Source organism: Carettochelys insculpta, chromosome 16 (genome assembly GCF_033958435.1).
Source record: "Carettochelys insculpta isolate YL-2023 chromosome 16, ASM3395843v1, whole genome shotgun sequence".
In the NCBI taxonomy this organism is placed as follows: domain Eukaryota; kingdom Metazoa; phylum Chordata; order Testudines; family Carettochelyidae; genus Carettochelys; species Carettochelys insculpta.
Window position 1 is genome coordinate 4,424,794 of NC_134152.1, and position 58,908 is coordinate 4,483,701.

The 58,908-nt window shown below is 57.3% G+C and overlaps 2 protein-coding genes across 11 annotated transcripts; both read left to right on the forward strand.

Moving 5' to 3' along the window:
• The first annotated feature begins 602 nt into the window (after window positions 1-602).
• On the forward strand, window positions 603-38,114 carry FAM234A (family with sequence similarity 234 member A). 3 transcript variants are annotated; one of them, XM_075010859.1, is made up of 14 exons: window positions 604-663; window positions 7,929-8,042; window positions 18,578-18,692; window positions 20,277-20,582; window positions 21,644-21,760; window positions 22,140-22,328; window positions 26,630-26,760; window positions 29,588-29,720; window positions 30,150-30,288; window positions 31,576-31,716; window positions 32,442-32,520; window positions 33,332-33,484; window positions 34,562-34,664; window positions 34,799-38,114. In XM_075010859.1, exons 4-14 carry the CDS (start codon window positions 20,318-20,320, stop codon window positions 35,008-35,010), a joined length of 1,662 nt encoding a protein of 553 aa, XP_074866960.1. In that variant the 5' UTR covers window positions 604-663; window positions 7,929-8,042; window positions 18,578-18,692; window positions 20,277-20,317; the 3' UTR covers window positions 35,011-38,114. The 3 variants fall into 3 exon arrangements, with proteins under 3 accessions (XP_074866962.1, XP_074866960.1, XP_074866961.1); XM_075010861.1 differs by lacking the exon at window positions 18,578-18,692 and having other exon boundaries at window positions 603-663; XM_075010860.1 differs by lacking the exon at window positions 7,929-8,042 and having other exon boundaries at window positions 625-663.
• A 5,451-nt stretch (window positions 38,115-43,565) lies between these two features.
• On the forward strand, window positions 43,566-57,154 carry RGS11 (regulator of G protein signaling 11). 8 transcript variants are annotated; one of them, XM_075010907.1, is made up of 17 exons: window positions 43,566-43,672; window positions 45,261-45,357; window positions 46,377-46,427; window positions 47,053-47,159; window positions 47,909-47,960; window positions 48,284-48,342; window positions 48,722-48,798; window positions 49,653-49,734; window positions 51,194-51,265; window positions 52,973-53,002; window positions 53,277-53,338; window positions 53,705-53,818; window positions 54,201-54,316; window positions 54,626-54,713; window positions 55,728-55,866; window positions 56,189-56,271; window positions 56,360-57,154. In XM_075010907.1, exons 1-17 carry the CDS (start codon window positions 43,625-43,627, stop codon window positions 56,484-56,486), a joined length of 1,404 nt encoding a protein of 467 aa, XP_074867008.1. In that variant the 5' UTR covers window positions 43,566-43,624; the 3' UTR covers window positions 56,487-57,154. The 8 variants fall into 8 exon arrangements, 7 of the variants coding, with proteins under 7 accessions (XP_074867008.1, XP_074867003.1, XP_074867001.1 ...); XM_075010902.1 differs by lacking the exon at window positions 43,566-43,672 and adding an exon at window positions 43,876-44,856 and having other exon boundaries at window positions 52,979-53,002; XM_075010900.1 differs by lacking the exon at window positions 43,566-43,672 and adding an exon at window positions 43,877-44,856.
• The last annotated feature ends 1,754 nt before the right edge of the window (window positions 57,155-58,908 follow it).

Here is a 58,908-nt window from a genome sequence, read left to right on the forward strand (position 1 = left end):
CACCTCTCCCCGCAGTGCCACCTCGTGCCCCGGCCGGGAAGGGGCTGAGCCCAGCCCCCGCGTGTCCCAGTGCTGAGGGCCGAGCGGTCGCGGCTGGGTGGCAGCGGCTGCACGGCGGCCGGACGGTGCAGGCGGCCTCGAGCTCCCAGCCCGTGACGGTCCCTGCTCCCCACACACGTTTTCCAGCCCCCGCGCTACCCAGCAACCGCCTCCCGGCTCCATCTCCCCGGCCTGAGGCCGGGACCGCGGACACCCATAGGCGGCCTCGGGGCCCGGCCCCGACCCTGCGCCTTGGCCTCACCCCGCTACCAGGCAACGGCGCTTCCGCGCGCCCCCGCAGAGCCTTTCCCATTGGACCTTCCACTTTGATCCCGCCCCCATGGAAATGACTCGAATTCGGAGTGGCCAACGCGCCGGGCAGGCGGCGCGGCTGCCAGATGCGCGTGCGCACAAGCTCGTGCGTCGGGCTCGGCCGCCGGTTCCGCGCGGGCGCAGATCACAGCGGCCCCACCTGGGGCTCACTCGCCCGCTCGGGAGACCGGAAGCGGAAATGGCGCTACGCCCTTGGCCGAGTGGGACGGTTGAGGCGCCCCACCCCTTCCGGCGGAGACCCGCCCCGGGGCGGGGCCGGGAGAGCGAAGCGAGGCTGCTGGGACGGTGAGGGTGAGTGTGTGCGCGTGCGCGGGGGATACGGGGTCGCTGCCGTCCGCCCCCGGTCCCCGGTGGGGCCGACCTGCGTGGGGGCCGGGCCAGCCCCGCCCTCCGGCCTGTGTTGGGGTCCCCGTGCGGGGCGGGGCTGCGCTGCCCCACAGCTCGTGCTGGGGGTCCTTGGGGGCGGGGCTAGCCCCATGCCCAGCAGTCCGTACGGGGGAGCTCGTGGGGGCCGGTGGGACTCCCCCCACCCCGCCTTCACTGAGGATCCCAGGTGGGAGGCAGCACCAGGCACCCCGGCCTACCCTGGTGCTTGTAGTGCTAGCCGCACCCCCCCAGCCTGTTCTGGGGAGTCCCTTTGTGCGGGGGGGGCCGGTTGGGCGAGGCCTGCCCCCCTTTGTGCGGGGGGGGGCCAATTGGGCTAGCCCCATACTCACAGCCTAAATAATGAGCAATCCCGTGGCACCTTTAAAGACTAATTGATTTATTAGGTTATAAGGGTTTGTGGATAAGGTCCCCTTCTTCAGGTGTTTAGAGTAGGGGCTTCGCATCCACGGTTTGCAGAGTAGATGGGGAGGAGGAGGGAAATAAAGTGGGGGTGACTGTCACTAGTAGAGCTTGTAGAGGGTCCTACTAGTGACAGATACACCCCATGTTTTCTACCTTCCTTTGCTGTCCTCCTCCCTGGCTATATAAACCTGGATTATAATTGTCTACTGCAGTAATCTGAAAAAGTGGGACACGTGAACACTCATGACCTAATAAATGTGTTGGTCGTTAAGATGCCACAGGACTGCATGTTGTTTATGAAGTTACAGAGTAACACGGCTACTCCTCTGAGCCCATCTTGGGCGTTCGGTGGGTGGGTGGGTGGAGGGGTAGGTCTAGACGCACGCTCAGAGCCCATAGGCAGGGCAAGCCCCACCATCACAGCCCGTACTGAGGAGGGGGTCTCACTGGCAATGGTAGAGCTAGCCCTACCCTTATAGCCTGTGGTAGGAGAGTCTCTCTGTGTGTGTGGAGCAGAGCTAACTAGCTGCACCCCAATAGTCTGTAATAGGGGATCCAGCAGTTTGCATATCACATAATGCTCAGGTTGTCTTATTTGTATCTCATGCCTGAATGGGCGTTTGCTTGCTGGGCTAAAATACGTGAATATGTATAAATTGTTCCTGTCAGTTCTGGGCACTGACGCTCGTCTTAAAAATGGATTTGCAGTTTAAATGGTGTGTAAACTGCATTGAAATAAACCTGTTTAATTTGTGATAAGAGTATCTGGTTACAGACTTCCCATGAGTAACAAAAGAGTAATTAAAAGCACTGTAGCTAATTTCATTGCCCATTTGCATATGGAGGAGCCCTGCATTTGGATTCTCACCTTTCTCAGCCATATTGCTTATCTGACTACAATTTGCAGAGCCCAGTCTGGAACAGATTATTCATGACTTGAGTTAAGGAAGGATGGTAGCTCTTCTTTCCTTGCATTCCCATTAATGGAAAAACTACGTCATTTAAAATGCTCTCGTTTATCTGAAATCACATTTTGTGACAATGAAATGTAGCAGGTTTGGTTATTTCAGTATGTGAATGTGTAGCCAACAAATGTGAGAATTTGATCACTTAACACCTCTGGTGGGAAGCTCAAGTACTGAACTTGCATTAAAGCATCACACAATACAGGTGGAACCTCTCTGGTCCAGGACTTTCTGGGAGTCTGGCAACATTCATGGTTCAAGTGCTGGTGACCGGGAGCAAAGCTGATCTGGCACAGACCTAGGGGCTGGGCGGACAGGAGTGAAGCTCTCCTTTGGCAGCCCAGGTCTAGCGAGCCCAGCTGATGGGCTGGTAGTGCAGCTGGGACAGCAGCCTGGGGCCCATGGAGCCTGGTGGTGTCCTGGGAGCAGAGCGGATCAGGGCAGAGAGTGGGACCAGTGGCCAGGAGGGGAGCTGGTAGGCTGGCACCCCCCACCCCGTAGTAGAGCCCAGAGGCCTGACCTCTCCGTCCGGCAAACTCCTTTGTTCGGGACAAGTCAGGTCCCGAGGGTGCTGGACGAAGAGGTCCAACCTGTAGTTTTCATGTGAGAAGAATACAGATACGTTTGAAACTACCCGGGCAATGCTGGAGAAACTCCGTTAACTCAATCAAGCAGGAGTTTGGCAAGGCTTGGGCAAACGCCATCACTCCCAGGAGAAGTTTTGGAAATCCTACAGAAAGATACCTCCATTGGTGGCATATTCTGTTAGCTCCTGCTGCGTAACTGCCTCAGCACCTGGAGAGAAAATAATGAATGTGTGCAGTCAGAGATTCTGTTAGCTGTAGAATTCTGCTTTGTATATAGCAAGCCTAAAGAAACAACTCAAGTTGTTTAGTTAGAGCATATCTTCCCAAATCATTCTTATGCGTCAACCTATGTTTGTTTAAAAGTAAGTGAGCAGTGCTACCTGTGGGAAATTCCTGACATGAAAGCAGTAATGTCTTGGGGCCCGATTCCCTGAAACATTCCCCTGACATCTGGGCGTGGACATAGTGAGTTTTGTAGTGAGAACAGTGGGCCCAGGTGTCTGATTTTTTTTTGTAAGTTGAGTGTAAGTGGTGGAGATCAAAAAGGCGTCCATAAGTGGACCTTAAGTGCATATTCTGATCCACAATGTCACCAAAGAGAACGTTACCTTAAGTTTTCGTAATACTTTCCTTTAATTTGATAACAGCAGTCTTGTACGCTCCATGTCAGTTCAGTTTGAGATAAAGGGCTGTGCTCACTGAGGGGTGAATATTGGTGTCTGAACATCAGGGTAGAGGTAGAAGAATCTGGAGTGACTTAGTTACTTCTCACAAGGAAAATGTGAAGGCTGCACAATTTTGCAAGTGCTCAAAAGTCAGAAAGTACCAGAGTTAAGGTTACACATGCAACTTCATCTTGGTCCCTTGTGTAGTTCGTCATACAGCTGTACTTTTTTCCTCTCTGGATCCCTGTGTCTTTCTGGGCACAGGTTGGATGCTCTTTGGCAATTGGGAGTGGGGGACTGGACAATCTCTGCGTTGTTCTGAGCCAGAATCTGTTTTCAAATACAACAGTGTAAATCTGGACTGATTCATTTCTGCTTATGTCTTAAGCTTAATACTCATGTGGCTCCCCATCACCACAGTGTGTATCATAGTATTTTAGTGTGCGTATCTGACAATGGGAGGTACTTTTTATTTATTTGCATTGCCACCACAAGTAGGAGTCTGAGTCATGACTTAGTATCAGAGAGGTCGCCGTGTTAGCCAGTAGCTTTGAGAACAACAAGAAGTCCTGTGGCAACTTATAGACTAACAGATATTTTGGAGCATATTTTGGACCAGGTCTTTGCCCACGAAAGCTTACGCTCCAAAATATCTGTTAGTCTATAAGTTGCCACAGGACTTCTTGTTGTAGTCATGAATTAGGACTCCATTGGGCTTGGTGTGGTTCTTTTCTCCGAAGGGCTTACAGTTTAAGACAAGAGACAACAGCTATAGACAGCTGGGGGAGTACGAGGAGACAGTGGTCGTGGCATACCAGCAGCCTAAGTGCTGTTCAGAGTAGTGTACGCATCATGACAAAGGAGAGCCTGGAGGAGGAATTTGAAGGTGGATATTGCAGGAGCTTGGTGATTGTTTAGAGAGGCGCCTCCCAAGTATGGACCTGAGGCGCAGAGAGGCTCAGTGACTCACCTAAGGTCATACACGCAATCTGTGACTGAGCAGAAAATTGATTTTGGGTTGCCCAAGTTTCAGGTTACATATGAGTGGCCATATTGGGTCAGAACAAATGTCTGTTTAGTCCCACATCCTGTGTTCAGACACCTGGTGAATGACAGGTGTCCCAGCGCAGTGAACAGAACAGATAATCATCAAGCGATCCCTCCCTTGTCACCTTTCCTAGTTTCTGATAACCAGAGGCATGGGACACCATTCCTACTAATCCTGGCGAATAGCCGTTGGTAGACTTATCCTCCGTGAATTTATCTAGCACTTTTTTGAACAACAGCCTCTGGTGAGGAGGTTCACAGGTTGACTGGGTGCTGTGTGGAAAAAGTACAGGTTGAACCTGACTGGTGCCAAACAAGAGAATTTGCCCAACCATGGGAGGTCAATATTGTCTATCAGCGTTACCAAAACTTCCACTGCTTCCTGGTCTCGTCGAAGACACGTAGGGGTAAATTAGAACTAAATAACAGCCCAGAACACTGAGAGCCAGGGCTGGAAATAAACTTTTGGGGTCCACGGGACTCTTGGCAGTACCCTTGGTATGTGGTTGGCTAATTAAAATCATGCCAGACCACAGATGTTGCCGGACAAGAGAGTTCCAACCTCTACTTCCTTTTGTTTGTTTTAAATCTGCCATATATTGACTTCATTTGGTGACCCCTCGTTCCTGTGTTATGGGAACCAGTAACTAACTTTTTCTTATTTACTTTCTCTGCACCAATCATGATTTTATGACCCCTCCCACCCCCCCTGCTTAGTCTCCTTTTTTCTAAGCTGAAAAGTCCCAGTCTTTTTAATCTCTCCTCGTATGGCAGCTGTTCCAAGTCCTTAATCGTATTTGTTGACCTTTAATGAACTTTTCCAGTGCCTCAGCACTGGGACCTTAATTTAGGTCAATGAGTACGTCTATATGACAGCAGAAACCCAAGCAGCGAGTCTTGGAGGCCAGGTCTGCAGGCCAGGGCTCACACTCTGGCCTCAAAAATAGCTATGTAGACCTTTGAGTGTGGGCTAGAGCTTAGACTCTGAAGTCCACCGAGAGTGGCAGGCTTCAGAGCCTGAGTCCAAGCGTCTGCATAGATAGTCTGTAGGCCTGGGCTCTGAGGATCACCGCTGTGGATTTCTGACTGCCGTGTCGAGGTACTCAGCATGACTGAGATAATTTATGTGGGCTTCGGTGCGCACGTAGGCAGGCACACAGAGAACAAGAGAATGTCCATATTGAGTCAGACCACTGGTCTGTGTAGACCAGGATCCTGTCTTCCAACCGTTGTCAATGTCCAGGGCTTCAGAGGAAACGGACAGAGGAGATAATCGTGGAGCGAAGCATCCTTGTCACCCATTCCCTACGAGCTGGGATGCCCTCGTTAAATAGGATAAGACTAGAGTCATAGAATGCTAGGACTGGAAGGGACCTCGAGAGGCCGTTGAGTCCGGCCCTCTGCCCTCATGGCAGGACCAAGTACTGTCTAGACCATCCCTGTAGACATCTATCTAACCTGTTCTTAAATATCTCCAGAGATGGAGATTCCGCAACCTCCCTTGGCAATTTTATTCCAGTGTTTGACCACCCTGACAGTTAGGAACTTTTTCCTAACGTCCAACCTAAACCTCCCTTGCTGCAGTTTAAGCCCAAAGTTTGAAATTATTTTTAAAACAAAAGTATTTAAATTCCATAGCAGAAAGTTGCTTTAGCTTTGATAAATAGGGACTGTGGTAGGCAGACACCTATTTTCACCTCAGCGTTGCAGTCTAGGCACTGCCTGATGCAGGGGGTGGATGGTATAACTGGTGTATCTTAAAATGCAGGCACAGAGGGACAGGCAACCTCCACGTTGTCACTCATTGGCTTTTGAGCACATTGTTTGCAGCTGTAACATTGAGTGTAGTGTTTTAGGATGCTGTAGAAATTAAGGACCTCTTTATTCTAAAGCTCTGCTTTTATACTGCAGTGCTGACCTGCATTGTCCCCGGCTGTTCCAGATCCCTTGCGTATTATGTCGAATTTTGCGATATTTTTATTTATTTACTCAAATGTGCATTGTTGGTTAGGATTCTCCTAGCAGTCTCTTTTCTAACATGAGTGAAAGGCTACTGCATTAATCCCCAGGACCAATGACTCCCCTTTTGGCTGATGGTGTAAATGACTGCATAGTAACAGCCAGGCCTGGGCTTTTGAGTGCTTGTGGAAAGGTGCCATTAATGCAGTGATGTGCGTTAGCAGCTTGTTTTCCCCCTCATATAAAGCAGCGATTTAGGTAATTTGTTCTTAGCTGCACCCACTGAAACCAAAGTCTGAAAGCTCCGTTTTATTGACTTTGGAGCCCAGAATAGTTTAATCGATTCCATCAAGCCAGTCTAATGCAAATTGTGGCAGCTTGTTTTTAACATTGTGCATTAAAGATCTCTGGAGTGGAAGACCAAAATGACAAGTTTTAGTTCCTGCATTTAAAAAAATTGCTGGAATGGTGAGATTGGAAAGATACATCTGAATACGAAGAAATACACTTTATAGCAACCAGGTGCCACTGCGCACGTGGGAGAGGGAATTGATCCAATCCTAGGGAAAGGGTGCATTGGTGGGGTGGAGATGCTTTACCCCAGTTGGGAGCCACGCTTGATAACCGACGAGGGAAATGAGGGCAGAGTTTAGGTGGCATGAATAAGCTTAGATACAGTTCCTTTGCCTTTATTTAAGCTGTGCCCTGACAAGGCTGTTCAGCTCAAGATAGAACTTTGCAATCCTGGGAACTTTCATTGCCAGAAGCTGAACTTCTGTCTGTGGAAGGCAAAGATTTGTCTCTTCTCCCGAATTGTCCCTCTTCCTCCGCGGTAGAGGTTCCCAAATATCTGCTTCCGTTGTGGTTTAGGACCACAACAATTCCTGCAGTCTTCTGGTTCCTGCTGCATGATGGCCTCAGCCACTGGGTATTGGCAAAGGGAGTTTAGAGTGGGCCGTGGGGAAGAATCAATACAAATCGTGGTCACACAACTAGCTCACAGTGTTAGAATTCAAGACGTTAAACATCTGCCCAGCTTGTCAGCCAGCATCTTTTAGTCAACTTATCGCATTTTTTCGTAACCTTGCGGCTCCGTAGCACTGTTCCCGCTAATTTTGTCCGTCTGTGGGCAGAATAACTTTTATGTGCCCTGAGGCATGTGCAGATGTGAACCACCCATAGCAACACGTGCTGCCAGCTGTGGGGGCTCTGCTGATCAGCTGGAGAGCACGGGCATTTCTCATGGGCAGCTGCCAAGCGCTCAGCTTCCAGGGAACACTGCCGTAAGGTGTGAGTGTTCTAATCCACTTCTCCTCCTCAGCTGGGATTCATTCTTTTTAGACTATTGTGTCAAATAGTAATGCTGAGGAGGGAATTTCCTTGTAAGCCAGCGGCTCCGGGAGCCTCCCATTGCGTGCATGTTGTTCAGTGCTCTGAGCTGGGTTTTCTGGCTAATTTGCTACATTCTCTTTGGGTGCATTGATTTATCACTAGCTGGAAAGCCTCGGTTTAAATTGTTTTAATCAACATTTCCATTTTTTCAGTGATTGCCTGGAGAGGTGCGTTCTCCTTGGTTGATATAACCATGAAAACATGTTGATTTACGGCTAAACAGAACCGTTCTGCTAGCTTCGATACATCTTTTTGCTGCTTCGGAGGTACGCTGTTTACATTGCATTGAGCAATTGTATAACTTGACATTTTCAGATTCTTCTTAATTGCACATTTTTAGACTGTAAGAAAACAATGAGTGATATATTGCTCATTTACTAGCAAATTTTTGCTTTTCGTTTGTGTCAGGCTTCATTTGGGCTGGTAACTGGAATTTAATTAAATGGACGACAACACATTTTTACTAGACAGAACAGCCTTATGTGTTTTGGATGCATAAACTTATCGGAACACATTTAACAGTTACAACTAAATGAGTTATTAAAGGTACAGGAGGATTAACTGTAGTCGGTGAAGTAAATGGATTGTTTCAGGTCAGCCTAGGAAAATTTTGTAAATATGCCTTTGTGAAAGTCACCAGAGTCAAGGCACTGGAACAGGGAGTCAGAGGACATGGTCCCATAATTTTTGCCATCCGTAAGGAAAAATGAGCGGTGGGGTGTTGGGGGAAAAAGGGGTGGTATAACTCCCCTTACGTGCACTTTTAGGGAGCTTCCGTTGCTCCTGAGTGAAGCTCAGATTCTTAAGTTGTCTAAATCCCTTGAAAATTAGAAGTCTCCTAAGTTATTGAGGCTGACCTATTGTGTCGTCTTTATGAAGCTTGACCCCAAAAGTTGGATTTTTTTCTCTGGTTCTTTATTTATATAGAAAAAGAGTTTCTAACTCAGTTCATGGTACTGCTCACGAGTTCAGCATATTTATTTTGATTTAAACATTTTAAGAGATTATAGTGGGTATAGTCGTTATTGTACATTACACTCAGATTTCATTTTAACTAGATTTATTTTTAAAAAGGAAAAAAGCTGTTTTGTTTAAACTGTAGTATCAGTTTTAAAATATATATTTTTAATTTAAAAATCATTATTAACCTACTCTGCTTCCCTTTGTCCATTTTATTCGGGGTGGGTGGGGAAGAAGCAGGGTCTCTGAGCTCCCCTTCCCTCAACTGGATAACCAAAATCTATATAATATTTGCCACTTTGCGTTTGCAGACAGGGAAGGAAAACCCTTTAATGTGTTAAGAAATAAGCAGTGTTTGCGGGGTGTGGGATCACAACTTCCTGCTAATTCTTTCTGTAAACTAAAACTGCTTTGTTTTGTTTTGTTCCTGAAAAGAACACATTACCCATCCTGCAAAAGCTGACTTCCCACAGGATGTGCAGATGTACGCTTCACAGTGAAACAGCCCGCTAATGGGGTTTGTCCGCTGTGGTTGGCTTAATGTGACCAGACAATCCAGAGCAGTAAGGGCTGTATCCTGAGGGGGGGATGGAAACTGAGCACTCAGCAGCTCATAAAATTAGGCTCCCTGGCAGCATTTTGAATGTTCTGTAAAAAATCGGAGACATCTTTTATCTGAGTCTCCAGCATAAACGTGTAGGGGGGAGAGAGACTGAAAATTTCCTTCCGGAGGAAATAGTTATTCCTTGAGGGGGGGAATGAATGCCCGTGTGGAGACAGATGTTTCTAACAACAAGAATGGGTGAAATAAATCCATTTTATTTATCCACTGACAGAAGATAGAACACTGGGCTAGGTTGGGCCTTCGGTCTGACCCGGCATGGCCATTCCTATGATGCAAACTGACCATGAGAGGCCAAAAAGGTACAACGTCTCCTCAGGCCCACCCTCCTCCTCGCTATTCTGAGCTATCGTCATTACCGCTAGGAAAACGGGTACAGTGGCTGAGCCGGTCAGGCTGCTGACACCTCAGGGATGGACTTCTGACTTGAACCGCTTGACTTCCAATACGTTTTCGAAATATTATTCAGCTGAAGCTAAATTTCAGGCTTTTGTCCAAATAGCTAATTAGAGCAAATGTTTATTAGGGCCCTAGCGTGGGATGTGTTTCAAAGTTACTTTGCTGTTTAAATACTGCGGGTCATTTTGGAGCAGAAAAACGAGTCTTGATTTTTGCAGAGTTTCTTGCGGATTTCAAATTCGCTGTGCTTAGCGCTCTCCAATCATTGACATCAGCAGGGCAGGTTTTGCGCAGATGAGTTTCTAGTTAAGTTCTGTGAAGCACCACATGGGCACACGTATAATGAATCCATTTTTGAGGAGGTTTTGGTGCAAGTGTGAAAGGAGCGTGGCTTGAGCGAATACAACCTTTTACACAGAAGTTTGGGGAAGCTGTCTATTTCTTCATCCCATCTATCACCTGCTGTAGTCGCAAACATTTTGTCAGCCTGAAGTGATATGAAAACGCTGTGTTTCATTCCTAGTCATCTGGGAACAGAGTGACCACTTGTCCCGGATTGGGCGGGACGGACCCATATTTGGGATGCCAAAAAGGCATCCCGGCTTATTTTTTAAACGGGACAAATGGTCCCAGATTGGGCCATCCCCCGCCGAGCCTCAAGGAAGCGTCAGATATAGTCGCTCAATCTGGGAAGGGCATAAATTACCTGTACTTGAGCATCAGGTCTAGAAGAAGTTCTTTGCCCTTGACGCATCGCTCAACCATGAGACAAATCTGGCCTCAAGTTGAGCGTGACTTTAGGTGCAGGCAGGATGGCTCGGTGTTTTACCTCATGGGAGGTGAGTTAATCCATCCGGACAAGTGGCACAGGAAGTTTTATGCTCAACACAGTTGCCCTACAGGTGATTGGAAAGAGGATGCTTGGAAGTTAGCACCTCTTTGTGCAGGGTGAGGCAGTCATTCTTTAAATGAAGTGGTACTCTGCTTTATTAAAGGCCAAAGGGAAGCAAATCTGGAGAGGAGTGGAGGAATGAACCAATGAGGATCAGCAGTGAGTTAATTGTAAACATGTTAGTGATTTAAATACCATGTTTCATTTCCATTTACGTCTCAGGAGTGGTAGAGTATGAATCCCACGGCCGTGGAGAGTGCGTCCTCCAGCTGTGACGCTGGTAGCCTAGCCTATTGTCTGGGAAAGCACGTGCTGTTGTGTGCTAATATATGAAGATTGGGATCCCTTAGCAAAACGCAGGGCCCTGGGAGGTTGCTTTGCAGGTTCCATTCCATGTGGGATGGAGTCCAATCACTTTGCTCCACTGAAAGCAGTTTGTTTCCTGGTGGTCAGTTTGCAATGTAGACTAAATATGTAAGTGTGTGAAACCTTCTGCTAAGGATTGCTTCCCAGCTTCGTTGTCTTGGAGGCCTCGTTAGGATGTGTGTGTCCCATTGTGCAGTTCCCATCATATCACCTTTTCTCTTTCCCCAACCCTTTGCTGTTCTTTCCTCCTTTGTTGTCCGTTATTCGGCGGTATTGTGAGTAAAATTTTAGCTCTCTTCCCCTGGTGACTGGTGGCCCTTTGCCCCTGTTCCTTTGCTCATCGGAAAGCTGCATCCTTGAGAGCAGGAAAAGAATCGTGTCTTTGGAATAGCTTCATGGAGAGGTCTCACCACCTCTCCCTGCAGAAGCATACTCGTAATGGGCGATCTGGTGACAGCAAGGTGGTGAAGCTTCCTTCTTCTGTGCCTGTGTAACCCACACGCCTGTCCCATGTGGGGAGCACCTAGACTGCTTACACAGCAAAAGGAGGAGTTTCCTCTACAGCCTTAGCTGAGAGCCAACTGGCTTAGAGCTCAAACTGTAGAGGCTCCTGCACTGAGCCCCAGAGGTCCCAGGTTCGAGCCCACCTGTGGACAGTTGCACCTGCACCACTTGGGCTGGTTTGGGGCTGCCCAGGGCTAAGAGAGTCTACTTCAGGGTATGAAGCGGCAAGAGTCGAACAGCTGTTCACACAAGCTGTTGATGCACATTACTAAGGCTGCTAGCCTGTTGCAGATGTCACTGTGCCGGGACTTCCTGGGACATACGATTTCTGCATCTGCCAGTGAGGCTGAGGTCTCCCGAGAAGCTCGTGGCGGCTGTGGCCCAACGGGTCACCCCAGAGGCTCTAAGAGCAGTGGTTCCCAGGGTCCTCAGAGCAGTGGGCATTCAGTCCCCTCCATCAGATCAGGGGCCTTTCAGAGCAGCGGTGTCGGGATCTATAAGAAGCCGTGGAGTGTTCACAGGCTGTGAATCTTTGGTTCTTGCTCATGGCCTGTCTGATTTTTACTAAAAACGCCCATGCGCGAGTCTTAGCCTTGCATATCGCTTGCTGTGGCTCCAAAACGTAACAGGGAAATGGCATCTCAGATAAGGAAGCACTTTTGAGCAGTGAGGCTGAGTCACCAGGAGTTAAGGTGCGGATTACACAGCAGTTTAATTACACCGTTGCGCCCTTAACTGTGATTGAGCACCCTTGGGTTAATTTAGCAAATGGGAGTCATTTGTGCTCTATCCTGCTGGCAAACAAAACATCAGCTCTTAAAGGAGAGAAAACATCTGGGTTGTTTCAGTTGTTTTCTGTTTGTCTCCAATTAATTTAATAACCAGATTTCTTTGTGGCCCCAAGAACAGCTTGGGGTAGGGTTGGGCTCTTCTTCGCTATGTTCAGCTGAGTTTTCTAGCTGCATTTGAATCACCTGCAGGGTGGATTTCCCAGTGGGCTCACCAACGCGCCCTTTACTCGCTAGCTGTGTGCGGTCAGGTCTGCCCTACAGACCTATGTTGGTATCGCAACTTTATTCGCTCCCCTGGGTGCTGTATAAGCCCCCTTGCGGACAATGCTGGGTCAGTGAGGGTACAGCTATGCTACAGCGAAGACGCAGCTACCGCCTCTCAGGGAGGTGGTTTAACTACGCCAATGGGAGAAGCTCTCCCGTCTGTACAGGAGTATCCTCACGAAAGCACGACAGTGGTGCAGCTGAGCGGTTGTCCCACTGCTTGTGTGAAGATGAACCCATAGCCCTGGTCTGCACGACACAATTGCTTTGGTATAACCACGTCGCTCGTGGATGTTGCTCAGCGTGGGAAGTAGTCGTGGTGGTTACAACGATGCAGCTGTGCAGGGTAGACCAAGCCTCACCGCTAGGTGCCCACATGTACAGTGCTATGTCAGCGGCAGAGCTGTCTCTCGTGGGCTGAGAGCGTCTTCACCAGAAGCACTACAGCAGCGTGGCCAATTTATCATGGAGACCTGCCCTGGGAGAGTACTGCTCAAATAGGGGAAGCAAATGCCAGGGCCGTGGGTCGTATTTCTGACTTGCTTCAGATAAAGGGAAAGTTGCTGAGACTGTCAGCGTAATTACACCTGAATGTATTGCCCTTGTCCACCCTAAAGTGACTTGGAAGTGATTTGTATCACGTCATAAAAAGAACTTCTCGTGGAAAGGTTTGAGGTGCTGTCATCGTGGAGCTACGTGCCTGGACAATCTGCTTTCCTGCCGTTGTGGGTCAGGAGGAACCTTTCGTTGTTTTTGTCGTGGGTGGCGGGTGCAGCCTGTCACATCAGAAGCTGGTCTGGTTGTATGCATGGAGCATGAATGCTCTGCTCCTCGTGCACAGATGTTGATCTGAGCTACCCGTGACCTTCTTGTGTAGCATTGAGCGGCAGTGTCGCTATGGAAGAGTCCACCTGCCATTGGAGACATTAGAGTATGTGGTGAGTCACACAAATCAACACCCCACCTGGAACTTAGCTCACCCACGGACTCAGCTCCTGGGATCAGACCCGGTTGTGTTGCTCCTAGCTAACCAGATGTCCCCTCACGTTTCTTCATTACCGTGAGGGTCTTTGCCGGTGAGCTTCTGGATACTCACCTTGGGGCTGGGGGATCCTCCTAAGAACCTGTCCTGGTGTTTGGGGCTCCCCTTCGTGGTGCTTACTGGTGCCACGTTACCTGTATTCCCATGATCACCTGCCCAAGAACTAAGCATCCCTGGTTCACTTTCTCAGACAGATGAGCAAGGAGGAAAAATCGGCAAACTAAGTGAAACAGGCAAATCTGTGTGGGAAAACCGTGTGCCAGACCGTTCCCGCCTGCGTTCCACTCCCACATGGAATGCATCCTAGCGTTAACCCTGTCCATGCCATGGTTCTGGCCAGCAGAGCTGGTGCATGTGCAACACCCAATGTCATAAGCCACCCAGTTTCCTCTGGGGCAGGTTGATTTGCTAAATGTGGGTGGGCTGGTGGAGTGGTGGTCTCTAGAAGTGATTGCTGACTTTGGTTGGTGGTATTGTAGAGGCAGGTACATCTGCCGGAGCTCTCGTCTCGTACCAAACCATGTTCTGATTAAAAACTTGCCTTGGACATGGGCTGCTTAAACCACATTTGTATAAAGCCAAAGCGATGTGGTGGGTGACTCCCTTTTATGAGTCACCTACCAGCTGTCCCTGTGTGCTCCTGCCCCGCCTCTGCTCTGGCAGCTCCATGGTTTTCTGAGTCTTCTCATTCTTGTGTTTCAAGGTCCTTTGTTTTCAGTCACCACTTCGCAGTCCCCACGCTCCCCTGTGGCTCTCGCTGGGGGTGGAAATGGAGAGCCAAGCTCTCCCCCGCAGACAGAGATGTATGCTGACATTGTTGTGGCTGACTTAGAGCAGTTTCCTCAGCTCCCGGCCGCTTTTAGCCCTCCTTTTCTTACGCTACGTCGATGATCTCTTCATCATTTGGACCCATGTAAAGAGACTCTTGAAGAATTCCACAGGGATTTCAGCAACCTTCACTCCCCCATCAGTCTCAGCCTTGAGCATTCCACACGAGAGATCCGTTTCCTGGACGCCACAGTACAGATCGCCGACGGTCAAATCAATACCACTCCATACCAGAAACCCACTGACTCCTACTCTTGCCTACATGCCCCCAGCTCCCATCCAGGACACATCACACGCATCTACTCCAATTCTACTGACAGAGACCAAAACCACCAAGAGCTCTACCAGGCATTCGTAAAACTTAATTATCCACTGGGAGAAGTAAAGAAAAGAAGAAGACTGACAGGATTAGACGAATACCCAGAAACCAGCTACTTCTAGATGGGCCCAAGGAGGTTAGTAACAGAACACCACTTGTCATCACCTGTAGCCCCCAACTCCAACCCCTCCAGCGCATAATCGACAATCTGCAACCTGTACTGGAACATGACGCTGTGAGCTCATGGGTTACAGACCTGTACCTTCCTACAGACAACCACCTAACCTCAGGCAACTTCTCACCAGCAACCGCAGCCACACCACAGAAGTACTAATCCTGAAACTTTTCCTTGCACCAAACCCCCTCACCAACTGTGTCCACATATTTACACTGAGACACCATCACTGAACCTAACCACATCAATTTCATGATCGGGGCTCATACACCTGCACCATGTGGTAAAGGCCATTATGTGCCAGCAGCACCCCTCTGCGTACATTGGACAAACTGGACAATCACTTCACCAAAGAATGAATGGACACAGAGCAGACATTAGGAGTCTGAATACACATGAACCTCTCAGTGAACATTTCAGTCTAGCAGGTCATAGCATTCAAAATTTAAGAGTGCATTCTAAAACAAAGTGCCTTTAACTCCAGATGACAAAGGCAGACATCTGAGCTGGCATTCATTCTCAAGTTTGATACTTTTCATCTCCGGCCGAACAAAGATCTCAATTACTTTACGCATTACAAGGGCGGTTTCCTCACCTTTGATATTTGCAGTGATCCCAGGAAACCCACTTACATTACTTACAGTGACTATTTTTCTCCCCCATTTCAGCCTGCACCCTGTCCTATCTAGCTGATTTGTCTGTTTTTATTTTCTTTGTTTTTCTAACTTTCTGTTAAATTTTCTTCATCTCAGTTATCATTTATCAGGAGTTTCCAGATCTGAAGGAGTGGGTCTGTGCCACCTGGTAAATTACATGGAAAGTCTTTAAAGTGCTACAGGACTGCTTTTTACTGTTTTGTGAAACAGAGAGAAGCAGTTTGCCTCCAGAAACACTGTGGCTGGGTTAAATTCCAGTAGGACTTCCCATGCTAAGTTGTGCTGGTCTTTCCCTTTGTACCCAGTTGACTTTGCTGGTTTGGAGGAAATAGAATTCAGATGCAACAGCCCTGACCAACGTGGCCTTCTCAAGCCTCCTTTTCTGTAATCAGGTGTTGGAAGCTGCTATGCCACCTGTTATCTGGGATTTTCCATCGCAGGGCTGGACACTGACTTATGCTACAGCATTAAGCACATGGGATTCTTACTACACACCCTTGCCAGATGGGGAAAACTGTAGAGTAAGAGTTGATCCAGGTCTTCCAGAGGAAACAGTTCTGTTCCTGCAGTATCGGCTCCACAAGCCCCATGGCCTCAGAAGGGAATGATTGTGTATTTCTTTGAACGCTGAATTGTCTGTATGCATGTGTCTCTCTGGCCAGTGGGTCTTGCCCATGTGCTCACGGTCTAGCTGATTAGAGGTCAGGAAGGATCTTCCTCTCGGGTCAGACTGGCAGAGCCTCTGGGGGCTTTCACCTTTCCTGAGTCATTTGTGGATTTGGACTAGTGTGAATGATGGATTCTCTGACTGGAAGTCTTTTAAATCAGTTAGTAAAGCAAATAGTAGTAGTAGTAGGCATCCTTCAGTCTGCATAGACTATGGATCGCGCCCTTTAACGTTTCAATTGAGGACTTCATTTACAGCGTCTATTGTGACTATAAAGACCCACACGAGAGTGACAGTCCTTGCTGCATCTCCTGCAGATGTCGTGGGTGTCTGGCAAGTCCTTATTGTGCTTTCTGTGCGCTCGCTTCTCCTCTGCTAGCTGTCTGATCTTCAACTCGCCCTTCTGAAGGCCCTTGTGTAACCCCTGCCTCCATCTGCTGCGGTCGTCTGCTAGATCTTCCCAGTTGTCCAGCTCGATGTCTGCCTCTCTGAGGTCTCTCTTGCAGACATCTTTGTAACGCAACTGGGGGCGTCCGGGAGGTCTTTTGCCAGAGGCTAGCTCACCATACAGGATGTCTTTTGGAATCCTTCCATCGTTCATCCTGTGGACGTGGCCAAGCCAGCGGAGTCAACGCTGCCTGAGGAGGGTGTGCATGGTTGGGATTCCAGCTTGCTCGAGGACGGCAGTGTTGGTCACTCTGTCCTTCCATGATATTCCGAGGATGCGCCTGAGGCAGCGCAAGTGGAAGACGTTCAGCCTCTTTTCCTGGCGGGCATACAGGGTCCAAGTCTCGCTGCCATAAAGGAGGGTGCTGAGGATGCAGGCTCTGGTGTGAGTGTACAGCTTGTTGTTATTCCACACTCTCTTGCTGAGTCTGGACAGAGTTGTGGCCGCTTTTCCGATCCTCCTATTTAGCTCAGTGTCCAACGACAGGGTGTCAGTGATGGTGGACCCGAGATAAACGAACTCGTGGACGACCTCTAACGTACAGTTGTCAATGCTGATTGATGGGGATTCAGCAACATCCTGACCGAGTACGTTTGTCTTCTTTAGGCTGATGGTAAGCCCAAAGTCCTTGCACGCTTTGGAGAACCGATCCAGCAGTTTTTGAAGCTGGTCTTCTGTGTGAGACACTACAGCAGCATCGTCTGTGAACAGCATGTCTCTGATGAGGACTTAGGATGTTAGGAATAATTAAAAAAGGGATAGAAAATAAGACGAAGAATATCTTACTTCCCCTGTATAAAACTATGGTACACCCACATCTTGAGTACTGTGTGCAGATGTGGTCTCCTCACCGCAAAAAAGATATATTGGCGTTAGGAAAGGTTCAGAAAAGGACAACTAAAATGATTAAGGGTTTGGAAGGGGTCCCATATGAGGAGAGGCGAGAGAGACTGGGACTTTTCAGCCTCGAAAAGAGGAGACTGAGGGGCAATATGATAGAGGTATATAAAATCATGAATGGTGTGGAGAAAGTGAATATAGAAAAGTTATTTACTTGTTCCCATAATATAAGAACTAGAGGACAATAAATGAAATTAATGGGTAGCAGGTTCAAAACTAATAAAAGAAAGTTTTTCTTCACACAGCGCACAGTCAGCCTGTGGAACTCCTTGCCAGAGGACGCTGTGAAGGCCAGGACTCTAACAGAGTTTAAAAAAGAGCTTGATAAATGTTTGGAGGTTAGGTCCATAGATGGCTATTAGCAAGGGGTAAGGTATGGTGCCTACCTAGCCTTTTGTTGAAGGTGGGAGATGGATGGCAGGAGACAAATTGCTTGATCATTGTCTTCGGTTCACCTCCTCTGGGGCACCTGGCATTGGCTACGGTCGGCAGACAGGATAGTGGGCTAGATGGACCTTTGGTCTGACCCAGTATGGCCGTTCTTATGATCAGAGGCCATTAGTAACCGCCAGAGCTTATGCATGAGGCTGTGTTACTGTCACAGCGATTAACGGCTCTGTGATTTTAGCAGATGTTTGTTCTTGTGAGTTCCGGCGAGAGGACTAAGTTTTAAACAAGAAATCCCTCGGTTGTCAAAAGTACCCTTTTGTGCACTGTTGCTGCCAGGGACTGTGCTGGGGGCAGCTAGCGGGGCAGTAGCCTGGGGGCCACAAGCCACGGGGAGCTCTGCGAAGCTAAGTTGCAAGGGGCAGGGCTCAGTCTTCAGCCTCGGGTAGTGGGGTGCCGGCTTCAGCTTCATGTACGTTTCTGTGATTTATCGTTTGTTGCCTGCTTCCTCCTCCCCAGGATTCTGCATTGAAAAAAATACCCCGGCCAAAATCATAGCCTAAGCTACGCCTCTCTTACAGGAGCCGGTGGCTGAGGGTCTGTTACGTGCAACATGCAAGAAGCCAGGCTAGATGATCACGATGGTCCCTTCCGGCCTTAAAGTCTGTGAGATCTGCTGCTGAGACTCCCGAAGAGGTAAATTGTTCAGACGGAATCCCAGCGTGTGACTGTTCAGGGCACAGCGCTGGAAAATTGGCTTTGTCATCGTGTTTATTGGCTCATAAATAGTCTTATATGACAAGCTGTCGTGCAGCTTTTGTTCAAGGCCATCAGAGCGTTATATTTTTCTTTCTTCCCTTCTCTTTCCCTGGCCTGTTTAATGAGGCCTCAGAGCTAACCTGGTGTGAAGCTGATTTTTTATTATGATGGTGGGCTTTAAGCTCTGGGTTTCTGAAACACACTTGATTTTTTTCAAGATGCTGCTTCTGGCTTTTGGAATAAAGTAGCAAGCAGACCAACCTGATTTGCTGCTTACATGACACAAGAGCTGTAATGGTCTCATGAATGTGACTCCGTTCAGCCAGACATGGAAACAAAAGATGCCCTGATAGACCAAAAGAAGGCGGTTACCCAAGCTAATGGTTGTCTCTTTGCTGTTTTTCCATTTACACTATTTCCATTATGGGCCTCACCCTGTGCTGATTAGACTCATGGGACTCTGAGTTCATTTGGGAGGTAGGATGCTCACAAATAAGAGCGTAGTGCACTTCAGAGTGCAAATGTAAAGACAAACCTTGCCTGTGCCCCCTGGAGAGGCAGTGTTAATGCCCCCAAGGCACGGCCTGCTGTCTTCTGCCAGCTGTGAAAGAGGCTCTTGGTGAAGCAGCCCAAACAGGAGGGCACTAGTTATAAATTACTTGCTGGGGGGTCCGAAGGAAAGTGGTCTTTGACAAATATTGTTTGAGCTCTAGAACTGGATAAAGAAGGGAGATTGTCTGAATAATGTATTCAACTGCTGGTAGAAAAGCATCGCAAATGTTACCAGGCCAGCCCTCGCTTCATTTTATTCTGGGAAGGAGTCTTGGCCCTGGATGGTGGACCACCCCGAGGCTGCAACGGTGCTGGGGAGCAGCGTTCAGGGCACTTTGGTTTCTCGGTGACGAGAGTTAACGGGTTTGTTTTAGCTGCTGTGCAGAACGACTCGGTGTTTGCTTTTCTCTCTCCCTGGGAAACTCCCATGGCCATAACAGTAGGGAAAGGCCTTCTGGTCTATCAGTATATCAAGCTCTCCTTCAGCCTGTATGGCCTAAGATTCTACTGAGCTCTTGTTAGCAAGAATCCAGGGCACCCGTGAAAGATGCTCTCAGTGCACACTTTCCATTCAGGTGACCTACAGCCCAGGCCAGAGTCTTCCAGTCGAGGATACCAAAGGCCTCATGTTCGCACTTCTTAATCTTCCCTATTCCAGCTGCATCCAGTCCAACTACTGATTTTATTTTCAGGTAAATGTCACTGAGCTGTTCTTCCTTCATCCTCCTTTTCTCCTCCCCTTGCAGCCTGGGAACCTCCTAATGCCAAAAGTTGCTTCCTGTTTCCCACAAAGCTGTGATGAGGCCTCGTGGTATTATTTGCTTAGTTCCTATTTAACACCAAGAGATTTTCCCCTGCTGTGCCATTGTTCCAATCCAAACATCTGAAGTAGTGACTGAATACTCTGTGCCTGGCTGGAGTTGATCTATTCCAAAGTCTATTGGAACGCTCTCCTTTCTGCTGCTGCAGGCAACTCCAATTGTCCGAGGAAAGCTGATGAGTATTCGGTGATGGATAACAAGGACTCGGAAGCAGAGATCCACCCTCTGAAGCAAGAGGATGGAAAAACTCCCGATAACCATGAGAACTGTACCGAGAAAGAAGGTGTCTGCAGGCAGCCCAGCCGCCTGTCGCAGCTCTCCCGATGGCGCACGGCTGCTTTCTTCCTCTCGTTATTCCTGTGTCTGATTGTGGTGTTTGCCTTTTCGTTCATCATCCCATGCCCAGTGAGGCCTGTTTCACAAAGGACTTGGAACCGAAAATATGACAGTGCGGGTGAGTCCGATTCAGTGTTTTTTAGTGGCCGCTTTCCTGTGCGCTTCATAATGGGGATGGTGGAATCCTGGCTAAAGAGTGGACTGCAGGGAGGTTACCTGTGAGCGTGTGAGCTGGAAATATCCCAGGTGTTGAGATGCAATCGCCTACCTTCATCGCAATGGCCTTCTGGTCAGTGTTTGAAATCTTTTATACGCAGGCAGATTGGGTGTCACCCTTGGGCATTAAAAAGGCACCAGATTGGCCCTCAGTTGGGCAGAGCTCGGGAAGGTATTTTTACAGAACTTACCTTTATTGTGGTTGAACTGTAACTTAGTTTTCTGTTAGTGCCTTTGACCTGAAATTTAAGTGCAGTTACAGGGTCCTACCTCCATCAGAAATCATACGTCTATTTTACAGTCTTTGGATGCGGGAAGGGAGAGCTGTGGACAGCTAGGAGCAGCTCCATTCCAGCCACCCCGCCAGGCCTTGGACGTTACCTTCCTTGCGGCTTGTCGCATCGCTTTAATCCGCTGCATTTACTGTCAGAGGGAGAACCTTATGTAGCAAAGTGTAGCCACGTCACACAGACTCGCACATCAGCCAGGGATCAAAACCAGCACTTCCAGCACCGTAAACACAGGCCTCTCCCCTTTCAGCTAAAGGAGAGGTGCATTGAGTGAGAGCTGGCCCCAGGCTGTTATCATCTACAAGTGCCAGCTGTTGGATGGGGGCTGTGGCAATGCCTTAGATCAGTGTATTGCATTTAGCGCAGTTTTAGAGCTTATCAGATTATCCGAACTGTTTGACTCCCCTAGTGCACAGGTTGGCAGATGGGTACTGCTGGAAGCACCGTTGTTGGTTTTATTTGTACGTTCATGGTAGTGCCTAGGGATCTCCGTTCTAGACCAGCGGTTCCCCCCATGTTAGGCGCTGTTCAGACACTCGTGCGATGAGTGCTAATCCACAATCAGGCTTGGAGAAAAGGCGTTTTCCTCCAGTTACCCGCATTATCCTTGTGCCCTTCAACCCTGTTGCTCCAAGCACTGGTCTCTAGCGTCTGCTTTGTGATCGCTCGGCAGTGACCTACAAGTTCCTGGCGGTAGAAGATGTGAACGAGGACACGGTGCGAGATGTTATCTTTGTTTTCAAAGACACCAACGGCAGCAGCGGTCTGAACGGCTCCTGCTCAGACGAAGGTAAGCGTGATGCTAAGCAGAAGCAGACTGGTGAGGGGTGGGCTTTCTCTTTTCGTGCTGGTCGGCAGTGCTGCTCCGACAGAGACCCCTGGGGTGGGTTGCCAGAGGCGGGGAATAAATCTTCCAAGGGGTTCGATGTCTGTGCAGCGGGTGTCAAGCCCAGCTGCTGTCTTTCTCTCCGTCCCAGAGCACAAAGTGCTGTTCCCCAGGCTAGAAGAAAGAGGCAGCCTTTGGAAGGAGCTTGTGAGTGTAACAGGGAAGCAATAGTGCTGGCCAGGCAGGAGCTGGGGGGACACCTTACACCCCAGAACTGGTTGTGTGCCCGGGCAGGTACAGGGGAGCACAGTACTCTTCCCTCTGCAATGTGTTCTGTCCTCAGGCCTTTCCGCACCATGTGCCTTTGTTGCTGCTGTCTCAGGCACCAATGGCAGCACACTCTGGGAGAGGCCTGTCACCAAAGACCTCCTCTGGTTGGATTGTGCCATTGAGAAGCTGGAAGGAGCTCAGTCCCCGGGCTGCCTGGTCATTGGGAACCCAGAGTTACTAACTGCAATTGATCCTCGTTCAGGTAGGCCGAGGGGCAGAACTTCACTAAAACACAGGCGAGTCAGACCTCTGTTATGGCTTTCATCCTTTCTGTCTCCCGGAGGGAGGGGAACCCCGGTGGCCTGCTGGCTCACGACTGACCTGCAGCCTCTGCAGTGCTCAGGTCTGCTGGGGAAATTAGACGAAACTTCAGCCGCGAGTGGTTTTCTTGGACGGTCTGGGGGCGTGTGATAGCAAACCTGAGGAGGAGAAACGTTTCGGTTGCTGATATGCCAACGCAAGGAACCTGGGCTCAAGCAAGAGCCACTGGAAATGTTCGTCTAGTAGAAATGTGATATAATTGGCATTCCTGAAACCGGATGGGATGTTTGGTGTTACTGTAGTTAAAATCACTGTTTGTCGCTAGTCCAGGAAGGACCAAGTGGTTCAGGGTTGGGGGGGCTCTCTACTCTGGACACCATGAAAGGTTTTACCTGTTGGTGACTCAGAAGTGCAGGGTCTTAATGTACATGGATCGATGTGCTAACGAGCAAAGCCCAGAAAGGTGGATGGTGGAGCTGTTACAGGCTCCCACGTGAAATCAGAGGAGAGGCCGAGTTACTCCTTAAAATACCAGTCTGTAACTGACGGAGAGAGAAAGTGTAGCCTTGAGAGATATTTGAATTTGGGAGGTGCGCACTGGGGGGTCTTCTGCGGCAGACGTCTTCAGAGTATCTAAAAATATAATACAATAATTTTGTAACACAAGGGGTCGTCATCTCCGCGTCCCCCGCCCCCACCTGGATAACTCTAGTTTGGTTCGGTGAATATGGACTCGAAGTTGGTGATTGTCTAGGCTGGGGCAAATGAGGAACGCTCTGCCTGTGTAGCTATACCAGTGCCCTGGCGTGCTGTATGGGCAGAGTGCACATAGGGTACACACAGCTTTTCCCAGCAGGCTGCTCTTTCACCCTTAGAGCCTGAGCCAGCTGTTAGTGTGCCAGTCTTAAAGGGCCCTGAGTGTAACTAGAGGCTGGTTAGCCCTGGCAAAATAGCGGGGAAGCTGAGATGGGGTTAAGTTAATAAAGAGTTTAGGGAAGGGATTATAATTTATGCCAGTCAACATGACTTCATGCCTAGATGTAATATGCCAGATGCTTTGTGCAGGTTTTTCCTTAGTATTGCACATGTCAGAGGGCTCACCCTGCTAGGCTGTATCCGCAAAAACAACGAGAAGTCTCGCGGCACCTTATAGACTAACAGACTTTTTGGCGCATAAGCTGTCAGGAGCCCCCAAAAGCTTTTGCTCCAGAAAGTCTGTAAGGCCGTCGGGTGCCAGAGGGCTTCTCGTTTTTGAGTATTGCATGGCATTCTGAGTCCCCACTGAACAGCACTGGCAAAGAACAAGGTACAGGTGCCTGTGGGGAGCCCTCTGTGTTTCTCCTGGGGCTGTGCAGGGATCGCTACCAGAGCGGGTAGACGGGTGCGGTAGCTCTCCTCCAGCATGCTAAAAATAAGACTGTGGCCACCGTGGCACAGGCAGCAGCTTGGGCTAGACACCTGCGTGTGCACTCAGGGCCTTGGGTGGGTTTGCACTCAGGGGGTAGCCCCAGCTGCCTCCTGTGCCCTTGGGGCCACACTGAGTACAAACACCCCCAACTCCTGGGTGACTAGCCTGTGCCGTCCGAGCCACACTGCTCTCTTTAGCATGCTCGCACACGTCTGTCTGCCCGCACTGGCAAGATTCCCCTGGGACGTCTTAAAATCCAGCCTGGATGCCTTTCTAGAAGATATGCTTCCACCAAAGACAAGTTATGGGGCTTGATATGGCGCTAATAGGGTGTACTGCAATGGCCTGCTCAGTACAGGTGGTCAGACTGGAAGATCTGATGGGGTCTTTCGGGCCTTACAGCAATTGTGAATCTCTGAATGACTTTGTGCTGATTTTTAAAGCTGTGGATGTCCCACTCTGTGTTAGCAAAGTCACCTCTACGTATCTCTGTCATTCCTGCATCTCAGGGATCCTGAGGTGACCAGTGTGTTCTTGACCTGTTCATCCAACTATTTCCAGTGTAGATGGGAGGGAGCAGGGAGGAGAAGAGGAAGTCAGAACGAAGGCCCAATGGTACGGGAAGGGGCAAAGGAGGAGGTGAGACCCACAAGAACGGAGAGGGTAAAGCGGGACCTGAAGAGCTCCTGGCCTGAGTGTAGCCAGTCAATCGGCGGCTAGCAATTGTGGAACTTGACTGGACCTGGAGTTCGTTCTCTGTCCGAAAGGGCCTAGAGAAGGTCATCGTTGCTCTCCATGTGACTCCTGCTCCTAAAACCGGTGCCATATGTAGCAATGAGACCACTAATGTGCAAGGAAGAGCCGCTCAAATAAGTACACTTCTGGCCAAGCAAACCAAGGTTGAACGTTATCCTGATGGAATTTGTGTCTGTCTATAATATAACTTTTGAACTCCAAATCCAATCAATATTGACTGGCTAAACTCAGACCAGGAGCTCTTCATGTCACCCTTTGCTCTCTCCGTTCTTGTGGGTCTCGTCTCCTCCTTTGCTCCTACCCGTACCATTGGGCCTTCGTTCTGACTTCCTGTGTTCCTCTTCTCCTCCCTGCTCCCTCCCATCTACACTGGAAATAGTTGGATGAACAGGTCAAGAACACATTGGTCACCCGGGAGACTGGAGAATTCTGATGCTCCGTCCTTTTTTGAAGCTCCCCTTGAGCTGGCATTGGTGTTCCAGGGCCACTTAAAATCAGCGTCCCGCCCCCCGCGCCCAGGTAGCTCGTTCCAGGGAAAGATTCCGTCATAGCAGGTAGAAGGATGCCGAATTCACAGAGAAGTCTGGCATGGTTTTCTTTCTCGTCTTCTGCCATTGACTAAAGTTTCTAAAGCCGCCTCACAAAAGCAGCAGAGAGATGGAAATCCCCTCGGAAGAGTCGAAATAAATAGCTACTAGACTCATTAGTCTGTCTGCTTATTGTACGATGCCGCTTGCAGTCTGATGTCTTTTCTTTCAAGCACTTGCTGCCCAGCACGGTTGCTTGAGGTACTGGATGTTGATTCCGAGTTATTCTAGTCAGGCTTGCCTCCCTTTGATGGGATTTCACGTCTCAAGGAGTCACCACAAAGAGCACATGAGGACTGGTCAGAGCTGAATGAATTTGTTCCGAAGGGTGCACCTTCACTCCAGGAGAGATTGGCCCTGCCATGGTTGATCTTCAGGAGGTCAATTTAGTGCACCTAGTAGGAGAGTGCTAAATGGCGCTTACAGAGGACCTGTGTCGGGGCTAGTAGTCCTTCCCCCCGTTAGGAGTAAGGGAGGTTGATGGAGACGCAGACTCCCGTGGACCTCTCTCAGTAGAGACGGCACAGAAGCCCAAAGTCAGGCGTGTGGACTCCAGCTATGTAATTACTGCATATGGAATTGAGAACCTCGATTCTCTTCCCCTTCCCTGCTTTGGGCTGGGGTTACCTGTTGTCAGAAGTCATCTGTCCCTTGTGGAGGTGAGGTTCTCCCCAGTCCCCGATGTCTCTGGAGTCCAGCTGTGGCCTACTGCACCACGCTCAGGCGTGCGTTTGCAGTATGCTCAGAAGCCACTTCGTAGCATCAGTGAGAGATGTTTCTCTTAGAGCAGGCTCCACAACACCTGACGTCCAGTCCCAGCCAACGCATCGGCTTTTTTGTTCAGGATTAGGTTAGATGCCTTAATGCCGGCTGTATTTGGGCCCTTTCCAATCAGAGTCCCCAGTTGAAAGCCAGGTTTGAGCTTCACCTACAAATAAAACCTATGAACCTTTGAATTTATAATTCAGATGCAAAGGAAGTCCCGAACGGCAAAGTGCTGAATCTGACATCCCAGTGCACAGAGCAGCGTGCTGATGCAGAATGAGCTGTCAGGCTGGGGGGCTGTCTCAGAGAACAGTACATGTTGGATCTCTCTAATCTGGAACAGTCTTGTCTGGTAACACGTGTAATCCGACATGATTTTGGTTAGTTGGGTGACCACAAATCCTGGGTGTGGCCAAGTTTCCCGCAGTCCCATGAAGTCTGTTTCCAACCGTCAGCCCTGGCTCTCAGGGTTCTGTGCTGTTATTTAGCTGTATTTGACCCCTAAATATCTTCAAAAAGCCCAGCAAGCAGTGGAGGTGCTGGTAATGCTGCTAGACAATATCGACCTCCCGTGGTCTGGTAAATTCTCTCATTCAACACCAATCAGGTCCTGAGGATGAATACCAGATTAGAGAGGTTCAACCTGTAACAACAAATTCTTCCTTAGCCCCACAGAACCACTAAACAATATTCTGAGTAAACGTTTCTCATAACTCTGTTTTTCAGGGAAAGTTCGATGGAGACAGTTTAACAGTTTTGGAGCTAATTATACTGTGATGACCCCCTTGTTAAAGCTACCAGACGTGAACGGGGACGGTGTGCAGGACCTGATGATCTTTACCACTGCAGGAGACGAGGTACACTGTCATGTTGAGCCACGACAGCCCCTTTGCACATACTGCTAGGAGTAACAGGCACGTCACTCATGGCACAGTTCTAAACCAGAAAGAACCCCTGAAGGCCTGTGTTGAGACCAGCACTTTTCACTAGGGCGGGCCCCGTGCAGAAAGGATGTGGGCATGCTGCCATTAGCTCCCCAGCTCAGTAGAACTATGTCATTGATTTAACAATATAGACACCACTAACACCAGCTACAACAGTGCCATGCAAATGTCTGTTTGCCCTTGCAGGTGACATTGTAAATGAGAAGAGGGGAGCATTATCTCCTGCGATTTTAAACAAACTTATCTGAGTGATTGGCTGACCAAGATACAGGACTGAGTGGACTTATAATCTCTAAAGTTTCATATAGTTTTCATTTTAATGCGGTTATTTTTATACATAATTCTACATTTGTATATTCAACTTTCGTGATAGGTTGCCCAGCAGTATTTGTATTAAGGGAATTGAAAAACTGTTTCTTTTCTTTTTCAGTGCAAATATTTATAATACATGACTACAATGGGACAAACCATATGCCTTTTCTGTGTTGTAATTGCAATCAGTATATTTGAAAATGTGAAAAACATCCAAACATATTTCTGTAAAAGTATTCTATTATTGTTTAAGAGCACGATTAATCATAATTAATGTTGCTAATTGTTTGACAACCCTAGTTTGAACACATTCCATGCTCTGCTAAGCCTTGTCAGGGATCTGAGGTTTTCTTTGTCCTGCTCAACTTCATTAGGCATTGCCGGGTGAACCTTTCTCCGGCCCTTGCAATGGAGTGATGAGCTGGGGTTCTCCCACATCCAAATAACCAGTGTCCTTAATGTGGCAGATGGGCCGTAGCACCTTTATGTTAAGTTTTACTGCTTGGAAGAAGCCAGTCTTGGAGCAGTTGTGAAGCAGAGTGATTCTGTTGCTGAATAGAGCTGAGAATGAAAGTGACAGCATTGCAATTAGCAGAAAGCTCCGTTTTACTGGTTTTTCCTGAGAGTGGTTGTAGAGTCCAGCAACAATGGGGCAGTTCAGAGGCTCCAGCAGCTGGGTGGGTGGATTTTAAATGGCCATTTTCCTGACAATCTCATGGGGTGCTAGGGCTGTGAATACAATGCTTGCTGAGACCTTAATCTCAAGTACACAGAGAACAGTTTGTGCTGCTGTAGGCTCTTCATTATGCTTTGTGTTTGTTTCTATGCGTCTCTGTGCCAGGCAGCCCTGCCAAACCATTTGCTTCTCACCCATAGTCGTTGATTTGTGTATTAACGGTGAACTGCGAGGGGGAAGGGGAAAGGAATCAAAAACAGACCAGGGAGACAGCACTTCCGCTAAGGGACATTTCTATATTCTGTCTTCAGAGCCTCTCCTGCCTCTTCCCTGTCCGCACGTATCTCGCCTGCTGGCTGTGCTTGTTAGCTTGTCGTATGAATCTGAGCCCCGTTTTGGCTCCCTGTGCTCTGTTCTGCTGAAGGCGTTTCTGGCATGCCTGCTGAATGCTCCGCTTCCGTGCTCCAGAGCTTTCCGGCTGGTCAGCAAGTTTCCCGGTCTAACAACCGGCATCCTGCCATTGACTTTAATGGGGGCAGGTTTGGCCACGTAGCACTGCCGTTGGCTAGAGCTAGCCTTAGTAGGAGCTCAGTTCGGGGGGATGATCCTTCCCCTGATCCAGAAGGCCGTGGTTTCAAGTGTTACCCCAAGACTTGGGATCCTAGCTAGCATAGGCTTTCTGGGGATTGGTAGAGAAAAGAAGGAGCATAGAACATTAAATCGAGTGCCTTCTGCTCTTCTTTAGGGCCACGTGGATGTCAGAGATCAGCTAGCGCTATTCAGAAAGAGGGCAGAGCAAAGCCCGGGTCCTAGATTGCCTCCCTCAATAAATCAGTGAGGAGAGACCCAGCCAGTCACAGAATTGTAGAATACTAGAACTGGAAGGGACCTCAGGAGGTCATCAAGTCCAGTCCCCTGCCCTCATGGCAGGACCAAGCACCACCTCTGTCTTCCCTGTTATTCATCTCACCTGTTCTTAAATACCTCCAGGGATGGAGATTCTCCAGCCTCCCCAGGCAATTTATTCCAGTGCTTCACCCCCCGACAGAAAATTTTTCCTAATGTCCAACCTAAACCCTCTTTGCTGCAACGTAAGCCCGTTGCTTCTTGGCCTATTGTGCTGCTGTGGGTGGGGTAAGATAAGCGTCCTGTTGAACTGAACTTCCCTGTTGTTCAATACACCTGCAGAAATGCGCAAGCACCAGCAGTTCTGTAGAGTCACCTTTGCTACTGCCGATAGCGCTAACGCTCCCCCGTGGTTAATTACGCACAATAAAGTGTCAGCGAGGCTTGTGCCAGACAGTGACACCTAGCGGCCACATGGCTATGTTGTGACTTGTGCGTTGGGAATTGCTTTGTCTTAAGTGCTGGTTTTCAAACTGTTTGACAGCTACAAACCCCTTTCTTAATCATATAGTGCACTGCGTCCCTCCATCCGGGATAGGTGCGTCATATACCTGTGATTAGATCGGTAAATAAAATGTGTTGACTGCCATTGCGGGATTTTCCCAGACGTACCCCTGATGAGCTCAGTTGGAAAACCACTGTCTTAAGCCAACAGCAAAAAGCCATCCGTGGCATTTAATGTGTCCTCTGATGTGTGGAGAAAGCACCTCAAAGACAGGAGGGGATTCTTCCAGCTTGCAGACTGGGCCCAGGTAGCCACCTTTCCAGCTCAGGCTGTCAGGGTTGAACTGCAACAGCAGTGGTGTTAATGAGTATTTGTTTTTATGGCTTTAATTTTCTCTATAGACTAAAAGTTTCATCTATTCGGGGAAGGACGGAGAGCGGATTGGAACAGGTGGCAGACTGAGTCTGGGTGCGAGCCCTGGTTATTTCATGCAAGTGACGAAGAGTGGTTCCTACTATGTTCTCTTCTATACGGGTGAGGCTTCTTGCTGGTTGCAGCTAGAGATACTTTTGGTACTGAGAAATGACTGTGGCTTTAAAATCCTAAACATTCTTCCAGCTGGCCCTGCCGTGTTCCACATTCTCACAAGACTAGCGTCTAGGCTGTGAAATAACATTCAAGGTAGAGCATCAGAAGAGCCCTCTGCTGAGAGTAAAAGCTCACCTGGAGAACCCAGGGAGCACTCTCTGCAAGTCGTTGTGTTCTTTGCACAGCACGTTCGGATGTACGTTTGAAACACAGGCATCTCTTTGCCCATGGGTAGAGGGCAGGTTGCTCGGTGAGCCTGTTCTTCCCGAGGGGTCTGACGCACAGTTTCCGAGGAGAAGGGGTCACATTTGTCCAGGTTAGTGCCAGGATCAAGGCAAGCTCCCTCCTTAGCCTGGTTCCTCTTTGTTTGTGCAGAGGATTCGCTTTATGGCTACTCCTTGAAGGATCTCTACAGCACGGCTACCGGGATGGAAAGTCAACCGGCCAGTCTCAAGCAAGACCCTCAGTGGGAGAAGAAGATCGAGAGCCCCACGCATCACATACCTCTTCTCAGGTAGCAGCACCACATCCTCCTGGCCTCGTGGTTGAAGCGGAGGGCTCAGATGCGCTCGTTGAAACACGTAGCTGTGCGATGTAGCCGTCTCTCAGAGCTCTTGGCTGTCCAGGAGCATGTTCCAGTACCAGACACTTGAGGAGACGGCGGGGGACGCAGGCTCAGTAATGAAGGCAATGGGGGAGGATGTAATTCTGGATGCGGGGAAAACGCCAGAGACAGGGGTTTGGGGGAGGTACTGAATGTGGCACACAGGTAAAACTAGGGGGAAAGAGTGAACCTGAGGCTAAAAAGCACAAAGCAGCAAGATGTGTCAGGGTGTGGATTCTCCATCAGAGAGAAGGGATGGGACAACCCGCAGTAGGTACAACTCAAACCCAATCTGTCCAGAGCCCGGCAGGGTCCCAGTCCTGTGTTGGCCCCGGGAGGATGTGATGTCTTGTCTGTGCTTTATTTCTGTGCTGTGTGGCGAGTTCCGGTTCCGATTCCGATTCGGTTGACATGAAACCCACCAATCCAACGTGGAATGCGTATGCGCGCAGCCTTGAGCAGCCAGCTGCATTGTGGGTAAAGCACAGTCCCAGTCACTCAAAGTTGAGACAATCGCCAGTTGAAAACTTGCAAACCTGCAGCACTGCAAACTCTCCTGCTCCTTCTCCGCACGCTCACCCCTCAGCTCCATCACCGACACCCTCTGAATTCCAACGGCTGGTTCAACGCTGCCCAGCCACCCGGCCTCCGCCACAGTCGGCGCCATTACGGAGAGCTGCATGGGTTGGATGTGGCTAACGCCAGGGGGCGGGTGGAATATCCGAGAGCGGGAGATGGGCACACGCCACCTTCGTGTGTAACTGCAGGGGATAAAGGAGTTTTCCAGACCGTGGGGTTGGTCACTCACTCACTAGACAGGACCTGAATCTCTGCTGCGGCGACCAGGCCCAGGGGGCGCGAGGACACTTCCAGATTGCAGTGATCTGTCGTAAAGAAACAAAGGGCACAAGCCTGGAGCTCGCTGCTCAGGCAGCCGTTGAGGGCAGGAAGAGTGAATGCTTCACCTCCCTTGTACGTGGTGCGCTGCTCTCTGCAGAGGGAGAGATCCCACTTGGGTGGGGAGAGCTGGCAACCTACAGCTCCTCCTCCCCGAACGTTGGCTTCAGCAGAGCCTGGCCCTGCCCGCGTTCCTTTCCTTTTCCTGATGGGCCAATAGCCTTGGATTTCTGCCTCCCGCGTGCCGGGAGTGAAGTGGCGCCCCCAGTAGGAAAGCTCACCACTGCCTTGTCTTGTCAGCCCTGGGGACGTTCGCTACCTGGTGAAGATTCCCGGGAGATCAGGGGGGAATATCTTGGTCGTGAAGTCAGACACGGTGGAGCTTCTCCATGGACAAACTCTCAACTCCCTGTGGACTGTCAACGCCTCCCGTGTCCTCAGGTAACGCTGGCCAGGCCGGAGAGAGATGCTCCTGCTGCTTGTGTCCAGACACACACACACGTTGTGTTCCAGGGAAACACGGCCCCTCCCTCCCGTGGAGCGCATGGTTCATGTAGCTGGTGTCACCTGAAGAGCTTGACTCTGTGCTGTGATGGAGCCTCAGTCAGTCAGGGGGCGTCCAGCTGAAATGGCTGCAGTTTGGGGAGGGAGGGACGGTGTTGTGGTTCTTCCAGGAGGGTCCCTTCCCAGGAGCCACAGCACGGCGCGAGGGCCGAGGAGGTCACACCGCTTGGTGCGTGGGTTTTTTTTCTGTGCTAAATCTTCCCAGCTAGCCTGGCCTCAACCCCTGCCCTGGTTGCCAGAGCCACGAGAGTGGATGGAAGCCTGTATCCCGCAGGGGGATGAATCCTCCTACTTTTTGAAGGTCAAGGCTGACCAGGTGAACTCCCCAACTTTTGTGCCCAGGCCTGGCTACCTCTGCCCCAGGGGCTGATGCTCCCCCAGTCTCAGGGGAGAGGTAGAACCTGGGAACTTTCAGCCCAGGAGCACAGTGGCCTGTCCCCCAGCTCTTCCAGGTAGTAGTACCCCATGCTGAGCCACCGGGGACTAGCTGCTCCTCCCCAGCCTGGGGGTGGGCTGGGTACAAGCTACTCTAGACACATAGGCCTGGGCCTGAGACACCTCCCTGGCCGCTCAGTCCCCTCCTCCTCTTGTGCCTCTTGCAGCGAGCCTGTGCTTGGTTACTACACGCCTGACGTCCTCCACATCGTCCTTGAAAGTGGGGTGGGACCCACCCGGAAGAAGGTCTGAGAGCTCTTTGCTGTGATTTCCCCCTCTCCCTGCTCATTTGCCGGCGCTCACCTGCGGCGGGTTGGGCTCGAATGCCATGTGCCCCAGGAGCTAGCCCTGCAGAGGGGATCCGGCTTGCTTGGCCAACGTCAGTGGCCTTTGTGCAGGTTTCTCCTCAGGAGGTTCCTCCATCATGTGGAGGTCGTCCCTCCTGCAGGGAGCCAGCCATGAACGGCAGGTGAATGTAAAGGCAGGGGCACTGTCTGACTCTCCCCTCGCCTCCAGGTGCGGCTCTGCACTGACACGGCCACCCTGCTTTAAACCACCTGCCTGGGGAAGTCCCGACATGTCCCCCTGCAGGGCTGTGTTATGCACGTGTTTGGTGGGGATTTCAGCAGGGATCGTCCCCCAGGCTGGAGAGGGAGATACACATCTCCTAGAGCTGGAAGGGACCTCAGGAGGTCATCTAGTCCAGTTCCCTGCCTCTTGGCAGGGCCAAGCACCATCCCTGACACCTATTTGCCCCAATCCCTAAATGGCCTCCTCAAGGATTGAGCTCACAGCCCCGGGTTTAGCAGGCCAATGCCCAGGCCACTGAGCGATCCCTCCCTGCCGAAGGAGCACAGAGGCCGGCGGAGCTGGGGAGTGAACATGGGAGAGGTGGGTAGCTCTGAAGTGGGCTGAGAGCAGGGGCTCCGAGCTCATGCCGGGGAGTTGAGCTGGCTGGCCTGCCTTGCAGCCCAGCACTGTCCCCTGAGGGCGGGGTGGAGCTGGGCCCCGACTCTCGCCGTGCTCTAGGGTAAGCCCACTCGCTCTTCTCCGCCAGATCGTGGTTGTGGAGAGCGGCTCTGGAGCAGTCCAGTGGGAGCTGGAGCTGAATTCAAGGGCCGGGAGTCCAAGGCCCGCCACGCTCACTACTGCAGATCACCGGTCCATGTTCCTCTTCTGGGGAGACTACCAGGCAGAGGCCAACGACACGGTGAGGGCTGGTGAGCGGGGGCAGCTGAGCTCGAACGGGCATTGGCAGACGCTTCTGCAGTCTGCTCATCCGTGGGGGTGAAGCTCTTTGCCTTTCCTGGACCTTGTGCACATGTGGCCCGGTGTGTTTGGCTAATACCGCAGTCCCCTCCTCTCCCCCCGAGATGACCTGCGCTGAACCCCCCATCGTCACGTCAAGTGCTGGTGCTGTGCTGCCCTTGCAGGGGACGCAGCCCAGGTCTAAGCAGGGAGCTCTCCGCTGCGCAAAGGGACAGGTGCTCACTAGGCTGGGCCGCTGGCTGTTCCTTAAGCCAGCATTTCCTCGTATGCAGAGCCTGGCTCTCGAAAGCCCGGCAGCAGCCCAGCGCTTTGGTGTGCCGTGGGAGGGCTGCCAGGCAGCAGCTGCGCAGGTCACCTGGCATGAGAGGGCAGCGGCGTAGCAGAGTCTCTGTATCTTTACAAGCTGCTAGATACCAGCCGGTGCTGGTGCTCCCAATGGAGGCTTAGGTTTAATTTTTACATGTCGGGCAGGGCCTCGGCAGAGCCGGTTTGGAGGCCGTGAGTTCTCTGTAGCCCCTCAGGCGTTGTCCAGCTCTCCCTGCCCAGAGCCAGCTCCAGGGCTGAGGTACATAGCAGTCTGAATGGGAGTCTGCTGGCACCTGAGCCCCTTGATGCCGGGAAACAGGCCGGGGAGGGCTGAGAATTGAGCGCTGCTGCTGCTGCTGCTGCTGCTCTGCCTTTTGCCAGCATTAGCCCAAGTGTTGTGTGGGCGCTTGTTTTCCCCAAGACGCTGGGTACGTCCTCCAGACGCCGCCCCTGCCCAGGCCGTGGCTGTGGCTGTTCAGGAGTGTTCTAGGGAACAGCCAGGCTCTTGGGGCATTACGTGCCAGTGAAGAACCCAGCTCCAGGGCTGGCGGGACTTGTCAGACCAGCACCGACCTCTGTCCAGCTCTCGCATTTGGCTCCAAGAGCTGGGTAAAATCCGGTTCATTTCCTCCAAGTCCGGGGGGCTTTGCTGGCTCCTGCCCCACCAAGTCAGGCGCTGTGCTCCCTGGCCCTTACGCCTCGCTTGTTTCAGGGCTCCACGGTGCCTTCCCAGAGCCTGTATCTGTTCCATCCCTCCTACCCCAATGCTCTCTTGGAGCTGAGCAACAGCACTGACCAGATAGCCGCCTTCGATGGTGAGTGCTCCATGGACACACCCTGCCTGGCTCTTGGCGCTGTGCACCCAGGCCGTCTCTGACGAAGCCTGCAGCGCTCGGACCAGCCCTGCTGCCAGGCAAGGCTCTGGCTGTAACCCCCTTCTCCGTTGCAGCGGCGCTGTTCGAGCGGAGCCGGCACGCCTGCTACGTGTTGGTGACGGGGCCGCAGAGCAGTGAGGGGCCGGGCTGGGTGTCCGTGGCCAAGCGGAAGCTGAAAGAGGACGTCTCCAGCAGCCGGGTGATCTGGCTGAGCCAGGTGGCGGGGGACAGCGAGGAGTACATCAGGCAACGCTTCTTCAGGATGCGATTCAGCAGCCAAATCTGAGCTCCCCGAACGCTGCTCTGTGCTCGGCTCCGGGCTGGCTGCTGCCAGGGACTCATTAAACCCAGCGCTCGGACTCCGTGGCAAGCTGCCGTTCTCGATCCACAAGCCAAAGCTGGCCGCTGAGAAACCAGCCCCACCACATTCACCTGGCAGCCTGCTGGGCTTGAGCCTCAAACCCTGCACAAGCGACCTCCGGCCCACCCACCCAGCCTCTGACTGCTGGTGCTTCAGGCCCCGGCTGTCGCTAACATGCCACCATGGGCAGACCTGGCTCTTTCCCGAACCACTGCAGGGCGTATCTCCACCAGGGCCACCTCCCAGCATGTCCCGGCCCAGGGGAGCACGGCTGGGTGCCGGAGAGCGACTGGATTGCTCTGTCCTCGGTGTTTGCAGTGAGGGAGTGTGCGTGTGTGTCTGGGGGCAGTGCAAGGAAAGGAGGGAATGAGTGTGCGTGTGTGCTCACGAGTGCTTGTGCGCTGTTGGCTTTTCATTCCCCTTTGCCCACGTGGACAGACAGGCTGTCCTGAACAGGAGTTTTCACCCGTTTCAAAGCCTGGTGTGGACACGGTGCGTTTGGTGCTTCCCTGGAGGCCCTGCGTGCTGCTCCCCAGGGCTGAGGCGGTGAGGTGGGTGCTGCTCGAGCCCAGCAGGGCGTGCGGTGGCTGGTGAGCAGATACGCCAGGCTGGAGAGAGACACACCAGAGTGCGGTTCTTCTGTCTCTGTGGAAGCAGCGTTCCCTCATTTTCCAAGCCCCCTGCTGCCGTTGTGCCCCCGCAGGCGGAGCTGTGGCCTGCTGCTGGCTGAGAAGTGCACGTTGCCCTTCTCCACGTGGGCGCTGGACTCTGCTCTGCCCATCGGGAACGGAACTGCTAGCGACGTGCCGATTACAGAGGGCGCACAAGCCAGGCCAAGCCCCCGCACAGCTGCCCTGTCCTCAGAGTGCTAGCACATGCGCCGGGCTCATCTGCTGTGCAGCTCAAGTGTCCCTGGCACCGGGGTGCTCCTTGCAGGCGCTCCAGAGCAGCGTTCCCTCTAATTTTTTCCACCCAGGGGCAGAATAAATTTTTATGTGCACCACCAAGAGAAACACATGCTGCCGGCTGTGGGCGCTCTGCTAAGCAGCTGGGCAGCACCTGAGTATCTCTCCCGGGCAGCTGCCCGAGGGCTCAGCTGAGAGGGAGCCCTGCTCCAGGGCAGTGCGGCTGTGTCCTTGCTAGGGCCAGGCTGGCTGGTCCCAGGGGTGTGCTGCCCGGCGGAGGAGACCCAACTTCACCTCACCACCCCGCGAGGAGAGCCGCCGACACCCCCCTGAGCAATGGGGACATGGAGTCAGGCTGCGCAGGGGTCGTGCCACGGCCTCTGTGGGAAAGATCTGCAGGTCAGTCTGCGAGGGCCTGACTCCTGATCCCCTCTGCTCTTGCTGCCAGCGCCGGCTGCTGTGGGGCAGGGTGGGCGCTTGGGTGCTGGTCAGAGCGGGTGCTAGGCTGCTGCTGCGGTGGGGGACTGTCTGCTGCGGGGTCTCCCTTGGCACCCCGTGGGGCCAGGCAGAGCGCAGGTGGAGCCCACGGGGAGGGGCTGGGCCCCGAAGTGCCCTGGCACCGCTCTGCAGAGACGTGGCCTGTGGATTGTGCCCATGTCCAGCGGCGCAGGGGCCGGGTGTTCCAGGAAGCTGCTCAGCAGGCTCGTGGGTCGGAGCGGGCGCAGCGCTGCCCTCAGGATAGAGCAGGGCCTGTGACACCTCAAGGGGAGACTCGGGGTGGCCATCCCCAGTGGGCACGGACGGGCCAGGCACGAGGAGGGGCTCGGCACTCGCCTGCCTGTGGCCTGGATCAGGGCTGAGCACAGGAGCACCGCAGGGTGAGGCGGGGCCGGGCAGGACAGCAGAGCTGCTTGTGTCGGCTTGCTCTGCCAGCACACGGTGCATCTGACTTGGCTCCTCACCCAGGCCCTAGGGAGCAGCTCCAGGCAAAACCAACCGCAGCCTCTGTGGCTGGGGTTTGCTGGCGTGGCATTGGGCCCGCTTCAAAGGTGGCCGGGGTTCCCTCTGCCCAACCCGCCAGCCCTTTGCCAACCCCTGCGCTTGTTGAGGGCTCTGCCCGGTGCTCCCTGGCACGAAGGGAGCAGAACAGGTGAGAGCAGGGACCTGCGCTCCCACCAGGGCAGCGTCTTGCTCTTCGGATGTCCCCAGCCCATGCAGGGAGTGGGCTGGCGCCATGGCTCCTGACCCGGCAGGGCCCCAGGGACTGCAGGCTGCATCCTGTGCGGGGCCACGGATTCCCTGGGCTTCTCTGGAGATTCCCCTTCTGCCTGTCGCGGTCCTTGGTCGGTCTGAGTGCCGGAGGCAGAACCTGGCGGCGTATCTCTGCTCTCGCTCAGGCTTCTGCCATTCCCCACCCTTCAGCAGCATGGCATGCTACCAACCTGAGCCCCTCAGCCCCTCGCTTGTTCCCTTGGCGCCTTACAGCACAGCAGCCATTCTGGCCTGCAGGGCAGAGAGCTGGTCTGGTAGGCCAGGTAGCGCCCCAACGCATGGCAGGAGTGGAGGCTGGGGACGCTTGGGTGTGCTGATTGCACCGTGCCTTGGACACGCACCAACCCTGCAGCTTGCATGTTGGTGGCGCCCATCTTATTCCTCTGCAGCTCGTCTGTCGCCGAGCCCCCCAGCGGGGATGTGTCGTGCGCTTCAGGAACGCGCTGGGCTCTTCCCTTTCCTGACCCCTGTGATGCAGCCCCTTCAGGCCCGAGAGCCAGAGCCTCGGCTCCTGGAGACTTTCCCGGCTGCGAGATCCTCTGTTAACACGTCCCTTGTGACTTAAAAACGCCGGCTCCCTTTGGCAGTGTTGGTGCCAAGCTAACGCCCTCGCCATGGTGCAACACTTTCTTCCCGCCGCTTTCTCCCGGGTCCTTGCTTTTACAGCCGTGGGCGAGTGGTTCGTTTGTGCCTTGAGTCAGTGACTGCGCTGGGCAGAGCTCGCCCTGGGCGGGGACCGGTGTGTTCTGTAGCACAAGGGTTCTCGATTTGGTCCTGTAACTTATTGTGAATGTTGCTGTGCCAGGCGTGGCCTAAGAGACGAGTCAATAAACCTCTTTCGTGGTGTTTGTAGACGGTGCGTTGCTTCGGTCCCTAATGAACCCACACGGCCAGGCCCAACCGGGGAGGGCAGCAGATCAGAAACAAGAAGAAGTCCTGTGGCACCTTATAGGCTCAGATATTTTGGAGCGTAAGCTTTGATGGGCAAAGACCTGCTGCGTCAGATGCAGGAGGAGAGCAGACATCTGGGGAGCCAGTGCTTTTCCCCCTCCCTTCACTGGGAGGAGACCACTCCCCTCCTGCCGTTTCAGAGGAGCTCAGCTTGCCGTGGGCGGCAGGTCGTTAAAGTAGCAAACTCCCCTTTCCTGGGCTCTCGCGTGACGTCCAGGCCCACGTCATCTGCTCAGCCCCATCGCTCACTGGCCCACTCGCTTGAGCGTCCCTCTCTTCTGTCCATTGTTTAAGCGGGGCAATAAGCCCGGCCCCTAGCGTCCTATGACACTGCATTAAACGCGGGCGCTGTCTCAGGCCCCTTTGCCTGGGGCCAGCTTGGACTGAAACGGCCTTTCCCTGCCACTGCAGATCTAGAGTGGCCCTGGTCATGACACTTCCCTGTCTCCCCACTTCTGGGACCACCGGCCAGGCACTCATTGCATTGTCTGAAGAGTATCCTCTCACACCTCCTATTTAAACTCAAGCCTGACTCCTGCTCTTCTAGCCCCTGGGCCAGGTTTAATCTTGTCCCGCATGTTTCCTCTGCTTCTTACCCCGGTGACGCATGCAGCCGGGGCAGGTGAGTTCAGAGTCTCCCTCCCCAAACCACGTGAACTAGGGGTCCCAACCAGCTGGGCTGGCCGTGCCCTCTCAGGAGCACATCAGGTGGCAGCGACTAGCTGGAAAACGAGCGTCCCTCCCCTTTCCCAGCAGCCGTGGAATTGGTCAGCCTGGCCAGTTCTTCCAAGGGACCAGACCAAAAGAGACTGCGGGGCTTGGACCCTTTGAGCTGCTTGTGATATAGAGCCGGGGTGTTTGCTCCCTTGTTTTCCCCGCCAGATCTCTGGACGCACACTGCCCAGATCGGAACAGATCCCGTTAACTCCCTGGCGTGGGGCAGGGGGTTCCCAGGCCCTGCTCCCCAGCCGCAGTGGGGTGTGACTCGTTCCACAGGGAGAACAGGAGGGTTATGAGGCGACAGGGCCACAGCGTATAACAGACTTAGCGCAAGGAGCAGAAGCCGTCAGTACAATCCAGCTTGGGGAAAGGGGCCACGAGGGCGACCCTGAGCCAGGCTCTGGCCTCCTTCCTCCCTCGCCAGGTAGACCAGACTGCCCCACTCCACTGCTCAGTCCAGTTCAAACTGCCAGCCCCTTCCTTTGTCCTGGTTCCTTGGGAAGAAAGGTGCTGCCTGGGTTGTAAAGGGCCTGGAACCCCATTGCTTCACACTGAAACGCCCATCACCACTGCACTGACGCTGTGCCTGGGGAAACTGAGGCACACACTGCCAGTTGCTACAGGACAGTAGGAAACACAGGCAACCTGACTAGGGGAGTAAACCCTCAGGCCTCCACTTCAGCACCATCCCCAACTGGCTCGGCAGGCCAGGTAGCGCCCTGACGCATGGCAGGAGTGGAGGCTGGGGGCTCTCGGGTGTCGTGTGCTTCAGGAACGTGCTGTGCATTGGTAATTCTTGCTGGGCTCTTCCCTTTCCTTACCCCTCTGATGCAGCCCCCTCGGGCAGGAGAGCCAGAGTCTCGGCTCCCGGAGACTTCCCTGGCTGCGAGATCCTCTGTTAACATGTCCCTTGTAACTTAAAAACCCCGGCCCCCTTTGGCAGTGTTGGTGCCAAGCTAACGCCCTTGCCATGGTGGGCTCTTAGGTTGGTTTAGCTGCTGCGGGGTGGCTTAGATCTCTCGATCTGTGGTCGACATTTGCATCACACGCTCACTGAAGGGGCCAGGAGTTTGCTCCGTGACGAGGGCTTCCTGTCTCCTGGGTGTTCATTAGCAGCTGTTGAGCTTCAGGCCTAAATTTGCAGCTCCAAAGGGGCAGCAGTGCAGCTATTTCCCATCACGGGTCCCCCGGTACACAGGAGGAGTCGCTTTGCAGTTTCTCTCAGCTCATCGCTGAGCTCTTTCTTGCTCTCCTTACCAGGGGAAAGCCACTGATTTGGTGGTGGTTTGGGGAGGGAGCCTCTGAACTCACCTGTCCCAGCTACATGTATCACTGGGGTAAGGAGCAGAGGAAATATGCGGGACAAGATTAAACCTGGCCCAGGAGCTGGAGGCGCAGGAGCCAGGCTTGAGTTTAAATAGGAGGTGTGAGAGGATACCCTTTGGACAATGCAATGAGCAGCCGAGTGCCTGGCCAGTGATCCTAGAAGTGGGGAGATGGAGAAGTGTTATGACCAGGGCTGCTCTGGAGCTGCAGTGGCAGAGAGAGGCCGTTTCAGGCCAAGCTGGGCCCAGGCAAAGGGGCCTGAGACAGAGCAGTGTCGTAGGACGCTAGGGGCTGGGCTTGTTTCCCCGCTTAAACAAGCGAGTGGGCGAGTGAACGACAGGTTACCAAGAGTCGCCTTGTTGAGAAATGGCTGAATGTGTTCTCTGAACTGCCTTCTTAGAGGAGTTTCTCTCTCCCCAAGTCCATGCCGTACGCCAGCTCCAGTCAGATCAGGGGATTGCCCCCAGGGTTTTGTTGTTCTGGGACGTCACCACTGCCTGCTGTCTGTGCTGGGAGCAGTTTTTCCATGAAATGTTTTTCACAAAGCAGCGATAACCCTGCCACGAAAACAACTGGCCTGGGAGTTTTTGAAGTTCTAAAAATAGGGCTCAAATGGCTTTGAAAATTCTAGTTGTTTTAAGCAGCTTACTTTTAATAGGCATCGAAAAATCGGCACCTTTTAAGGCAGAATTGTGGTGTGATTTTGTTTTGACTTTGTGATGCATGCATGACCATGGCTGATCGTAAATAGCATTTCACCAGTGTAAACCCAATTTATTCACCCCTGCCCCCAAAAGTTAATACTTTAAGTGAGGGATAGAAAGCAATTTGATGTCTATTTCAACAGGAGTTAAAGTATTTTTAGCTGGTTTTAGCAAGACTTGTTTTATTTGGGTGGAAATAGCTTGAATTCCATTTACATGTTTAATATATTAACTAACTGGGGTTGATTGGGGTATTTGAAGTAGCTGGGAGCATTTCTCTCTTGTGGGGTCTGAGGTCGGTGCAGGACTCCCTGTGAGAGTGAATATTGCAGGATGGGACGGGGCTGGGGTTAATAAGAGTACCAGGCAGGGCTTGCCCAGGCTGCTGAAAAGACAGGGCAGGAGAGCTGGCTGGAGGCTCAGGTGGAACAGCTGCCCGGGGGCTGTCCATATGTGAGAGCCTGCGCAGACATTATCACCAGCTGCCTGCGCCTGACTTCAGTGTGTGTAGCGGTGGGAGGGGTCCCGGCTCTGTCAGTGGCTGCTGGCGCCTGCCCAGGGCTGGGGGTTCCTGGCTGTTTCGCTCTGTGCTCCGGCTGGGCGCAGCCAAAGGAAAGGTTGAGGCTGGCCAGCGCTTTGGGGGTTGAACTCAGCCTGCAGCCTCACCGCCCCTCCAGCCAGGTGGGGGCAGGAGACCCCATAACAGGCATCTAACCATTTATTCTGCACATGGCTAGAAAAGAGTAAAGGGAACAGTGACCCCCTGCTCACATCACTGGCTCCAGGACCCACAGAACAGCCACTGCCCATGGAGGCTCTTGGGGGCTGGGCGGCCCACGGGGTCCTGCCTGGGAAGATTTAGTTGGGGTTAGTCCAGCTGTGGGCAGGGGGCTGGACTCGGGGACCTCCTGAGGTCCCTTCCAGCTCTGGGACTCTGATTCTAATGCTGGGATCCCTGCAAGCTGGAACTGGGATCTTGGTCCCTCTCAGCCCATGCCCCAGCCAGCCGCCACGGCTCTGCCAGCTGTGCGTGCCCTGTGCAGAGTTAATCTGCAGCATTACAGGCAGGGCCTGGGCACAAGCCTCCTTTGCTGCTTATGTAAGTGCTCTAATCGCCCCGCACCGGGGCCAGGGCTCTCAGCTGCAGCATAATCCTGCTCTGAGCTCCCCAGCGCTGACATGGTTTCCAGGCGACTGGAGTGGGGCCAGGCCCCCTCTCTAACAGTTCTAGCCCGAAGGGGCTTGGGCAGGGCCCCGTCTGATCTCCAGCACAGCTCCTTACAAGGCACTGCGGATCTCAGCTGCTGCTCTCCCCTGGGGCTGTAACACTGCCAGCAGTAGCTTCCTCCGCTTCCACTGCGCTGGGCCAGCCCCAGCCGGGAGTGATGCACCCAGGGCAGGCTCCTGGCATCCCGTGCTGCTGTTCCACGGCCCCTTCACCTGAGCCCCCCGGTCAGGCTGGTACGTCCCCACGGCAGGTGCTGGGGGTGCCTAGTGCCAGGCCCGAGGACAGGAATCCTGCCATCTCCACAGCATTGCACAACTCCCCCGGAGAGCTGCACCTAGTGCTGGTAACAGGATCGTTTCCTGACTAGAGCCGTGCCAGGGTGGCGGAGGGGAGCCCGCAGCAGCCGGCAGGCACCACCCAGGCACGATTCGCAAGGCAAGTCAAGGGGAGAGCGATGCTGCTCTGCCTGTTATCTCCATTAAAGGGGGGGGGGTGTAGCCTGATTGTGGGAAATCCCCCTTCTCTTCCACCAGCCTCACCTGCTGCAGCCAAGGAGCCACCTGCAGCTTGGTCAGTTGCGTCATGGCGGCTGGGTTGTCCAGCTGGCCGGCCCATGCCCAGAGCCAGGTGCAGGCCAGGAGGGAGTGAGGACCATGCTTCCTTCTCTCTTTTCCCCCATCCCTGGGCAGAATAAATTTTGTTGTGTGCACCAAGGCCAGTACAACTGTGCACCACCAAAAGAAACATCAACTGGGCACCACTTAATCTCTCCTGGGTGGGCACCCAAAGCTCTCCAATTACAGGGAACCAGTGGGGGCCAGAGGGCTGCACCACAGACAGGCAGCTAGCCTGAGCGGGGAATCTCAGCAGGGATGGGCCTTGGCCTCGGAGCAGTGGCTCCTGCACAGACCCAAGTTCCTTCTCATCCTCTCCATGCGTGTGCGGGATAATTTTTCAGGTGTGCCAAGGCCTGGGTGGATGTGCACCACCCGGGGGGACAATATCCTGGCGGTGGGCCCCAGGGTGCTCCCTCCAGGGCAGCTGGCCCAGTCCCAGCTCACAGGGACACTGGCCCTGCAGGGCCTGGCCCCCCGGAGCCCACCCGGCGCGGGGGCATTGGCTGACCCCTGCCCTGGCCCTTTGCTGGCCCGGGTCCCAGGTGGCTGCCCGAGCCAGGCCTGGGGGAGGGGAGCAGCGCAGGAGTGCAGGGAGGGGGGAGGGGTACTGGAGCTGGGGAGCCAAGGCTGTATGGAGGTGGGGGAAGCGGGGGGGGGCAGAGGGGCGGGGGGCGAGACGGGGCGGAGCTTAAGGGCAGGGGGCAGGCGCTCGGGGAGGGGAGGGGCGGGGCTGGGCTGGGCAGGGCAGGGCGGGGCCAGGCCGGGGGGCCAGCAGAGAGGCCGGCGCCGGCAGAGCCGCCTGCAGCCAGCCCGGCCATGGCCATCGCCGCCCTGCGCCGCCTGCAGATGCCCGGCCTGGCCAAGGTGAGCGGGGCGGGGCGGGGCGGGGCGGGGCTGGTACCCGGGTACCGCCCTGGGGCGGGGGTGGGCAGCGCCGGCCCCGCAGACCTTCCAGCCCCCCTCTGAGCTGCGCCCCAACCCCCCCGGCCCGCGCCCCCCAGTTTCTCCTGGGCGGCGTCCCCCAGTCCCCCCGGGCGGCATCCCACGCTGACCCCCCTCTGGCCCCCGGGTCCCCCCGGCCCGCACCCCAGCCTTTGCCGAGCTCTCTGGTGCTCCAGCCCAGCCCCTTGCCCAGGACAGTGGGGCAACGCCTAGTGCCCGCCTCCGCCCTGCTCCCCTCAGCCTGCACCGCAGCCCCCCAAGTTGCCCAGGGCAGTACCTAGCACCCGCCTCTGCCCTGCCCCTGCGCTCCAGCTCAGCCTGCACTGGCCGTACAGTCCCAGCGATGAGACCGGTGAACGCGTGGCCCTGGGCAGAGCCCCTGGCAGTCAGTTGTGGGGCCCCATCACCCCGCTCCTCTCCGCAGCCCTGAGCCACCGCTGGCCACCAGCGACAGCCTCGGAGTCCGGCCCCAGGCAGGGCTAGAGGAGGCCCAGGGGGTGCAGCCGGGCTGGGCCCTGCGCCTGGAGCCCGGGGTCCCATCAGCGCTGCGCCAGAAGGGGAGATCGGGGCACCCCTGGGTGCTGGAGAGGCTGCTGCAGGGGTTCCCCGAGCTGCCGCTGCCCAGTCAGCAGCCCGGCCCTGGGAGGACGGAGCGCCAGGGGTCCCCGCCTGGAGAGTCTGTCCAGCCAGGCCCAGGCCCAGGCGCGTTCTCGCAGTAGCGCGGGGCTCAGGAGCGTGGCACGAAGTGGGGGGGCCTCACTTCCAAGGGGGCCCCGTGATCCCTGCGCTCAATGCTGCTTGGGCTACTCCAGTGCCGCCCCGTGGGCAGCTCCGGGCACTCCCGAGAGGCGCAACCCCCCCCCCCCCCGCCCCCAGCAGGGCATTCTGGGCTCCCCCACCCCGGAAAAAGTCTCCCCCTGACTGCAGCAGCAGCGGCGGCGGTGGCTAACCCGGGAGGTCCCGTCGGCAGGAGGAAGGGTCACCCCTGGGGAGCGGAGCCCTCGGCCCCAGCAGCGTCTGGTGGCTGTGAGTTCCGCAGGCCGGTTGTGGGGCGCGCGTGGGACGGTTCCTTTGATCGCGACGGGATTGGTTCTGCCGCCGGGAGGGTGAGTTTCCTTTGCGCGGTCAGACAGGAGCAGCGGCACCGGGTGCCATTATCCCGTCTCTCGCGCCCGCCCAGTCCATTCAGCCGTTCCGCCCCCCGATCCTTCTCCTTGTCCGCCGGGGGCTCGGAGCTGCGTGCAGGGGCCCGTCGAGGCAGTGCCGCTGGTTTTCCTGCAGAGGTCCTGGCGTTCCTGCGGCGCCCCTGCCCCGGGCGCCCAGGTTGGTCTTTCCCTCCATGGCGCTGCCCCTGGTTATTCCCGAGCTGCTTCGTAGACCACTGAGCAGCCCTGGCGAACCCCTCCGACGTGCAGCCCCTGGGATCCATCAGCAGCCGCTGGGGCTCCGGCCCTGCCCCGCCGGCAGCTCCCGGGCTGTCCCCAGCCGGCATCTCGGCATCTGCCCCCAGATGGAGCGTGTGGTCCTGAGCATGCAGGATCCAGACATCGGCATCAAGATGAGGAACCAGCGCCTGCTCATCACCGTGATCCCGCACGCCATGACTGGTGAGTGCTGCCTGGCTTGTCGCCCGCCCCCATCTCTCCCGGCCCCCCCGGAGCTGTCCGTCACCCGCCCTGCCAGCCCCTCCACTCGCACGCCCCTCGGGGCTGTGCAGCCCCGCCGGGAGCCCGTCTGCCCCAGGCACGAGTGAGTCAGCAGGGAGACCCTGCCGTTGCTCCCCGCACGTGCCCCAGGCCGGCTGGGGGTCACTCCGTGAGCGCACGGGAGTGCTTGTGCAATGAGTGTGCCTTGCACGGCAGCTCCCTTCCCTGCCATATCTGGGCCAGGGCTGTGAGTGTGCAAGGGGGGGCGTCGAGCACGTTGCACAAGGCTTGGGGGAGTGGGGCAGGGAGCGGGCCGGCACCATGGCACGTGCTTGGCAGTAAGTGCGCACAAGCATCTCCTGGGGGGTGCACGGTGTCGGTGGGAGTGCGTGCTGTGCCGTGCCATGCGTGTGGTGATCATTGTGCGCAGCCGCTGTGGTGCCCGGGCGGGTGCGCAGGGCGTACGTGGTAGGGGTACGTGCTCTGGGCCTGGTGCCCTGGCCCTCAGGAGCAGCCCCGGGGGGCAGCGGGGAGCTGGTTCTGCAGCCAGGCCGGGCCCTGGGGCACTCACTGGTTCTGCGGCCGGTCAGGGTCCGGCACAGACAGGGGCGAGCTGGCCAGCGGACCCTTTCCCACCTTCGTGCCCCCCGCATGCCCCTGACTGCCCCACCCCTGAGCCGTTCCCCTACCCGCCCCCACCGCCGTGGCCCCCCAGCCCTGACTTTGCTCCGCCCTCCCGAGCCCCTCATCCCTGTGTGCTCCAGTCCCCTCCCCACCCGGCTGCATCCTGCCCTGGCCTGCCCCACGTTACTCCTTGGCTGTGCCCTCGCCCCTGCCCCCCTCGCCCTGCCTATGTCCCAGCGCTGAGAATGGGGGTGACAACTCCTGCTCCTGGCTCCGGCCTCCCAGGGCTGCCCCCTGCCCGCCTGGGCTCCGGTGGGAGCCAACTCCACCCTATCACTGGGCCCTGCTGTCCCCAGGCAACGACATCGTGGAGTGGCTCATCCAGAAGTTCGCCATCTCTGAGGAGGGTGAGCGCCCGGCCTGGGCTGGGCTGGGCTGAGCTGGGCTGGGCTGGCCACAGGAGAGAGGTGCCGGTCTGTGAGCCCTTCCAACGCCCCCAGCGGCCGGGGGAGCTGTGCCCGGCCCGGCCCAGCAGCCGGCTGCAGGCGAGTCCTTGGCAGGGCTGTGGGTCCCGGGCCCCTCGGGATGGGGCACGTCCCGTCTGACCCCCGGGGCAGCTCAGCGTGTTCATGGTGCCAAAGTTCCTCCTGTCTCCCACGTGTGGCCCCGATCCAGTGGGTGGAGAGGGGGTTACGTTCCCCCCACGTGGTACAGTATGGGGCAGCCCCCTGCCTGCCATGCCCTGGGGAGCCCTCCAGAGCGAGGCAGGGGAGATCCTGCCAAGCTGGGGTGGCTGGGGCTTTCGGGGTCTCCAGCCAGGCTGGAGGGCGCAGCTGTGGGGCAGCCCAGGCCACTGCCGTGGGGCCAGGCTGGACGTTGTCCACCACCGTGCCTGGAGTCACTCCGTGCCCAAAGGGGGACTTCAGGGAAACTGAGGCACATGGGGGCCGGAAGAGGCCCTGGTGCAGGGGCGTGGCACAGAAGGGAGCTGCCCCCTCCTGTCCCAGCCCCCGGGGATGCTCTCTCCTGCAGAGTCCTTGCACCTGGGCAACCTGCTCGTGAAGCATGGCTACATCTACCCTCTGAAGGACCCCCGCAGCCTGGTGCTCCGGGCCGACGACTCCCCCTACAGGTTCCAGGTAGGGCTGGCACTGGGAGCCCGGCTGGCACTGGGAGCCCGGCTGGCACCACCCCACAGGGCCTGGGGCTCCAAGCCTGCTCCTCCGGCAGGACCCACTTACTCTGGTCTCTTGACACCCCTGAGCTGCTGAGCCGCACTCGGCGCTGTCCCTGCAGGGCTGTGTGCTGGGGAGAAGCCCCTTTTGTGTGGGCCCTGCCCCCCCCCCCCCCCCCCCGCCTAGGCTCCGTCCTTGCCCTGCAGCAACATGGGCCAGCGAGGGCATCACGCCCCGGTGCCCAGAGGGGCGCTCCCAGCAGGGCTGGGGACAGGGCGTTCCAGGGGTGCGGGCGGGCGGGCGAGGGCCCTTCAGAGAGGCGCAGCATGCAGCCAAGCCAGGAGGCGTGACACAGCCCAGCCCGGGGCTCCCCGGCTGCTCCGAGGGTGGGCCCCGTGGGAGTGGGACCCCCTGCTTTGGGGTGGGTTCCAGTCCCGCGGGCGCTGGGCAGGTGCCCAGGGCGGCTGGAGGGAGAGCCCCGTGCCACAGCAGAGCCCCTTGGGCAAGGAGCCGGGCAGCTGGCAGGGTGAAGTCTCCCGGGGGGCAGTGTGGGCAGCACACGGGGGAATCTCCGGGTTGGCCGGTGGGGCAGCTCCAGGAGCCTGGGTGGGGGCGGTGGGATCTGCCCGTTACCGGCCCTGGCTCAGCGCGTCCTGGCCCACGACCCCTTCCCAGCACTGGTGCCGCGTCAGCTTCTCCCCGTCTCTCCGCAGACGCCGTATTTCTGGACCAGCTCCAAGTGGCCGGCCACAGAGCTGGATTACGGTGGGTCGGGCCTGGCTCCGTCAGCGGCTCTGCCCTGTGCCCCTCGCCGAGCCCGGCCCCACCTGCAGACGTGCCTGTGGGGCGCAGGCCGCCGGGGTTCCCTGAGCTGGGCCCCCCACATCAGCCCTCTGAGCCCGGGGTGGTGCAGCGTTTGGCTGCCGTCCCTCAGAGCCTGGCGGGGGGAGCCGTGGGCAGGGCTGGGGTCCCCCTTGCCATCCTGGCCCTCCCGCTGCAGCCCCCAGCTGGGGAGGCACCGGTTAGCGTCTCTCCCTTGGGAGATCAAAGCCTCGGCCCCCCCGACACGCACCTTCTCCTCCCTGCAGCCATCTACTTGGCAAAGAAGAACATCCGCAAGCAGGGTGACCTGATAGACCACGAGAAGGTGACAGCTGCTGCCCCGGGGGGCAGTGGCAGGGCTGGCTGGGGCTGGTAGGGGCTGGGGCCAGTGGGGGGCAGTGGCAGGGCTGGTGGGGGTTGGGGCTGGCCGGGGCAGTGGCAGGGCTGGCTGGGGCTGGTGGGGCCAGTGGCAGGGCTGGCCGGGGGCTGGGGCTTGCTGGAGGCAGGGGCTGGGGTAGTGGCAGGGCTGGCGGGGGGCAGTGGCTGACCAGGGGCTGGGGCTGGGGGCTGGGGCTGGCCGGGGGCGGTGGCAGGGGCTGGGGCTGGGCTCCGGGGCTGGCCGGGGGTTGGGGGCAAGGGGCAGTGGCTAGCCGGGGGCGGGGGGCTGGGGCTGGCCGGGCTGAGGCCTTTTCCACTCGCTTTAGGACAACTACAACCTGCTGCACAAGAGGATCAACCACACCTGGGACTTCGTGGTGATGCAGGCGCGGGAGCAGCTCCGGTGAGCCGAGCCTGGCCGGGCGGTGCCGTGCCCTGGCCGTGTGGGCCCAGCTGGCAGCAGTGTGCTCAGGGCAGTGGCAATTGCAGTGACCCCCGGCCACCGAGCTTGCCCAGAACCCGCCGTCGCCATTGCATGCTGAGCGCGGCCCCTGCTGGCGCTGGGGCCTGTCTCTGCCTCCCAGCTTGGGCTCCCCACACCCTGGGCTGCTCCCTGGCCTGTGTGGTTCAGGTGGAACCGTGAGCTGCCGTCGGCCTGAGCCCCAGGGCAGCAGCGCCCGCTCACCCGCCCCGGGAGCTGCTCGCTGCCCACTGAGCCCTCGCCCGGCACAGACCCGGGGCAGCCTGGCCGGCTTTGAGCCACGTCACTGAGACAGACGCCTGGGGCAGATAACAAAGGAGCTGCCCCAGTTCAGGTTAACAGGCTCAGCCACCCTTCCAAACTGCCCCCTGCTCTCCCTAGCTGCCCCGGGCACTGGGCCCTTGCTGAGCGGCCGCCCAGCATGGTGGGGCGAGGGCTCCGGGCCCTTCTGGCCGAGACCTGGCTGCCAGTGACAGGCAGAGCCTTGCGGCCTGGCCAGCCTCCCCTCCGCTGCCTCCTGGAGCCCTGCTGGGAGCGGCTGCTCCCAGTGCCCGGTCCTTGCCGGACCCACCCGCCCGCCTGGCCAGCCGACCGCTGCCCCAGCCGGCTGAGCGAAGCTGGGCGCCGGGTGGCTGCCGGCGTGGGGCGCTTGGGGCCGGTTCCGGAGCAGGCGGGAGGTGGGCGCGAGCGGGGCTGGGCTCCTCGGGCACCGCCCGCCCCGCCGGTTGGGAGCTGGTGTGAGCTGCTCTGCTCTGATGCTTCCCTTCTGCTGGCAGGGCAGCCAAGCAGCGGCGGAAGGGGGATCGCATCGTCATCGACTGCCAGGAGCAGGCCTACTGGCTGGTCAACAGGCCCCCGGTACGGGTGGCAGGAGTCTGTCCCCAGGGGGGACCCTTGCAGTGGGGGGTGCTCGGGGGGCCTCTTGGGGGCTAGGCTGGGGATCCCCTGGGGAGACTCCGTCGGAGGGTGTACGGTGGCAGGAGGCCTGCGAGATGGGCAGTGTGGGATCCCTGGGGGGTCTGGTGTGTCGGAGGGGGCTGAAGTGGTGGGACCTGGCCGGCCCTGGGGGGTGGAGTGACACCTGCATTCCAGCAGAGACTGGCACCCGCTGGCCCTGCAGGGGAAGGAGCTGGGAGGTAGCAGCTGAGAAGAGAGGGGCGCGGCGGTTGGGCGGGGTCTCTGGCCCCAGCCTGTCGGAGTTGACCCGGCTGAGCCATGGGCCCCGCAGCATTTGCTGGGGGCTGCCCCATTGCTTCCGCACTGGCAGCCCTGGGGGTGCTGAGCTGGGGGGCGCACGAGTGCCATGGCTGCGAGGGGCCTGCCAGCCTCCCCAGCACAAGCACCCAGCGGCCCCAGGGACCAGGCATGGCACCAGCAGCTGCTGCTTCCGTGAGGTGGTTGGGCTCACCCCTGGCGGTGCTGGGAGCCAGCGGGGTGCAGGGCACTGCCCCATCCGCGCCCCCCTCCCAGCGTTGGGCACGGGCTCTGGGCAGAGAGTGGCGGGACGAGGCTGCCCAGCTGGGAGCACGTCAGCCCCGTCTCTCCGTGCCCGCAGGGTTGGGGGCACCCAGCCTGGCACCGCAGACCGCTGAGGGGCTCGGCCCCTGCTCACGGCAGACTGAGGCTGCAGCAGCCTGCGGCTGGCGAGGGATGCCCGGCTGCACCCCCACTCCTGGGCACAGACAGCGGTGCCATGGCGAGTTCCACTAATCCCACCTCTCCCTGGGCCGTGCCCGGCCTGGCGCGTCCCCTGGGCTCGGTCCAGGCAGCGCTCAGTGCATCAGCACCAGCTCCCTGAGCAGCCGGCATTAAATCCTCTGCCTCCCCGCTGGCCCAGGGCCAGTCGCTGCCTGCTGCTGTGGGGGCTGGGCGGGCTCAGGGCCTCGCCGTGCTGGGGGCCGTCGAGCTCGGGAGCTGGGATGCCCTGGCAGGGCGCAGCGGCTGGATTGGCCGAGTGGTGGAGGGCGGGTGTCTGGCAGTGCCCCTGTGCCCTCAGTGCCAGGGAAGCCAAGGCCCCAGGCTGGGGAGCTGTGCTTCAGGTGCAGGTCTGGCTGGAGGACAGCTGGAGATTCCCAGCCCCTCTCCTGCTCTGGGGGCCCTGGGCTGCACTTCGGGGCTCCCCCGGCCCTCCGGCTGCTGGCCTTGGAGCCCTGCTGCCAGCCCGGGCACCAGCGTGGGTCAGGGCTGAGCCGAGCGCCTGGTGCCAGAGCCCCCGGAGAGCAGGTGGAGATGGGAGCTGCCTGCTGGGTGAGGGGGTTAGGGGCAGCACCTCCCAGCTGCAGCCCTGCCCGGGGGCCCTGACCTTGTTCTCCCCTAGCAGCCAGGAGCCCTGAACGTGCTGGAGCGGGGGCCCGAGCGGAGGAACTGCTGCGTCAGCCGGGTGCAGCTGGTGAGTGTCCAGCCTCTGCCGCTAGGACGGAGCTCAGTGCCGGCGGGGTCCTGCTCTGGGGCTGACTCCGCTGCCCTTTGGCTGGGGCGCAGGGCTCCCAGCAGGCAGCCCCGGCTGCTTCTCGGGCTAGGGACAGACCGGTTCCCACAGGCTCCCTGAGCCCAGCCCGTTGCAGTCCCACAGCTGCATGGGGCGGACGTGGGGTCAGGTCTAGGAGCCCCCAGGCTGCTCCTCGCTCAGAGCCTCCCCCAGCTCGCAGCCGGACGAGCCCCAGCCGACGTGGGAGGCACAGGCCACTGCCTTTACCTGCTGCCCCTGTCCGGAGACGTCCGCCCTGGCCCGCGGGGCCGCTGTGCCTGAGAGCTGGCTAGCGAGAGGCGCCCACGCCCAGCCCTCCTGCCAGCCCGCCCGGGGGAAAGCCCCCTTGTGCCCCACACGCCTGGGGCTCAGCTAAGGCCGGAGGACAGAGGGTCCGTCCCACCTCGGGCCCTGCCGGTGCACCCGCCGGCCGCTCCCCAGCCTGGGCCCATCTTGGCTCGGCCGGGGCTGGGCTCCTCTCGCCGGGGATTCGCTCACAGCCAACGCCGCCTCGGTCCCAGCTGTGGTCTCCCCGCGTCCTGCCCTCCACGTCCAGTCGCCTCTCCCGAGAGAGCCAGAGCCCCAGCTCCCTTTGCTCGCGCCTGCTCCCTGCCGCTCCGGGCCTGGCGCGCCCCATGCACTGCTGGGCAGGGGAGGGGGCTGTGGCCCTGGGCTTTCACCCCCTCAGGCTGCCAGGGCCGGGGGCCGGGCTCCCGACCTGCCCCAGCCAGCCGCTCTCTGGCCAGGCTAGCGGCACCCTCCCCTCGCCGGTGCCAGGGACCTGGGCTGCTACGGGCCAGGGCCCAGCAGGAGAGCCGGTGGCCGCCCCAGAGAGGCGCTAAGGGCCCCGGGGCTGCCCCGTCCTCGTGGGCACAGCTGGCTCGGTGGGGAGCACCAGCCTGGCCTGTGGCTCAGCCCGCCGGAGCCCCCGAGCTGGGAGCGGCGCCTGGGCTCTGGGCGTCACTAACGCAGCCCCCAGGGGCGCCCGTCTGCCAGTCCGGCTCCTTAGTAACTGCTGGGCTCTGTTCTCTTCTCTCCTCCCGCCTCCCACCGCATCCTCCGGCCAAGTAAGTGTCCGACCCAGGGCCGCCTGCTGGGCCTGTCTGGAGGGCTGGGCTGCAGGGAGCCGGGACTCCTGGGGCTGGGTCCAGGCTCCCCCTCTTGCTGGGGTGCGAGCGGTGGCTGGGCCAGGGCGCGTGCCCCCAGGGTGGGGTGGAAGGCGGCCGTGGGGGGCAGCATGACCCCCACGCCCCCCTCCCCCACGCCATGGTGGGCGGTGCCAGGAGCTGCAGCGCTCCCATTTGTGCTGGGACTTGCAGCTGGCACGGTGCCGCCTGGCCTGGCCCAGCTGGGTGCCGCCTGGCCCCTCCCTCCCTTGCACCGAGGCGGGGGTTGGGTACCCATTGTTCACAGGGGGCATTCGCAGGTGCCCATCACCCTGGCTTCGGGCTCAGGCACCCGGGGAGCAGAAATCCTGCTGCAGCCCTGTGCTGACCCTGACCCGGCTGGGGAGGGGAGGGCCCCATCCGATGCAGCTGCCCCAGAGGGCAGAGCGAAGGGCCCTTGGTCCCAGCTGTGATGCTCGGGGGCTCGGCTGCCGGCTCACGCTGCTCCGTTGGTCTCTTGCAGCCCGAGAACGCGGATTACTACAAGCGGGAGGTGAGTGAGGGGCTGGCGATGGCCCAGCCGCGCTCTGGGCGGGGGGAGGCGGCTGCTCCCCACGGGGCCACGGCTGGGGGGGCTGGGCAGGGCCCCCAGGGAGCCAGTGGGAGGCCTGGGGGTCGCCTGAGGAGGAGCCCATGAGCGCCTGCAGGGCTGGGGCAGAGGCGCGTGGGCACAGGGAGTGGGCAGAGCCCGGGGCTGTGCCCGGTGGCTCAGGCTGGCTGGGCGCTGCCCGTCTCCCCTCACTCTGCTCTCTCCGCTCCCCGCCCAGATCGAGTGCTGCCGGAAGGGCGTGGGCCGGGCCCGGGTGAAGTCCTCCGTCTGCCTGGAGGGGTGAGTCTCAGCCCCCCGGGGAGGGCCGGGGGCCTCCCTGGCATCTCCATCCCGGTGCCTGGGCACAGCACCGGGCTGGTCTCCCCTCGTGCCCAGCCGCTGCGCCTGGCTCTGGGGGATGGGCTGCAGCCAGCGCCAGTCACCCCGAAAAGCAGCTGAACCCCTCAGCTGCTGGGCCCAGCCGGAGCCACGCCTGTCCCGTGCGACGCCTGTCCCAGCCGTGCGCTGCTGGGACATCAGCACAGGTTGGGCCCCATGGCCAGGGTGAGGCTGGGCGTGGCAGCGAGCCGGGACGGACCCAGCACTGCGGGGCGCAGGGGGGCACCGCAGGCCCCGGCTGTGTCACCCACGCCCCTCCCTCGGCAGGTACGTCAAGTTCAGCGAGCAGTACATGCCTCACGATCCCATCATGTCCGGCTGCCTGCCCAGTAACCCCTGGATCACGGACGACACCAGCTACTGGGCCATGAATGCCCCCACGTGAGTGCCTGGGCAGGGCGGGCTGGCACAGGGGCTCCGGTTCTTCCCCAGCGCCGGGGCGGGAGGGGGCCAGCTTGCTGCAGGGGCTGGGGTCCCAGGCCCCTCGCTCGTTACCCCGGTGCCGCAGGCTGGTGGGGAGGGTCTGATCGGGGCCTATGTGGAGACCGTGGCATGCAGGCGCCCTGCACCGCCAGCTGGGGACCCACCCACGTGGGGCTGCCAGGCCCAGCCTAGCGCCGATACGCCTGGGCGGGTGGGGTCTGGGGCCTGCCTGGCTGCCTGCCCCCCAGTGGAGGGCCCAGCTCCTTGGGGCTCCCCCGGCCTGTCTGGTGGGGTAATCCTGGCAGCAGAGCCCCTGTGACCGGAGCTCCCTGGCCCGCAGGGTGACGGTGCCCACCAAGCTGCGCGTGGAGCGCTGGGCCTTCGGCTTCGGCGAGCTGCTGGCTGACGCGCTGGGCCGCAGGCAGCTGCTTGAGTTCCTCAAGAAGGAGTTCAGCGGTGGGTGAGCCCCGGTGCCCCCAGCCCGCTGCGGGAGGGGCCCTGTGCCGGGGCGGCTGGAGAAGGACGGGCGCCTGCAGGGTGCCAGGCATGGCCCCGGGGGGGCAGCTCGCGTGCCTGCCGGGCTCCAGGGGCTGGCATGGCCTGTGCCTCAGAGGGCATCTGAGCCCTGGCAGGGCTCCTCCCTCACCCCCACCCCGACCCCACGGCGGGGCCTTCCCCGGCCCTCACTCCCCTGTGCCAGGGAGGTGAGCCCAGAGGCTGGGCCGCCCCTGCTCTGCGCTGCCAACGGCGCCTCTCTCCCGCCAGCCGAGAACCTGAGCTTCTGGGAGGCCTGTGAGGAGCTGCGCTACGGGGAGCAGGCCCGGATCCCCCACATCGTGGACTCCATATACCAGTGAGTGCCCTGCCCCCCTGCACCCTGCCCCCTCCGCCGCCCTGTGCCCTGTCCCCAGTGTACCCACACTCCCAGGTCCATGTACGCTTCAGATCTTATCCAACAGAGAATCTGAGAGCTAAAGGTTTATTAGTGAAAAGCCAGACTGGGGCGAGAGTCAAGTGGCTAAAGCAATCACCTCACCCGCACGGGTGGCAGAGGGCCTGGTGCAGGCTGCAGGAGAGGTGGAATTGCTGCTCTCAGAAAAGTCCCGGGCGTGCACCCTGTGTTAGGCCGGGTCAGCACAGAGCAGGGATGCTCCTGAAGTGATGAGCTGGAATGAAGACAAAGCTGGAGGATCTTCAGGGCCCTATTTACTCCCCCGGCCCACGCGGAGGGAATTCCCTTGTTCCCCCTGCGCGGCAGCGCGGCTCAGACGGTGCCTGTGATGGGGCAGGGCGCCTGGCAGCGTCCTTCGTTGGCGATTTTCCTCTCTGCTGGGTTACGCGTTCCCAGGCAGATTCCTGCGGGCGTGCTCGGAAGTGGGTGATTTCTCCATCCAGCCCGGCTGCCCCTGAGTGGGACCCTCTCCCGCCTCTCCCAGAAGCTGCGATTTCTAATACAAGCCCCGCGCCAGCCCTTCCAACCCCTGTGCACCTGGCACGGACCCAGGCGCAGTAGCGCCAGCTGCCATGAATTGCCAGCTTTCGACGGCCGCGCTGCAAACCTCGGGCCGTGGTTCAAGTGTTTGGCGCTGTCACCTGTAAACCCAGGAAGGTCACAGCCCCCAGCCTGGCCCCCACCTCCCGGCGCAGCTCATCCCTGGGGCTCAGAGCTTGCTGGTTCCCCAGGCCAGTCTCTGGTAAGGGCCCCCTGGGAGCCAGCCACTGGGTTCCCCCAACTGCTCTCCAGCCACCAGCCTGAGCTGGGACCCTGTGCGGGATGTGAGCCCAGGGCCTCTGGGGGGGCCCCTGGCTGCTGCCCTTGCTGGGAGCCCAGGCCCTGCACAGTCTGGCCCTGTGCCCCCATCCCCAGGCAGTTCCTGGCCCCCGGTGCCACCCGCTGGGTGAACATCGACAGCAAGACCATGGAGAAGACCTTGGAGGGCATCAAGATGCCGCATCGCTACGTGATGGACGACGCCCAGATGCACATCTACATGCTGATGAAGAAGGTGGGGCCTGGGCCCTGGCTCCCGCCCCCTGCAGCCAGCCTGGGCACCGGGGCTTTCAGCTGCCCCCCGGCACCCATGGGGCGGGGCTGGAGGAGCCTTGGGAGCCCAGCCACACCTGAGCGCCCCGAGGGGGAAGGACGTTCTGCCGGGACAGCTGCTCGCTGCAGGGGAGCAGCTGGGCCAGGGGATGGTCTGGTCCCCGGGCAGTGGGGCGGGACAGGAGAGGGGCCACAGGGCTGGCCTGGCCTGGCCAGGGGCTCACTGCCCTATGGGGCCCTGCCCTGCCCTGCCCTGCCCCTCTTACGCTCTGCCCCACCCGCAGGACTCGTACCCACGCTTCCTCAAGTCGGAGCTGTACCACAGCCTGCTGGCCGAGGCCGTGGTCCCCCCGGAGACCAAGAAACGGTGAGCAGGGCCTGTGGGATGGGATGGGCCGGGCCGGGCCGGGGGGCCCCCTCCCACCCCACCCGCTAACCCTGGCTCTCTCGGGCAGGGTCTTCCCCTTCATGCGAAAGCAGCGGCACTCCAGCCCCAGCCCGGCGCTGCTGCCGCCCGCGGGAGAGCCGGAGGCCAAGGCCGAAGACCCAACCAAGGCGTCCGGTGCCCCCGCGGAGCCTTAGGACCCCTCCCCCAGGCCGAGCGCTCTGCACTGAGGGGCTGGGGCCTCTGCGGGGCTCCCCTGGCCCAGCCCATCGCTGCGGCATCAGGCCCTGCCCGGCAGCACGGACCTGTTCTCATGCGCTTGCCCCAGCGGCGAGTGTGCTGAGGGGCTGAGCGTGGCCCCTCCGGTCCACAGGCTGCTCCCGAGGCTCGCGGGGGACTCCTGGCTCCCAGCCAGTGGTGCCCCCAGACCCCGCCGCGCCGTGGGGCACAGGGTGCGCAGAGCGGCACAGCCTCGAGGGCGCTCCCCCTTGCAGCTCCCAAGGGGCAGCTGCAGCCCTGGCGACCCGAAAGGATAAAGCCATATCCCAGCAGGGTGGGGCATTTCCTCCCGCCCCCGGCAGCTCCCGCTCCCTTTGCCTTAGTTCTTAGAGCACCCCAGCTGCCTCCCCCGCCGGTCGGGGGGCGAGTGGCTGCCCCTGCCGGCTGGGGCAGGCCGGCGACACATGGATCCAAGGGGCCGGGGCACGACCTGCCCTAGAGGGGCGCAGCTCCGAGCCAGCCTTGGGCATGTGGCTGGGCACAGCCCCTCCCTCAGTCACCCCCTCTGGCCCAGCCCTGCCCCAGGGGCACTCTGCTGTGGGGCTGCCCCCTGCACTGAGCAAGCACAAATAAAGGACAGTCGCAGGGTCTGGGGCTCATGGCCTCTTCATTGCGGGTTAGTGAGGGAGGGGTGCTGCCGGCGGGTGAACAGAGCCCCCCCTTGGTGGAACTGTTGCAGGGGCTGCGATGCGGGGGACCCGGCGTGGGAGGGGGCCGGCCCCAGCCTGGCCGGGGGTCACTCCTGCAAAGGGCTATGAGAGACAGAGCCCCTGGTGATGGGATCCCCCCCCACCCCCGGCAGGTCAGGGCACAGGGCTGGGCCTGGTATTAGACGCCTGTATCAGCCCTCCCCCTTCATACCACACTGTTCTGCCCCATGGAGGCGTTGGCGCCTGGAATCAGCTGGGGCTGGCGGCTTGGGAACCATCTCTCCGGGCTCTTTGGCTCAAAGGCCCGTGGGCAGCCCTGGCCAAGCCCTGGTCCGTGGGCTGCCAGGCCCCGACCCAGCCCAGCAATGGCCTCACATCACCCTAGAGAGCAGCCTGTGCTGCCGTGGACGTGGGGCAACAAGCGGGTGCAAAAGGGCCCCAGGTGGCATCCCAGCACCAGGCCCTGAGTGAACCCATGTGGTCCTGCTGGGCAGTGCCTGCCTGCTGTGCCCTGTGCTGGGGAGGGACAGGACGGCTGTGGAGAACAGCAGCCTTGTCCTGTGGTGCGAGCGCCTGCAGGGTAAGGAGCAGCAGCAGGCTGTGTTACTGCCGCTCCTCCGGCGCTCTGGAGGGGCTGAGCAGGAAGCATGATGCCCTCGTGTGTGAACTCTGGCCCCCCGCATTACTCTGCACCTCTCCAAAAGCTTAATGCAGGGCTGCAATGTTGGGGGGTGTACCAGGGTAGCGCACAGCTCAGCAGCTGCTGCTGTGTTCCGCCCCAGAGGTGGCCGCATGAGCCTCAACTGTTCGTGAGGCACTGAGACACCCAGGCCTTTTCCCCGGGGTGGAGCATGCAGCTCAGAGCACAGGGCAGCTGCTGCTCCCTCTCTGGGCGGCAGCATTCACAGTGTAACCCTTCAGCCACCCCCCAAAACCAACACCAGCCAGGCCGGATCCAGGCACCTGGAGCCCAGCTGCAGGGCTGGCTTGTCCCTGCCGCCTCACTGCCCCGGCTAGGGCCGGGATATTCTCTCCCCACCTCCCCGGCTTCCTTGCAGGAAGGTCGTGGAAGTGTCCAGCCAGCAGCTCTGCCCCTCAGGGTTTCATCACTCCCGCTAGCAACAGGGGCAGGGCTGGTTCCAATCGCAGTTCCCCCGGGTTACCCCAGAGTCACTCTCAATTGCCGCGATGGGTCTGATCCCTGCGCCCCAGAGTCAGTCCGGGGTCACGGGCGCTGTGGGCGGAGCTCACCTGCCCAGCTTCCCCCCTGGGCAGTCTCCCCTGGCTGCTGTCCCACTGGGACAGTGCAACGGTTCAGATTCTGGCCCGGGGCAGATGCCCACCTCCTGGTGCCTGTCCTTGCTGGGCTGAGCTCGGGCCGGGGCCCTGACGGGAGCAGAGCCCACGCTACCAGCCACAAGGGGCTCAGCTAGCATCACCCTTGATGAGAAGCCTGCAGCCCCCTGCGTCCTGGGGGGCCTGACATCAGCCCTGTGCGGCAGGGTGCGTGGGGTGGGGTGGGGTGCAGCCCTCTGCACCGAACGCTCCAGCAGCAGCCACTCAGCCCCTGCCGCCTTCGCCCGCTTGCGCTGGCGTCGCCCTGGGAGCGGCAGGTGGGCCCAGCTGGCAGGGATTGTTTGCCAGGAAACACGGCTGCTCGTTCCACGCAGCTCTGCCGAGCGCCAGACCT

Coding starts and splice junctions, on each gene's coding strand:
- FAM234A (XM_075010861.1), top strand. CDS start 20,318: ATGGATAACAAGGACTCGGAAGCAGAGATCCACCCTCTGAAGCAAGAG. Junction 21,761..22,139: donor CGGCTCCTGCTCAGACGAAG/GTAAGCGTGATG, acceptor TTCTGTCCTCAG/GCCTTTCCGCACCATGTGCC. Junction 34,665..34,798: donor CCAGATAGCCGCCTTCGATG/GTGAGTGCTCCA, acceptor TCTCCGTTGCAG/CGGCGCTGTTCGAGCGGAGC.
- RGS11 (XM_075010900.1), top strand. CDS start 44,542: ATGCTGCTTGGGCTACTCCAGTGCCGCCCCGTGGGCAGCTCCGGGCAC. Junction 47,160..47,908: donor ACTCCCCCTACAGGTTCCAG/GTAGGGCTGGCA, acceptor GTCTCTCCGCAG/ACGCCGTATTTCTGGACCAG. Junction 55,867..56,188: donor TCTACATGCTGATGAAGAAG/GTGGGGCCTGGG, acceptor CCCCACCCGCAG/GACTCGTACCCACGCTTCCT.